Source organism: Lactuca saligna, chromosome 7 (assembly GCF_052625555.1).
Source record: "Lactuca saligna cultivar CGN05327 chromosome 7, ASM5262555v1, whole genome shotgun sequence".
NCBI lineage: Eukaryota > Viridiplantae > Streptophyta > Magnoliopsida > Asterales > Asteraceae > Lactuca > Lactuca saligna.
Window position 1 is genome coordinate 144827432 of NC_136423.1, and position 72089 is coordinate 144899520.

Genomic DNA, 72089 nt, shown 5'->3' on the forward strand with positions numbered 1-72089 from the left:
TTACAAGTATGTGTCTTCTATCCATTCATTTCGTGTCAAGATTTCTTGATCTTCTAAGTGTCGTATGATTATAAAATATAATTTCTTTTATATTTGTTTTGATTACGTAATTTTTTATGATATAAAGTGATTCTGTCAACAATATCTTTTAGAAGGACAAGCAAATCGTATCTATATATTTACAATGATTATAGTCACAAATTAATGAACTTAGTGGTGTTTTACTGTTTAATCAGAAAGCATTTTTAGTTGTCACCATATCTTTAATACGTTTAGAGTGACGGGGGAGAGGGTCAGATATGGTAGTATAGAAATAGGATTAATTAATTTTCGGAAATTGATAAAAGAAAGGAGAAGTTTGGAATCAACTCAATTTCTAATACATGTAAAAAGTTTAATATTTCATTGGTTGCAGACCTTCACTTAATTACTTATGATAATAATTGTGTTTTGTAGTTTTTTTTTTTGTCTCTTATTAATAAAAACTTTTGCGATATTTTTTATAACTTTTTTTAAACAACAAATATATATAGTTATCCTATATGACTTAAATATATTTTGCCTAGCTATTGAAAGCTCCACATTTCAATGTCAAATGATATGTCTAATGCGGCACCATTAAGGAAAATAGTTTAGGGTAAGGAATCGTTTTCCAACGTGTCAATCAAATGGGAGAGCCTGTGTTTGCTGATACGCAGTTACCGGCTCTTGCAGATGTTTTTTGAGCATTTCATATTTCTTTCAATTTATTGTGCCTTGAAAGTATATTGAAACTGATTGGGCGGTTCGGCTGCTCAAGAGCTTATGTTGATGGTTATTGTATGGTATAAATAACTCATGGGGTGAATTCACAATATTAGTTTATTAGTGATTTGAATAATGATATAAGTTGCCTGAAGTTCAAGGGACTTGTTAGTTTATGGAATAAACTTGTTTACTTGAAGTCGTTTGAATTGAGCAATGTTGATTTGGTATTAATGGGATTATCATTCCAATATCTTCCCTCTCCTCAAAGATCATTTAATAGTGCTCCTACTAAAGATGATGAGTATAATAGTGAGGAAGGCACTAATGAAGACGCTGATGAAGAGAATAATGACGGAGATAATGAAGAAGGTGTTGATAATAAAGAAGAGACTAATGATGAAGACAATGATGATGAAAAAGAAGAACAAGCCACTGATAAGGGAAAATACTTTTCTTAGATAATGAACTCTCCTCCAAGAATGAACAACCACATTTGATTCTCATTCACTTCTTCTATAGATGATAATGTACAACTTGGATCAACCCCACCTCTAGTGGAAAATGTTGAGCCAATGGTCTAAGATGAGTTAACATCTCCTTCTCCTCAAGCTGAGACTATTCCTCCTATGCTAACATGTATTAAGACTACTGTTTTTCATCAAGATGTTTAGGAAGAATCCAACTCCAATTTTCAAACTATTGTGCTTTCTCAACTCTCTCTAGTTATGTAATTAACTCAATCACTGGGAAACATGTTGACTAAAGATGTGGCTGATATGAAGCATTTTATGGCCTTGGTTGATGATGATGATGATGATGATGATGATGATATGGTTATTGATGACATCCCATCAAGCTCACTAGGTGATAATCCTCCTCTAGATCCACCTCCATCATCCAATTTTCCTCCACCATCTCATCTTCCTCCTCGCACTCCTTCACCACCTCCTGGTTCTCCTCCCCAATATGATGCTACTAAAAAGGGGGAGACTAATCAAGAGAGACTTCATCAACAAATCCAAATATTAGTGAATGATTCCTTCAAACATAACATCAGGAGTTATCGATACAAGTTTAACAATTTTTACCAATGACCAAAAATCTTCTTCTTTCTTTCCAAAAACAGCATGAAATCGAATCTTCATGCTTTTAAACTCCTCCATATCATGAAAATTATCGTCAAATTTAAACTAAGAAAATGTGAACATAAAATGATAGAACAGAAAATCCAATTGATTTAAATCTGAGTCTTAAATGGGATATCTTTTCTTTGATCTTTTTTCAAATGCATAGACTTCACCATAAGCCACAATATCAATTGTTTCATAACACCACACCTTATTTGGATCTCCCTTGTCAAGACCAGGTGGGCCATTTACTCTTATTCTCATAATACCATTAAGGTGCTTCATTCTTTCAGTTTCAAGCTCTTGTAATTTCTTCTTCTCTTCTTCACTAGGCTCTACTTGAACACCTTTTCCTTTTCCTTTTGATACGGAGGTTCCACTAGGTTTGACAATCGATTAGCTAGAACCTCCTACATTTATGTTTAACCCCTTCTTTGATTGAAGCTAAGAAATATCAACTTAGACATTTGGAGTTGCACTTGGTGTCGAAGTTGTAAGAATAGGTTCATTTGGATTTGTAATTGGGATTTATATGGAAATCAATCTTGTAACTACTTTCCATTTGTCTTCGTCTCCATTTGATGAACCACTGTTATCTCCCCCTTATGACACGAGCATCGATTGGTGTGTAGCATTAGCAGGTAATCGAAGAACAATATGCAAGATTAGAGCAAGTTGATTTTTAAAACATGATTCCATTAAAGAAACCATAGAAAGGATTTGGTCTATAGAAATCGAAGTCATTGATAGAATATCAAACTTTGATAAATAATCATGAAAATTATAAAAGAGTTCTCAGTACTTGTAAATACATTCCCATTAGATTCTTTCTTTAACTTCCATTTTACAGCATAGTCTTTATTGAAAGCGTGAATGTCTTCAATTAATGTTCTTCTAGCACCAAGACGAACATCAAAATTCTGTTGAATTGCCAAACAAAATTTATAAAGCATCGTAACTTCTAAATCTTTAATCTTCAACTTAATAGACTCTTTCGAAGAGTTTATCATCTTCTCAAAAATTGCAAGTCTCTCCCAAGCAATATTTTGAAATTCTTTCAGATTAAATGTGTAAAAGGTCATGTTGTTAGTTAAAGAAGTCTCGAACTATGATACTAGATTAGAAATAACATTATTTGTCTTCATTTCTTGTCCTTTTAACAAAAATCTCAACATCTTCTTAACTCACAGAATGCATTGTAAAAGTAAAGATTCATTCAATAACTAAAGAATCATATTTAGCTTTGAGTTTAGGATCTGGTACTACTTGCCAAGCATGATTACATGATCTTCTAAATCTTCTTCTTCTGGATCAACTGGATGGATTTATAAGTTATCATTAAAACATGTGGTGGAAAAATTAACCCTTAAGTTGACATGCAACCTATTTGGATTTAAGTTTTCTCTATTAAAAGCAATAAACTATTGAATACAAAGAACCATAAGAGTACTGTAACACCTGTGTTTCTAGCTAAGCATTAGTATGATAATGTAATAGTTAGGTTCAACAATTGTAACCTATTTTAAAGTAATAAAAAGGATTTATTTTAGTATTATGTGAATTATGTGAATTTATGTGCATTAAACTTGCTATAACGATGTAACAAATTAAGAATAAAATAAGCGTCACCTTACGAACAATAAATTATTAAGAAGCGAAGTACTGCTCGAGTTGAGAATCGTCAATTTAAAAAGTGAGTGCGTAGTTACTTTCATCTTACACATAGATATGAAGTATTTAATATAAATTACATGCTATGTGTGCATATTATTTGTCTTCCTGATATCTATGTTGGATGAACAATTTATACATGTTTTAAATGATTTAAATTGTATATTATTTTATATCTACGAATATATTGGGTAGAACATGGGTAGATGAAATAATTGACGTGTGATGTAATAAAATGACGAGAGGCCTCGATGTTTAATATGATCAAGTCATCTAGCGGAGTATAGATGATGACCACAGACTATTCTAGACAGTCTAGTGGAACGCTAGTAGGCTCGCAGCCTGTAGATGTTTTTGAACGATGTGCTCACAGGTGTTCTCCATCCCCCTCATGGTTTCCTTACATACATATATTTATAAGGAACCCCCTTAGCAGTAGTGTCTATCCCGATGGAAATCCTTATGCTAGGTCCCTTGAATTAGATGCTTTAGGGACAAAAAGTAAGGATAACGAGAATAGGTAATTAGGTTGATTGATTTGATGAAACTAATAAACTTAATTATTGTGGGTGAAAAACACTATGTGCTCACCAGGCTCCCAAGCCTGACCCACTCATTTTCTTGTATTACATGTAGTGGCACAAGAGCATAGATGTGATGATCGGATGAGAGTTTATAGATTATAGGCTAGTAGATATAAATAAATATTGTAAGGCATATCTTGTTTCTGCTTATGATCTGTATTGACAATGATATCCCGAGCTTTTAATAAAATGAAATATATTTCTTCGGAAATGTTTTTGATAAAATCTTTATCATATTTTTGGGAACAAATTCAGAAACACTTTCTATAAAAAGTTACTCTGATTTCCAAATAAAGTATAAACAAATCGGTCTTTTCTGGCCGTGAAATTGGGGATGTCACAGTTGGTATCAGAGCATTAGTTTAAGCGAACTCGAAATTTGTATGATTTCTAGACTAAAACTTAGAATGTTAAGCGATGATTGTGAGATGAGTGTCTGCTACATTTTGGACACGAGCACTAGGTTATTTCAGGAAAGATGCCTAAATTGCTATTACGTGCTAACTGATTTATGTTATGGCTATAAAGATGCCTTATATGCTATTATTTGATTAGATCTATGGTCTGTTGCCGAACGGATCTGGAAACTTTATGTGTTCAGAATTCTAAATGTATAAATTACGGTATTAGAACTAGCATGTAACTTTTCTGAGTTATAAGGAGGAATAAACGTCTACCGTAAATAAAGATCAAAATTCACCTACTTTGGTGCGTAGAGCGACATGGAAAGGACCTGAAGCGGATTTGTAAATGCTAATAAAAATGTTAATCAATGGCCTGTGATTGAGCGTGCACCAGAAGTAGTAGCTACACCTGAGCTAATCACAATGGCAGAGTACAACCCATGATTCAAGTGATGTTGTATCACCATATGGAAGGGACAAAGTGTCTACTTCAACAAAATTAGGATGAATCTATTGTGCCTGTTGAACAACCTGAACTAAATGAGGGACTGCCCGAAAAAGGAAACTATAGCAGAACCACAGGGCAAGCTGAACCGCCAGTGGTTGGAAGGAATAACCAAGATGTAGGAATTAACAGGGGTGGGCGTATGTAGAAGAACTTCTTGGGTTCCAAATCACCAATTCTTTCGGGAAGCCCAAAGCCAGTGGATATTATGGACTAGATCTATGAGATGGAGACGTTATTTGAAAGTTGCAACTACAATAACAAGCAGAAAATCGTCTTTGCAGTCAGACAACTAAAGACTAGAGTTTTCAGTTGGTGGAAGTTATTGGTAGATACAATTCCACGGGGAGAAGCCCTGGAAGCCCCAAAGGATGTAGCAGATGTCGCTTCATTTACCTTTCTTGTAAACGGATTGCTTGCCAATATATTGTTTGATTCGGGAGCAAATTACTCCTTTATATCGCACAAATTTGGTGGAAGACTAGCATTGACTGTAGATAAACTTGATAATGCTCCAATTGTAGAAGTTTCCAGTGGTAATTTCATATCTGTTAGCGATTACATCAAAAACATCATCATCAACTTGAATGGGAATAAATTCCACAAGGAGTTTGCCTATTGAGTTGAACAATTTCGACATCGTACTGGGAATGAATTGGCTTAGTGCAAACTATGCCAGATAATCACACACCACTGGTATTCTTTGTATCACCTTTTTTTCTTTCTTTGCATATATCTCAAATTCCATGCATGAATATGAGACAATGATGTTGGCTAGAGTTACTCAAGGTTTACGACTGTGAGATACTTTACCACCCTGGTAAAGCAAATGTTGTAGCTGATGCTCTAGTTCGAAAAGTAAACTTGAAAAGAAAAATTCCAAGAGTGTTGAGAATTGAATTTGTCTCAACAATTGTGGAAAGCATAAAGAAATCTCAAGAAGAAAATTTGGAGAAATTACCAAAAGGAAGAACGGTTAGGAAAAACGTTGGTATTGGATACAAATAGTCAAGGGTTAAAGGTATTCCAAGATAGAATTTGAGTACCTAAGACAGGAGGAATAAGAGATTTTTTGTTGAAAGAAGCTCACAAGACCATGTACTCTATTCATCCTGGCAGCACTAGGATGTATAGGGATTTGAAACCTTACTATTGGTGGCCGACGATAAAGTTTGATGTTGCAAAGTATGTGGAAAAGTGCGTAATATGTGTAAGAGTTAAGGCACAACATCAGAAACTATATGGGAGTTTAGAACCATTACCTGTACCGATGGGTAAATGGGAAGACATCACCATGGATTTTTTTCGTAAACTACCTAGGATGAAGAACGGTCACGACATGATTTGGGTAGTTGTGGATCGATTCACTAGGAGTGCACACTTCATAGCAGCCAATGAGAGATGGTGTAAGGATAAGCTTGCAAATGCTTATGTGGAGAAGGTAGTAAGACTTCACGGTGTACCCTTAACAATTGTATCAGATCATGATAGCCATTTCACGTCAAGATTTTGGAGGAGTTTACATGAGGAAATGGGTACGAAGTTGTGTTTAAATACAACCTACTATCCGTAGACTGATGGTCAGAGAAAAAGAACAATTCAAACACTGGAAGGTATGCTAAGAACATTTACCCTAGAATTCCAAGGTAATTGGGATGAGCATTTATCCCTGATAGAGTATTCCTACAATAATAGTTACCATTCAAGCATGAAGAAGGCACCTTACCAAGCCTTGTATGGACAAGAGTACCGTACGCCGTCTTATTGGCTTGAGGCTGGAGAAAAGCAGTTTATGGGCCCCGAGATAGTCCATTATACTATTGAAAAGATAAAAGTGAGTAGAGAAAGAATGTTAGGAGCTGAAGATCGCCAAAAGAGTTATTGTAACAAAAAGCGGCGACCTGTGACATTCAAAGTTGGAGATTCGGTTTTACATAAATTCTCACCTTGGAAGGGACTTGTAAGATTTGGAAAGAGAGTAAAGTTGAGTCAAAGGTTTATTGGACCATTCAAGGTTCTTCAAAGTATTGGAAACCAAGCATACAAGCTGAAATTGCCAAAAGAGCTAGATGGTATTCATAAACTTTAAAAATAAAATCAAAATTGGCCGACGGAGTCTAAAAGAAAGTTGTAGAGTACGTCTCCACCTATGCGTGGATATAAAGAATGTTGAATATGGAGCTCGTATGTGAAAGTTACATAATTTAGAAGTTGGAAGAGGTTGTTGCGAGGGTACATGTGTACTCCCTACATACATAAAAGGAACCCCTCGCGGTCCGCATACTTGGCCCAAAAGAGTGCCACGTCGCCCCATCTGAACTCCGACATGTTCCCCATCATACGCCGACCGTATCCCTCATGCGCGTAGCATATAGGTACGCGCAGCATACAGACGTGGAGCTCCAAGCATACTAAGGACCGGGCCCCTTATAAAAAGGATGCGAGAGTTGCGACTTTTTCACATACCATAACCATTTTCTCTCTATATCTCTCTATAACTTCTCTCTAAACCACCCACAACCTCTAGTACTTCCCGAGTTCTAATAGGCGAGTCCGGAGCGCCAGAAGGCTCCGAAAAGAAGAGCTTTTGGGTTTGGAAGTTTTGCCCCCACACAGCCCGATTCCTAGCTAAACCTCCAGGTAAGTGAGTTATGCTTACCCTACTTTAAGTATAGCTTATGTTTAACTTTTTTATCATTATTATTAACTTATAAAAAATATATATCATAAAATATAATATATATATAGTGTTATTTTAATATCTTTTAACTAGTCATGGTATGGAGAATCTGGTTTGAAAGGCCGCATAAGGTTGTTGGATTTTAGAAGTTATATAATGCCAAAATGGTCCTGCCCTCTAGTGTTTCATGGTTGGCCTCTGTAGGTGTTTGTGAATGACATGTTCACCAGTGTACTCCATACCCCTCGTGGTTTCCTTGTAGACATATATTGCTGAGGGACCCCCTTAACAATAGTGTGCATCCCAATGAAAATCGTTAGGCTAGATCCCTTGAATTAGATGCTTTAGGGATAAAAAGTGAGCATAACGAGAATGGGTAATAAGGTTGATTGATTTGAAGAAACTAATAAACTTAGTTATTGTGGGTTGAAAACCCTATGTTCTCACTAGGCTCCCAAGTCTAACCCGCTCAATTTCTTGTATTACACGTAGTGGCGCAAGAGCATTGATGTGATGATCAAATAAGAGTTAATGGATTATAGGCCACTTTATATAAATAAATGTTTTAAGGCCAATGTTATTTTGGTTTATGTTTATGATTTCTATTGACAATGACATCCTGATGTTTTAATATAATGAAATAAAATTCTTCGCAAATGCTTTTGATAAAATCTTTACCATATTTTTGGAATCAAATTCTGCTACACTTTCTTTAAAAAGTTACTCTGATGTTCAAATAAAGCATAAACAAATCAGTCTTTTCTGGCCGTGAAATTGGGGATGTCACACTTACCCTACTATTATCGAAAATAACAATGGATTAGGATGTATATACCTCTTAATTTTATAGCATGTAACGAAAGTTGTTCTATCTTTTAAAGCCTTGAATTTGATGTTTCTAATGGCTTGTACCCAAACCCTAGCAATGGAACAGTTGATAGGAGAGAGGAGAGAGGATGATAATTTCGGCTCTTATTCTTGTAGAAGTAGTGAAAGAAAATATGATGCCAAAGGAACCTATTTATGGCTAATAGGAAAACCCTAAAAACCCTAATTTGAAGTAAAATAATCGTATTTCAAATCTACAATTACCTAGTTTCCTAAATATCCATATTATTCATATGGAATAATTACAAACCCTAAGGAGCCTCCAAATATCGTAAAACCCTAGGAAATTTCTAGAATTCCTCTCTTGTTCAAGTATCGAACAATTACAACTTTAGTCGTTTCACTATTGAATAATCTAAATAATCCCAAAATTAATTACAATTAATTTATGATTAATTACTAATTAAATAATAATATTTCTAACTAATATATTAATCTCATAATATATTAACAAAATATTTATTTATATTTATTTATCATTTAATAAATCAATAAATCAACCTCTCTCACTCTCTAAAAGTTATTCCGTCAATTACTAGTTTTGAGGCCAACTTAAAAAGGACTTTGTTTTTAATTCAAGTATATACCAATTTAGTAATTGGCTTAGACACGTAATTTAATAGTCACCCACTTGGATAAGTATGTAACTACAATTGCAAGTATAACGTTTAAACTAAACAGAAAAGTGTGCTATCCAAAGCAACTGTCAAACTGTAATCTAATCAGGCATCAACCCTAAGATAAGTGATCAAATATTCATTTGTTCTTAAAGATATCGTATGAATGTGAGACATGGATTACAATAAATCTCTTGTCAAAAATTCTGTTTTATGATTCCCACATTTGTGATGGCCTCATAGGACTACTAAGTGAATACATCAATTTAGTCATGGTTGGGCCCAACACAATAAATCAGTGAGGGGCCTAAAGATATCGCTTTTCCTGTTAGTGAAAAAGGAATGAATAAACTTTGACTTGTATGCTTATATCTTTTACTCACCAAATCATGCATGACACCATATTTTATAACATCGCGTTACTAATGCATTTTCACCATACCAACGTACAACCGATTTGTAAATTACAGTTCATATATCTCTGTTTCAAAAATAATAATAATAATGATAAAATACAAGATATTATCATCTCATAATTACTTGTGATATAATTGATAAAGTCATTATATGAGTTTAGTTTTATCCAATACTCAAAATCCCTATTTTCTAAGTACTCATGAACATTATAGGTAATCTTATTGCAATGTCTAACTCCTATAGACAATATGTAATTCAATTCATAACAGTCTTGATTCACTACTTATTTAAAATATTAAGAACGACCGCAAAATTTAGAATAATAAAATCATTCAAGAAGTAAAACATGCAAAGTGAAACACAAGAATAAACAGTTGAAAAAGCAAGTAACCATACTCATAAATAATCTTTATTATTGGATCACCAAAATAAATAGCGTTTATTTTGTTACAAGTTTGAAACTATCAACTAACTACTAAAACTAGTGTCATATCTCAAACCTATGCTTCTAGTATTGTAACGCCTACAAGATAGGGCTAGTTGATAAAAGTATAAATAGGATAATTATTAGTCGCAATGATAATTAGATATTATCAAAAAAGGCTTATTTATGTTAAAGTAAAATGATCATTGGATTCTATATTATAAGTTGAATTAATGATTTGGAATGATAATGATTGAAAAGAGACTGGTCTTCATTTACCTAGCATTATAACAATTTGTATACAAGATCGGAACTATTCTTTCTATGCTAGACAAAAGTATGCCAAAAAAGACAATAACATTAAACTATTTATAGACGCAAAATATATCGATTCTGAAAACAGACATGCCTAGTTTGGAATCGGAACAAGACTTAGTTCCGAAAACAACCATTTTGACACAACACAAATAATGACTTAATAATCTCCCTGTTTTTTACAAATCAGAATGAAGTAGTCTTTATTGTTTCTGGTCTTCAAAAATCTTCAAAATTATCTTCAAAAGGGATGCCCTAACAGATAGATACCATGAATCATATCGAAAACACACTTGACATCAGTAGTAGAGTTGGACTTGTTTGCTTCAGACCTAGCCATGATTGAGTTTAGATAACTTGTAGGATATAAGTTCTTGTCCCTTAGAAAGAACATAGAGTTCTTAATCTCTTGACCTTCCTTATTCTTGTAAACAATGCTCCAGTATTCTTTGTCAACAAATCCTCCCTTTAGATTTTCAATATTTTGGGGTTGATCAAAAGGCTTCAATATAGGTTTCCTTTTCAGAACTAAAGCAGTTTCTACATCCATCTTTGCTATTTCCAGGATATAACATTTGATCATCCTCTTCAAATGTTCATAAGATTGGTTTGTACTTCTTCATATCCTATACAACAATGTGGAATAACAAAATCCAATGATAGGTCTTCATAAATGTTAGATCAGCTAATGTTAACTCATGAAGATTATGATTATGACCTCAAAATCCAATGAATTGAATGGTTAGAAAGTCTTCTATCTAAATACGTAGACCAACCTTTAGACCCATGATTCTTTTACGACTCCATGAATCGTACTTAGGTTTTGCATATTTCAAGTAGAATGATAATAGCTTTCAGTTTATTGTGTTGTTGGTAATCAAAGATTTCTCTGTCTGCAGAAAGTATCGGAAGAAAAAAGCTCTTGGAGTGATAGGTAAATCGAAATGACACCCCATTTTGTTGTTGATATCAAAAGAGGTTTTTAGTTCCAACCGAAAGATATTTTGATCATTCATAGCTTCTTCTTGCATCCGATCGAGAGTTTAGGCCGAAAATAAAGCTTTCTTGCTCTCAAGAATCATTTATGAATTTGTGGCTTTGGCCTCTTCAGCATCCAGTTTTTCCCTTAGGGAATTGAGCTCATCAAGTTCCTTGTCCCTTTTCTCTCTTCCGATTCTTTCATTCTCACTCAACATCGAATCTTTGTCAGTAACGTTTTTGGAAACGATGTTGACTTTTCCCTTTCCCGATCATAAAGATACATGATCCCCCCCTCCCGATTAGTCTTGACATGCTTGATATTCTTGAATTTTAAGCAAGAGTTTTCTTTTATTACTTGATTGTATCAACTTCTTTAGTTTTCTTCATGAAGCCCGTCTGATACGGATTGTTTAAATTTACCTTCGGTTCTCCCCATTGCTGTGAAGAAGCCCCACTTCTCGTAACATTCTGGATATCATTAAGCTTCTCAAACATAGGCTTAAGCCTCTTACTGAGGAACTGACCAACATAGACAGTGAAGGGAGCTTCTCTTGACTCGACGGTACGCAACAATCATTGGTTGATTTCAACGTTGTGCCCTTTAACCAAAAGCTTTTCCTAAAAAAAAAAGTTTCTTTGTATGTTCCATTTATAAATCAATAACATACAAAAGGTTATAGATTACTTGCAACTTTATGGTGATTGATTCATGATTGTTATTCTAATTTGTTGTACACTGGTTGAACTAAAACCAATTGGTGTTAGAAAGGGCGCAACTAAAACCAATTGGTATTAGAAAGGGCACAACCCAACCCATATAACACATTCTGTTGGGTTTTGAGCAATCTAACACTTCCTAAGTGTGCATGCAACCCTAATAAACCTTGGATCTATGTTTGTCTAAATACATGCAAAATAATAATTTTCGAAGGTTCATAACCTATCTAACATGGCATGGGGTACTTTTGAACATAAAAAAATTAGATGAGATTACATGCCTTTTGATGAGTTTGATTCCTTGGAGTTTGAGAGCCAAGCACCAATAGTGTGAATGCCTCAAATGGAAATTACAAATCACCACAAACACTTGGAAAACTTTGAGAGTGTATACACACTTATAAATTCGGCCACACACAAACACACACACTAGTGGCTATTTCATGCAACATAAGCATGCTTATATAGTGTGCATGGTTAGGGTGAAACCCTAATAACCCATGACCTTTCCTTTTCCAAGGATCCATGGGTTAAAAGCTCCATGGATCATCCATGGACTTCCATATAAGCCTAGCCCATTAACTAATGAGTGTTAGCCTACACCATATAAAACAATAACCCACAATTTAATTAGTCTTCCTTTTAATCTCTAAATTAATTCATAATTAATTTAAGACTAAGACTAATTAAATAACTTCATATTAATATATTATAACTTACAATATATTAATAAACATATGTGTATAACTCTCATAACATTATCCATAAATAGTTCGGGTGAAGTGCAACCCAAATGGACCATGCCGGGTCAGGTCAAGTGTATACCAAATAAGTTATGGACATAGACACCTTATCCAACACATTCATCCCTCCAGGACTAGGCATTCGATTGCGGCATAATGACCATCATGCGATGACTTGATCGATGCCATTTTTGACCCCCAACAATCCCCCATCAAAAACTGCTACTTGAGAGAATCAAACCCTCGCCACTAGCTCTGATACCACTTGTTAGAATAAAATGATCGTCATATTCTATATTATAAGATGTATTAATGATTTGGAATGATAATGATTGAAAAGATATTGGTCTTCATTCAATTAACATTAGAACAATTCGTATACAAGATTGGAACTATTCTTTCTATGCTAGGCAGAAGTCTGCCAAAACAGACAATAATTTTACACTATTTATAGATGCAAAAGATAACGATTATGAACACAAACATGCCCATTTCGGAATCGGAGCAATACTTAATTCCAAAACAACCATTTTGACAAAACACAAATAACGACTTAACATTTAGGGTAAATAATCTAAACAGAAGTCGTAGTAGTAGTTAAACTGCGAGAGTGCATATAGAAAACGCCCAAATCTGACTTTGTAGGTATTTTAGAAGTTTCAGCGTAGCAGTATATGACTCAAAAAGCGAAGTAGCAATCAAAATGAGAGTTTAGGATCTCGTCCATATAGTTCCATCGACATGAAGGCAGCCGAGAACATATATCATATGAGAAAGTTATGAATTTTTAATTGACTTTAATAGTCTAAGCCTGTTAAAACTATAGCTTTGAAAATAAATTCAAAATTAGCGACAGAGTCTAAATGAAAGTTGCAGATCTTTTCGAGGGCTTTCTGGTGATATAAAGAAGGTCGAGAATGGAGATCCTATGAAGAAGATACGATTTTTTAATATATTTCGAGAAGCGACACGCGCAAGTTGATTGCACGGAACACACCTTCTCGAAGGTGGGGCGTGGACCACCACATATGTGACACATGGCAAAAAAATGGAAAGTGCAATGTCTCAGGTGTGTGTATCGTGCACGCCAATCGCAGTGCGCATATAGCCTATAAATAGAGGTGCTCCGCCTCATTCTCTTTTACACCACCAACACTTCTCTATCTAGATTCCCTTTGTTTTTTTTCCCATTTTCCCTTAGTTTTAGGCTTCGGCGAAGACCTGCGATCCCAAAGTAGTAGTAGCTATCAAGTAGAAGCCCTGCAGTGTTAGATAGCCACTGAACAGAAGCTCCTGGATCAGAGTTCTACCCACATAATTCCTAGCTTTTTGCTATGTCCTCTATAACTTAAGCTACACTCTAGTCTTTTTAGTGTTATTTATATTTATGGTCATAAGTCGTTATCATGAACCTATAATTAAAGATTTATCAGTAATTCCATTTTGTAATTTATATTTATGGCCATAAGTCATTATTGTGCCGAAATGATCCTGCCACCCAACTATCCTGCCTGGCCGATCCTTACATAGGATTACTGAGGATCTAGCTTATTCTTAGTCTACAGGATCATTAGAATAAAACTTTGTATTAATTATACTTAGGTTACATCAAGAAATATCTAAGGTGTTAGGCGAAGCTCTGCCCTGATCACCAGTCACCTACTTAATTCAAGTAAGTGCATAGACCCTTTCATGAACATGATTTTAATACAAGTATTAATTAAAGTTTTAAATATATGTAGAAAGTTTATGTGTGAGCTATATGCTTATTTCCATGTTTATGTGTTTAAAATGTATTCAAGGATATATGACATGCAAATTAGATATGTTGCTATATATGGTAAAAAGTTATATGTCTATTTCCGCATGATAACAACAATAGAAATATCATTAGGGAACATAGACTAAAGTATATTACTATTTATAATAATCTACGATATATATGTGTATATATATACACACACACACACACACATATATATATATATATATATATATATATATATATATATATATACTATGATAGGTTGGTATTATATATACAAGGTTAGTATTAGTGGTTTGGTAGCTATGCCCGTTAATAATATAAGACTAATTCAATTATGTTTGATAACGGGTAGTCTCATTCAGGACATGTATGTGTAAGTTAGGAATGGAGAGTAGGATTTTGCTCCTTGACACTTTTAGGTGTTGATGTATGGTAGCTACGTACGATATTATAATATAGTATTCCCCTTAGGATGGCCAAATATGGTGGGTCCTGATCAGACAGTTATAATGGTATGTCTACATATTCTTGGATAACCAGAGATGGTAGGCCCTTATCAGAGAACTATAATGCTATGCCTGCATATTATTAGATAACCAAATATGGTAGGTCCAGATCAGAAAACTGTAATGGTAAGTCTGCATACTTCTAAACGATTCATCTAGCAGGATAATCCCTCCTGATAATCGTAGACTAGGATCTATGAGGATCGATTGGGTGCAGGTAGGATTAGGTATAAGGGTATGTAGAAATCAAAATTAGATACACATATATATTGTTGGTAATAATTGGTTTTACAATAGTATTGAAACATATAAATTATAATATTATGGGATTGAAAACCCTATGTACTCACCAGGTTTCCCAATCTGACCCACCAGTTAATTTGTATCATAGGTATCGATGTGAATATACATTACACTGAGAGATTAAATGAGATGTAGATTATTAGCGTAAATTAATGTAAGGTCTGTTTATGCTTATTTTGATGTATCGATGATGACATCTTGAGTTTTTAATAAATCAATGAAACACATTCCTTCGGGAATATTTTATAAGATAAATTCCGCATTTGAAAATTAAAACTCTGATTTTTTAAATAAGCATAAACTGGTCTTTTCTGGCCGTGAAAATGGGGATATCACAGTTTGTATCATATCATTAGTTTAAGAGAAGTAAGAGTAAGGATTTATTTCTATACTTAAACTTATAATGCTAAGTGATGATGGTCAGATGAGTGTCTAGTATATTTTCCATAGTACCCCTAAATAGACGCGATCAATAGCTTACTTTACAATAGATTCCTAATTTTCTTCTATGTGTTAACTGGTTTATACATGCTAATGCTATAATCTACCTTAGGATTCTAATAAATACTTTAAGATATTCGGATCTATGGTCTATTGCCGAATGACTCTATAAATTTTATGTATTCCGATTTCTAAACATTTAAATTATGCTATTAGAACTAGCACACAAAATTTTGGGGGTAATAAGGAGGATACACGTCTAAACTTTTTATATCTACATTCTCCTCTTGGTACACTGAACGCCTACTTTAGAGTAAAGAATGTCATGATAAGAACTCGTAGCAAACTGAGCTAAGGAGAAGTCTTACGATATTGAATGATACCTATCGAAAGATATGAATGATAGATCTTTTGGTGTAACTCCTAAAAATGTCCAATAGCCTAGCTTTTCTACCAACCAAGTAGAAGAAGAATTGTGGTTGAAGATGCTCATGGAAGAAACCCTAGTAAGGTCTATTAGGACATGTGCTTATTTGGACGCATCTATATCTGTTAAATTGCTTTTGTGATCGTAGGATATAGTAACTCGGGAAAACTGCAAGACAACTTTTAGGACAAGTATAAGTAAGTGTGAAAGGTAGTATGGGCATGTACTACTGGAGGCACATAACTTGTACTTGGATCCGGAGGAGTCGCTCGGTTACTAATGCACTAGTAATGAGATTCCTTCTTATTCATCTCCACCATTACCTTTGTTTTTGTAATGATTTCTATTCCGAACCTAATGGTTAAAGCAAATTGAGTTCAACTAATTTGTGAAGTAAGTTCGATGTAGCGTTCGAATTTAGTTAGAAGATTGAAGGAAAAGATATAAAGAATTACGATTAGCACTTAGGATGGAAAGGTGACGTGTGAAGTCATTATATAATCCCTGTTTTGTTGATGATTCTAGGAGGTAATCATCCTAAAGGAGATATAATTCTAATGCCCACAAGATCGGGATAGTCGATAAAAGAATAAATAGGATTATTATTAGTAGCAGCAATAATTAGAAATTATCAAAGAATGATTATTTAGGGTAAATAATCTAAACTAAAGTCGTAGTAGTTGTTAAACTGAGAGCCTACACATAGAGAACACCCAAATCTGACTTCGTAAGTGGAAGTTAGGATTTTTAAAAGTTTCAGCTTAGCAGTATACGACACAGAAACCAAAGTAGAAATCGGTTGATTGTTAGGAAAATCAATCTAAATGAGATTTGAAGATCTCGTCCATATGCTTTCGTCTATATGAAGACAGTCGAGAACAGATATCATATGAGAAAGTTATGAATTCTTAACGGACTTTAATAGTATAAGATTGTTAAAAATACATCTTTTAAAAAAATTCAAAATTAGCCGATGGTGTCTAAATGAAAGTTGTAGATCTCGTCGATAGCTTTCCGGGGATATAAAGAACGTCGAATAGGAATATCGTATGAAGAAGGTATGATTTTTAAAAATTTTCCGAGAACTACCACGCATACGTAGGTTGCACGGTGTGCACCATCTAGAAGGTGGGTGTGGACCACCATATTTGCGACACATGGCAGAAAACGGTAGGAGCAACATCTCAGGTAGCATATAACCTATAAATAAAGGTGCTCGACCTCATTCATTTTCACATCACCCACACTTTCATGGTAGGAGCAACATCTCGAGAGCAAGCTTTTGAGACTTTGTGCTTTTACTCTCTTGTGTTCTTGTACTTGTTAAGAAGCTATAAGTGAGCCAAACAAAATTTATTTACATATGTGTTCATAATGCATTCTGTTCTTGATTTCGTTCTTAATACTCGATTCAAACGCACTACATTTGGTATTAGAGCATGATACAATTAATCATATATGGTCTTGTCGTCTTTTTCAAAAGTTCTGAATTGTTCTTTCCGGTCCAAAAGTTTTCCGCACTTTTGTTTAAGAAAACTAGTTTTATTTGAGTGATTTGTTACGATTCTGCAATCGTTTGATTGATCAAGTGTTTTTTGAACAATTTCTGAATTGTTCATCCGTTAGATCTCTTTTTCTGAATCTTTTCATTATTTCAGTCCATACAACAATGATGAATTTCGACATAGACACAATGTCTAGTTTTTCTCATCTGCTTGGATCTTCCACTAAGATTCCAATCCTTATTTAAGAGTACTACGAGAAATGGGAAGATCGCATGGAGGATTACCTTAATAGGATAGTCGAGGATATATGGCGTTGTGTTATTAGTGGGAATTACCATCCAGGAAGGCTAGAACAAAATGGAACAGCATGTTCTTCTGCCGATGTTGCCTTGCAAGCTGATAAAGAAAAACCTAATGACAAACAGTGTCTTCGTGAACTTCATGAACTCCGAGGTTGCAAGATGCTAAAAAGATTTGTGCTACTTTGAAGGAAAAGTATCAAGGCAGCGAGAAGACGAAGAAGAGCTCGGTAAAGGAGTGTTTGCTGGAACTTGGGGAATTCAAGCAAAATGAAAGTGAAACCATCGAACTCTACTATGATCTCTTGAATAAGTTTATATTCAAGTGTAACCGATATGTAGTTACACGCTCAACTCTCGAATACAATCTCACGTTTCTGATAGGGTTACGTAAAGAGTGGAGGAATATCAGGTTGAGAGTGAAATCAATGAGATAGCCGAATAAGGGAAGATGAATCTAGGAGGTCCATTGGCGTTGATGTCGAAAGTGTCAGTGAAGGATTCCGAGATCAAGCTTTTTGAGCAAGTTGGTTATGAAGATGAAGGATTTTTGTTGAATTCGGAGGATCAGGCTATCGCTTATTATTCTAACAATAAAGTCAAAAGGTTCTTTAAGAAGCCTTTCAATCCGAAATACAAAAGCAACAATGAATTCAAGGAAACACCTCATCTGGGAAAGGAACTAGAGTGGAGTCGAAGGAAGAGAAGAAGGAGAGGAAGACCGTTGTTGAGAATGCTAAAAAGAAGTTGAAGGGAGACTCCAGGTTCGACTACAATTATTGTGATGGTGTGAACCATCTGGAAACGATTGCATGCTAAAAAAGAGAGAGGAGAACAAGAAGAGAGTTAAAGATGAGGCATATTATGTCGAGAGGTTGGAAGAGGTGAGAGCTAAGACAAAAGTGTTGTCTCTGGTTGCCAGCAGAGGTGTTGAAGGGGACAGAACCAACTAGATTTAGTCTTCTGGTTCTAACGATGAATAAATGAGAAATCCAAAAGATGGCGCAATGAATGCAAGATTCGAAGAGGGCAGTTCAGAAGAAGAAAATAGTATCAGGAAGTGCTTCGTTTGAACAGGAGCGGACAAATCTCCTATGACATTGATGGTGCGTACTCTTCTTGAATCTTTTAACATTCCTTCCAGCTCTTATCTTATTGTTTTATCTGACTTTGATGATAGTCTTTCTTATATTAATGATATGCTAATCTCTATTAGTAGCAAAGCTAAGAGATAAAAAACTTTGTTGCTAGACACTCAAAAACACTTGGAGTCTAAGAGAAGTCGAATAGATAGTCTAGAGTTACAACTGAATACTATTACTATAGATAAGGAGTCAGTTAGGGCAGACAATGTTATGTTAATGAAACAACAAAATGTCTACCTTAACAATGCAAAAAGAATGTACGGAAAATTAACTTAACTTAATCATTTATATGAAATATTCAAAGACAAACATAGGAAGTTTTTGTCTTTCTTGGTTTACGAAAGAGAGAAAATATATACAACTTCCTATGATTTTGAGAAGAAGATATTATAATTCGATAAAGTCCCTAATGATTCTTATGCTTATTGGATTGTCAGAATTGATGAATGTTTGAATGCTAATGAATTAGTGCATATCGTGAATCAGAATCTTACTAAAACTGAACAAATCAAAATTTTCAACATGATTGAGACTTCGACTTTAGACTCTCAATTTTTTTTGCCGATATGGAAGATGATTCTAACAATATTAGTGAAACTGAGGAAGATGAAACTATTGACTGTTCTAAATTATCTGTCATTAATGTCACTTCAATGGCCAAGGGCGAAGAAATTTTCTATGATTCAATGGAGAAGGTTAACACTGACAAACCCTCTACATCTATAGTTTATGATTATAACCATGTGGTTGTCTAAGACTTTGATACATATATTGATGATGATGACATTCCGATTGAAACAAATATTCCTCGAGTTGTTGTCGAATAGGTTTATGAGGAAACATAACAGTTCTAATAGGTGATGAAAGGAAAGGGTCCTTATTATCTTGAATCCAACTCAGTCATCTATGTAAATTTCAAATGTGTTGATGAAATTGTGTTCTCAAATCAAGTATTTGTTACCACTAGAAATGGTGACAAAGTGAATCTTGATATCAACAAAATTGTTGAGGAAAACAACAACGAAGTAGCAAAAGAAGGGTTATTTTCTAATCAAAGTACAGTTGAAAATACCCTAAACAAGAACTCAACAATTTTTCAAAGGAAAACGTTGAAACGAGTTTGGGAAGTTAAATCGGAAAAACCGAAAGTTGATAATTAAACAAATGAACCAGTTTCGAAAACTCTTAAAACAAAAGCACAAATTTTCAATGAGAATGTTCAAAATTTTGCAAAAGAAGAAGGTGTTTCGATATCAAAAGCGTGAAACAAAGTCTATTGGAAATTTTTCAAAACTTTTCAAAATCAAATAGTTTTTAAGCAAAAACCATCTAAACAAGTTAAGACGTTTTCTCAAAATAATACTTTTGTTAAACATAATTCCACTCAAAAGCAAAATGATTTTCCAAATGGTCAATCTAATGCTCACAAACCAGTTCGAACACCAATTGTTCAAACACAAATAAATGAGAATTTTGTTTAAAACCAACATGCAAGGAACTTTGTTCCAAATCCTAAAACTGAAAGGATTTATCAAAATAAATTTCAAAGAAATGTCGGTCAACGTAATGAGAAAAGAAATTTCACTCAATTTCAAGGTCAAAGAAGTTTTCCACAAGGACAAAAGGTTTTTCATCGAACATCGGTTGGTTATAATAAGCAATATCAAAATACATTTCACAATTCTCCAAATCCATCTTTTTCAAAACACTCTTTTCCAAAACAAAATTTTGAAAAATTGGAAGTAAATGAAAAGAAACAGGAATCGTTTAGGCCAACAAAACCTCATTTTCCAAATCCAAAATCAAAGCAGAAAGTCAAAGCTTATTTTATCAAAGGGAAAATGATGTGAAGAATATTACCCATTGGCTCGAAGGCAAAGGGAAGCAATACCAACTAGGAAAGTTCTCTAAAGAGCAAATTAACTATGCCTATGAAGGCTACTTGAACGAGTCACAAAATGGTAGTTCATCATCATTCGAATCGAAACCATCAGTGCAACAGTGGAAAGAAATACCCAAGACAAAGGTTGATTTGAAATGAACGGTTAATGGAAAAGGGAAAGTCACCTAAACCATTGAATGCTTACATTCTAATGCTCAACTCTGGCGAAGTTGACTTGATAGATTGCTTAAAGTCGAAATTTTGAAATTAGGTACTAGGTTCTTCATTTCACCATGCATTTCAAACTAATATCCAAGGACCTAAAAAGCCTTGGGGACCTAAATTCTTTTAGTTGATCGTAGGTACTGTGATACAAGAAATACAATAAACAATGGTATATCGGTAGTGGATGCTCTCGTCACATGATAGGTCGAAAGGAGAATCTACAGGACTTTCGAAGTTTGGATAATGTTGGAGTTGTGAAGTTTGGAAACAACAAAAAATGCAAGGAAAAAAGTTATGGCAAAGTAACGAATGGCAATTTTAAAGTAAACATAGTGGCATATGTTGAAGGCTTGCTACGTAACTTGATAAGTGTTTCACAACTTATTGTGGGAACTGACAATCAACTAGTCTTTCATAAGGAAGGTATTGTCATTTCAAACAAGGAAACAAAGGAAGTATTGTTTAAGTCTAAAAGGAAAGGTTTCATGTTCACACTCGACATGAAGCCCATTGTCGGTGTTCCCTTTATCTGCTTACTTTCGAAAGCCACATCAGATATCAGTTTGTTGTGGCATCGAAGACTCTCCCATATGAAATTCAAGAATCTTAACAAACTGTTTATACATGATCTTGTTCGTGGCTTACCTGTATTAAATTTTGATAATGATTCGTTATGTGCAACTTGTGAAAAAGGAAAGCAACATCGTCAAGGTTATCCTATTGTAATTGACTCAAAGATCACCAAAACTCTGGAACTTCTTCACAATGACCTTTGTGGACCTTTAACTATTAATACTCTCATCAAGAAGTACATATTAGTAATTTTTGATGGCTTTTCAAGGGTTTAAATGGATGTTTTTTCTTCTTCATAAGTCTGAAACTGCTCTAGTAATGATCGATTTCATCAAGAACATAGAACTAACTCTGAGAAAGAAAGTTAGAATAATCAAAAGCAATAATGGCTCCAAATTCAAAAAATCAAACTCTTGATTCATTCTTGGTTAAAATAAGGATTTCACATAACTTTTTATCGCTATACACATCGCAAATAAATGGTGTTGTCGAACAGAGAAATAGATCTCTATACGAAGCAGCAAGGACAATGTAGACATATGCCAATTTGCCTCAATATCTCTTGTTAGAAGCAGTCTCAATAACATGTTTTACTCAAAACAGATGATTCATTCATCGTCTTTTTAACATCACCCCTTATGAAATCATAAACAATCGAAAACCTAATGTGAAAATTTTCCATATTTTTGGTTGTAGGTGCTTTATCATGAATCTTAAAGATAATCTTTAGAAATTTTATTCAAAAGATGATGAAGGAATATTCCTTGGATACTCGCACAACTCAGTAGTATATAGGGTATTCAATAAGCAAACAAGAAAGATTAAGGAAACATTCAATATTGTTTTTTATGAATACCATGTTAAATATGTGGAATAGACTTTCGCACAACAACCAATTCTTTCATAAACGAATGATGAGTCAGCAATTGTTAACTCTTTTGATATTGATTATGAATTAATTTTTGGTGCTTTAGAAAGAGAAATTGGTGCTGAAGTTCATGCTGATGATAATCGGATTCCTAAAGTGTCGAAGCATTCTGATGATTCGATGGTGACTAGGGAAGAAGATTATTCTCTATCAACCTCAACCTCAAAAGTGAATGATGAACCTCTACCTGTTTTGCACGTTGATCAAGTGGAGGGGGATCACTTGATTTCAATGTCAGAAGATCATATTGATAATTCAACTGTTGAGGGGGAGCATGATCAAAACGCACATCAATTTGAGGGGGGGGGGGGGTAAGGAAAGAACAATGTTGATATCGAGGGGGAGCATCAGAATCCAAATCCATTAGTTGAGGCAGAGCTACATGGATACCAACCTCATGTTTCTCCTGATCAAACTGATAGTATTCATGATGTTTCTAATAATGAATCGAATGCAGGTGAAGGTTCTTAAACGTATGAAATATTTGAAGATACACCTTTTGATTTTGATCTTGCATATCCACCAATAGACATATGGACACGAAACCATCCAAAAGAACAATTTATTGGTGATTCTCAAGATGGAGTTATTATGCGTGCACAACTTTGAGTTAAGAACGAGATACTGAATGTTTACCAGGAATTTAGTATGTTTAATGCATTTATTTACAAAATTGAACCAAAAATAGTTAAGGTTGCATTGGAAGATCCTGATTGGATTTTTGCAATGCAATCTGAACTTGCTGAATTTGAACGAAATAAGGTTTGGAGACTGCTTCCACAAACTGATGATGTTTTGGTCATTCGATTAAAATGAATTTTTTAAATTAAAACTGATAAAGAAGCTAATGTTGTTCAAAACAAAGCTAAGATTGGTTGTTAAAGGATATTCACAGCAAGAACATATTGACTATGACGAAACCTTTGCCCTGTCGCAAGACTCGAGGCTATTCGAATATTTCTTGTGTATGCAGCACACAAAGACTTCGATGGGTACTAATGTCAAGTGTGCGTTTCTCAATGGAGTCTTAGAAGAAACTGTTTATGTTGAACAACCATTAGGTATTGTAAATGAAAATTTTCTTAATCATTGTTATATACTTAATAAAGCTATTTATCGCTTAAAACAAGCACCTCAAGCCTAGTATGCAACTCTTACCAATTTCTTAAAACTCTCTAAAATTAGATAAGGATCGTTTGATCCTACACTATTTCGAAAGAAAGTATGGTGTAATTTGATGCTAGTTCAAATTTATGTAGGTGATGTTATTTTTTGCTCGATTGACCCTTCGTTGTCTATGGAACTTGAGAATATGATGAAAAGCCAATTCGAAATGAGTATGATGGGTAGAAAAAACAATTTTCTGGGAATAAATATTCATCAAAGTTGGGAAGGTATTTTCATAAATCAGATAAATACTCTCATAACTTGATTGAGAAATTTGGCATGAGGAATAGTTCAAAGTTTATAGTACCAAAATAAATAGGCATGTGCTTAGGTCATTCGTTCGATAAGCCTACATGGATCTCCCATTATATAAACATATGATAGGTTCTGTATTATACTTAACTGCTAGTAGACCTGATATCATGTTCATTGTTTTCAATTGTGTCAGGTATTAATCGAATCCAAGAGAAGCCACTCTAACAGAGGTGAGCAAAAACTTTTGATATCTCAAAGGAATTGTGTCGTTGGGGTTGTGGGACCTTCGAAAACTGAATTTTTCATACAAGAATTTTCTGATGTTGACCTTGGTTGGTGTCAACATGTCAGTAAAAGCACAAATGGTGGATGTTAACTTTTGGACGGGAAGCTTGTAAGATGGAAATCAAAGAAACAAACATGTATTTCGATTTCGATAGCAGAAGCAAATTATGTTGCTGATGCAACTTGCACTTCTCAAGTCATATGGATTCAAATCCAACTTCGTGATTACGAAATCAATATGAAGAAGATACATTATTATTGTGATTCACAAAGTGTCATCCGCATCTACCATAATCCAGTTCAACATTCAAATACAAAGCACATAGCACATCGATACCATTTTATCAAGGATCATGTCGAATATGGTAATATCAAGGTTCATTTTGTTAAAACAATAGATCAACTTGTAGACATATTCACCAAACCTGTGGATGAGAAATAATTTCGAAGGATCTTAAATGGTTAATGAATGATTGATACAAGATTCGTTCTTGGTTTGTCATCACCGTGAATCAACAGATGTCGAAGTATTGTTGAAGTGTTCATAGGTTATTGTTCACCATTCAGCATTTGACCACCTTCGATTTCGAAATTCCTCTGAATCGTTAAGATCAACCTTCACTGTCTTAGAAGAAATGTTGTTCGGAGTACACTATCATCTGGAAGTTGATACATCTTACATCGAATGTCTTTGGTAACATTTCTTTGTTTTCTTTTTGTCTTTAATTTTCAAAAACAAAAACTATAAATAATAATAATAATAATAATAATAATAATAATAATAATAATAATAATAATAATAATAATAATATTATTATTATTATTATTATTATTATTATTATTATTATTATTATTATTATTATTATTGAAATCTTATTTTTGTCCTTTATTTTAAAAATGAAAATTTTCAAAAAGATTTTAATTTTTGTCTTTAATTTTCAAAAGAAAAAATTACAAAAAGGTTTTCATATTTTTGTCTTTATTTTAAAAAACAAATATTCCAAAAAAAAATTTAATTTTTGTCTTTAAATTTCAAAACAAAAAATTCTAAAAAGATTTTCTTATTTTTGTCTTTAAATTTCAAATAAAATTCCAAAAATATTTTCTTCATTTTGTTTTGTATGTTTAAACATTTTCTGTATCTCCAAGTTTCAACATACTTAGGTGGCAAATGCTCATTTGATTACATTCAAAGGGGGATAAGTATGACTTCGAACTATAGCACTAATTAGGTGTCCCTAGAAGCATGTTGTTATATGTTGAGCATAAGCCTTAGCGCCTCACAGACTCAGTGTGTTTTGAAGCCTTAATGGATCTCTCATAACAAGTGTTCCTTCCCAATTAGGCTATATTCATATCAGTCGCAGATCTACCTTTCTCTTCTCATTTTGAGTTAAGAGATTATTGCAAGGTCCATATCATTCGCATAGGTATAAAATGTGCTTTCTACACCAATCTTTTCATCAAAGAAATTCTTCACGATCACACACATCACTACATATCCTCAACATCTATGGTAGAAACCAACCATAATGTAGATATTGCACAAGTCTGGGTTTATGATCATGATTCATTTTTCCGTGAAGATGGTGAAACCCAAAAATCCAAACTTTTATGGAATTGACGGTGAACTTTATGTTTAAGATTTTAAAGAAACATTTGTTTTTGTACCACATTTCGATGTTCAAAATCATATTTCTTTCGTTATGTATGGTCGTGACAAAATGTTGTTTCATCAAGACCTTTTTTCCCAACAAGATCCAACTCTTATTTGTTTTTGTTGGCATATGATTTTAGTCTGGATGTCTTTTCTAACTCTAGTTACTTTGAAACTTTACTCGGCCTCACTTGTTCCTGACTACACTGGTCATACAAGTAATTTTGTTCATTTAACGCAAACTTATGTTAAGTTGTGGTTTTAAAAAAAATTGTGCCTACCTTGAAAGCCTGTGCAAAAAGAAGCCTTTCGTTACTTATTAACTAGTATTCGATTATACTTCACTGGATATCATACAAGTAGTTCGTCATCTCTCTTAATTTCAAATGAAGTGATCTTTTCCCGGGATCCAACTACTTTTACATCAAATATTTTTGATGTCACTATATGCACATTTTTGTACTTCAATTCCAGCTATTTCTTTGGCACGCATTTGCACTAAAATCCTAGAGGTTTTGGGTAATACCAACTCAAACCTAGATTTCGCAAAGTCTGGCATATGATTTCGTTTTTCATCCCAAAAGCGAATGAGTCGTACCTCATAGTGAAGGTCAAAGGGCTCTCTTGATGATGAAGCTTTATGGTGACATAATGAAGGTCAAGTGAAGGTTCTTATCTCATTGGGATCAATGAAACGTTCGGTGGATATAACGATTCAGTTCTTTCATAGATTTTTAGGGAAAAGTGATGGTCACTTTTTCTGATGTGGCACCTTTTCCGAAAACCGACCCCACACACAACGCAACACGTGACATATTTTCATTGGTGAATGGTTCAAATTCAAATTCAACATTGATTATAAAAGGATTTTGGTGGACTAAATTGAAGACTTTATTCACTCTTGGAAAAAATTTCCCCAAATATTCTTTCAAGATAATCTTTTGTTCACAAAATTGTCACAAACCCTAACCATGGTGACACCAACTAGTTATGTTGATCCATTAAACACCACCACAGAAGAAGAAGCAACATCTCATCCATTAATGAAGATTCAAAGTTCGATTTTTTTTGTTCAACTAGATTTCAAGAACTATCCTGAACAATTACAGATGTTGATTTTTACTCGGCCTCAGTTGTTCCTGACTACACTGGTCATACAAGTAATTTTGTTCATTTAACGCACACTTATGTTAAGTCGTGTGTAACATCCAAAAATTTAAGCCAAATTTTTAACTTTTTCATCCATTAAAAACCAAATAGTATTATACAAATTGTTTTCAAAGTATTATTCATCAGAGTTTTCCAGAAAGAGAATCATAAGGATGAGGAGCGGTACGGTCACACCTTTTCCTTGCCACGATCTCCTAATGTACCTGAAACAATAAACTGAAACTGTAAGTTCGAGAGCTTAGTGAGTTACCCCCAAAATACCAATACTACACCGATAATAGGATATCAATAACAGATAACAAAAACATGTATACTTGACCTTCAGCTTGACTGGACCACCTTGCAAGGCCTATAATATATCTAGATCTATCCCGAGCCTTCGGTATGACTGGCCCGTCATGCAGAGGCCCACATTCTATCCGGACCGCTCGTCGCGAGTGTTGGCCTTCAGCACAAAGCAGGACCACCTCAACCCAACAATCAAACAAATAATCATATGCACATAAATAACATATATTGGCATATATATATATATATATATATATATATATATATATATATATATATATATATATATATATATATATATATCAGATATAACTGTCTCACATATCATTTATCATAGCAATCACTTATAACCAGAATATCGAACTAACCAGGTCACTAACATACCGATCCTAACGGATCATAAAGCATAACAACATCCGATCTATCCGGATACCGATCTAACAAATCATAACCACATACAACATACTATAATCAGAATAACAACCTAAAGGGCCGGCCTTGGTGCCTTAGACCCTAGTGATATAGTGAGGATAACTCACCTCGCTAGCAGCTCGGAATAATACTGTCCACACCTCCAGATATATCTTCAACCACCTTGCCTGTACCCATAAGTGGTCCAGTCAATAATTACTCAAATTACCAAAGAGCCCTTGGAAGGCACAAGATACTCCCTAAACAAAGTCAAAGTCGCTGGTCGATGGTCAACAATCCATGTTGTCCTATTTGCTGAGTGAAAATTTCCCTTCATCGAGTCCCTACTGATTCAAGAGTTACTCGACTCAACTAGCCGAGTCAATACATGACTTGGTGCTTGGAAACCCAAACTGACTCGCTGAGTCATCTTCCAGACTCGCCGAGTCCACGCGGGACCAATTCGGATGAAAACCCTACTCGAATCACCGATTCATCTCCCAGAGTCGTCGAGTCTATACAAATACTCCCATTATCAAATGATTCTGAACTATTCCTCCGATCCAAATAGTGGATCTAGGTCCCTAGAGTGCATTAGCAACGTAAAGTTGCTACATTTACATATTTTCGTGCCTCAAAATATGAATCCAAGCTTGGAATGAAGCTTTACTCATAAGGAAGGGTTCTTTCATGACAATACTGAGAACTTTATGAACTTTGGACCCAAGGGAGGTTCAGATCTGAAGTTTCAACTTCAGATATAGCTCCCACACAATAATCCCTTCATAAATAAGCTAAAGAAACCCTAAACTTTACACAAGAGATATTCTAGGAGTAAAGAGATCAAGGTAATCAACTGGTTACCTCCAAAATGTGCCCAAACTGAAGTAGACTCTAGATCTACACGAATTTCCTTGATTCTGGTGTTGTGATCTACAAATTTCCTTCACTAAACTACTTTCCAAAGCTCCAAAACACTCACAAGGCTCAAACACATGTAAATTAGGGTTCTGGATCTCAAGGGGTGATAAAAGACAGTGGGAGGCGATAATGGTCCAATATATAGGGTGCAAAACCCCTAAAATTTAGGGTTTCCCCCGCCAGCTCCTACTCGTCGAGTCCCTTTCCTGACTCGCCGAGTTAAGTCATTAAATGATGTGTCCTATCCCGCTGCTACTCGACGAGTCATAGAATCAACTTGTCGAGTAGGCCTTAAAACATGAAGCCTAAATTGAATAGTAATGATACATGACAGTTGGGACGGTACATTATGGTTTTAAACAAAATTGTGCCTACCTTCAAAGCCTGTGCAAAAAGAAGCCTTTCGATACTTATTAAGTAGTATTCGATTATACTTCACGGGATACCGAACAAGTAGTATGTCATCTCTCTTGATTTCAAATGAAGTGGTCTTTTCCCAGGATCCAACTACTTTTACATCAAATATTTTTGATATCACTATATGCACATTTTTGTACTTCGATTCCAGCTATTTCTTTTGCATACATTTGCACTAAAATCCTAGAGGTTTTGGATAATACCAACTCAAACCTAGATTTCGCAAAGTCTGGCATATGATTTCGTTTTTCATCCCAAAAGAGAATGACTCGTACCTCATAGTGAAGGTCAAAGTGCTCTCTTGATGATGAAGCTTTATGGTGACATAATAAAGATCAAGTGAAGCTTCTTATCTCATTGGGATCAATGAAACGTTCGGTAGATATGACAATTCAGTTCTTTCATAGATTTTTAGGGAAAAGTGATGGTCACTTTTTTTGATGTGGCGACTTTTCTGAAAACCGACTCCACACACAACGCAACATGTGACATATTTTCATTGGTGAATGGTTCAAATTCAAATTCTACATTGATTATAAAAGGATTTTGGTAGACTAAATTGAAGACTTTATGAACTCTTGGAAAATTTTCCCCAAATATTCTTTCAAGATAATCGTTTGTTCACAAAATTCTCACAAACCCTAACCATGGTGACACCAACTAGTTATGTTGATCCATTAAACACCATAGAAAAAGCAACATCTCATCCATTGATGAAGATTCAAAGTTTATTTTTTTGTTCAACTGGATTTCAAGAACTATCCTAAACAATAACAAATGTTGATTTTTACTCTCAATCACTATGTTCATTTAACTATTATGTTTTCTTCTTTCTCGGTACCCATGACCTTGTTATCACTGGTGAGATCAACGGCAGTGTTTAACAAGATGGCAAAAGTGGTGACATTCCAACTGACGAATGAAAAACTGTAGAAGCTTACCAAGAGGCAATTTCCTCAAATCATAAAGCTTTCAAATAGAGGTCCGTTTTATGAATTTACGACAAACATATTGTTTACATGTTCAATGCGATAGGTCATCAACCACCACTCATCGATATCAGTCATTTTTGCAAGACTACTTTGCCCTATGTTTGGAACTTATTACTTGGGATTTTTCTATGATATTTGACTGGTCATAGTTAGGAATTGATAAAGCAAAATTGGAAGTGTATGCCATGATTGCAGGTCTTTACTATGATCCGAATGTCGATTATGTTACTCAGTTCTGGGAAGAATTCGGTACAGGAATTTCTCATACCAATGTCACAAATGGTGTATCGTGTGTGAGGTATTGGAGCTTGATTGAAGGGAAGTGTATGAGAAAGAGGGAACTTTGGTACCATCCGAAGGTGCAAGGGCAGAGTTTTCAACGTATCAGACTCCTAGAATTGTTGCTGATGATCCAATTTTATTTCCAACTGTGGCTCAAATTCCTGATGCCATGTTACGAAGAGTAGTTCCTGCTAATCCACTTCTTGTTCAATGTTCAACAACTATTAACCCAGATGTTCAAGTTGGGGTTTTGTCGATTGAAGGGACGGAAGGCAAATGGAAGGTTGTTAAAGTCTCTAAGAAACCAAAAAAATCTTGAACAACCTAAATTTGTTCAAGAAAATCTTGAAAAAAAAATGTGTAAGGAGGTTGTTCCATCGAAGACATGTATTCTGAAATGAACAAAGAAGCCTGGTCATCGACCTCATCATTCTCCTGAACAACCAATAATTGATGACACATCTGATGATCCTTTTTCTTCACCAAAAGAAGGATCGATATCGAAGGGAATAAGGAAATTTGCAAACCCCAATTTAACAGAAGGGGTGTACGTATTCATGATGTACCTGTTCCAGTATCACTAGCTTTGAAGAAACGCAAAGGTCATGAAGTAAACTAACAGATCAAGAAGAAGAAACAACTGGTTGATCCACTTGATGAATTTGTCGTTGAAACTTATTTTGAAAGTGGAAGCGAAGGATCACCGATTCCTCATGATATTGGATTGGGCTTTGTGCCACCTCAAAGGGACTCTCCAAGCTAAGTAGAATTTCGAGGAGACTGGAAGTCTTGGTGGCCATGTACATGTATCTCATACACATACAAACACCAATTTGAGTTAATCTCCATCTACTATCATCCCTGCGAAGGTAGATGTCATACCACCAAAGGTTTCGAGGATTTAGTCCATTACAAAGGAGGTTCGAACCTCAAGTATCCCTGTGAACATATCCGATATGGACACAAATGTCACTATGGGTGAAGAGAAGGCACAAAATGAATCCCTTGGTACATCTTCTGTTCAAACCTCTACTGTTAATACTTCACTTATTCTATCTTCTACCATTGAAACCACCCTCATTGATACTTCTACTTCTTTACCACCATTCTGTTCTCCAATCCCATCTTCATTATCTGTTTCTATCATTTCACAAACTTTTTCCAACATCATGCATCAACCAGTTACATCATTTTTCTCTTCCCAATCCACTAAAGGTGAAAAGACAGATCCAAAAGATGAACCTGATGATGATGATATTATGGCATCTTTTGTAGAAATTCAGCTCGATCCTAAGGAAGATAATATATCCGAAAACGTGCTCATTTCAGGGAAATAGTTTAAAATTCTCAATCACAAACTGAATTCTTAGTTAAAATTCAAGCTGATACAAGGGTTTGAAACTCAATTTCTAGGTAGAAGTGGATATTATGCTCAAGTCTCAAGAGAATCACCTTAACAGTGCTATGGAGCAGATTGAGAAACAACATGTTGAGCAATTAAAGCATCATGTTCAAAATTTTCAATATGAGGTGGCAAAGCTTCATTACGTTGAAAAAGAACATCATAAATATTTTGTTGAGCTAGTCAAGAATGTGAAGGAGTTTGTAAATCTCAAAGTGTAAGAGCTTAAGTTAGAGACGACAAAGGAAGCAAAAAAATATAGAAAAAATTACACTATTCTTCATGGCAAGGTTGATGTCGTTGTTGATGCCATAAAGAAGCTTGTTGAGTATAACACTTTTTTTTTCTACCAAGCTCGAAGCCAAAACAGAAACAGATTCTAAGGTGTTTGAAAAGATAGAGGAGTTTCTGGGAAGCTTAAAAGAATATTAATTTGTCGAAGCTTGATCTTTCTCAACAGTTTGTTGTCTCTTAGGAGTCTATCTCGACGTTCATTTCTTCCATCAAATCCAGCATAAAGGCAGAGCTTGAACCCATTCTGAAGTTGGTTCTTTTATTGCCAACGAATTCCCCACTTGTGAAACATGTGGTGCAATGCGGAGAAAAGGTAGTTGGCTCTTTGAAAGATACTAATCAAGGTAAAGTTGCAGGGAAGGTGATGTCAACTAAAATTCCAACATCACTTCCTGTTTCTCTAAAAAAAACTTCTACTACAACAACTTTGAGACTAATTACGAAAGGCATAGTCATTGGAGAAAGTGATGGGGTTCAAGTTCAAGTCTGAAATCGCCTCCTACAAAAGATGATAAAGGTGAAAAAGGGAAGGGTATTGGGTAATGTTGATGTCGAAGTTATGTACTTCAAATGTATGTATTACATAAGGAAGTTTTAGAGGTCAAGGCTTAAACGTTTAGTACTTAGGTATTTTTTGTACACGTCTGTATCACCCTATACATAGGGTATGTATAGGAGTCGAGAGTAAGCTTTTTATATTTTTTTTCTTTTACTCTCTTGTTTTCTTGTACTTGCTAAGCCGCTATAATTGAGCCAGGTAGATTTTATTTACATATGTGTTCCTAATGCATTATAATTACTAATTAAAGTATTAAATATATGTTAGAAAGTTTACGTGCAAGCTATATGTTTATTTTCTGGTTTATGTGACAAAAATGTATTTAAGGATATATGAGATGCGAACCCTATATGGTTCTATATATGATAAAAAGGTATATGTTTATTTCCGCATGATAACTGTTTGGGAAATTAGGCAATACTTATCAAGACTCAGAACAAATCAGTGGCCACTTGCCACGTTCTGATGATCCTTGCTAGGAAGCAATGCATATAATAAGCAAAACTGTAAGAACACTAAGACACAACATTTTCATGGTTCGGTCATGGTGACCTACCTCCACGGGCAGGAGGGGAGTATTCTTTATTTCAGAGGTTACAAGTACAATTCACCAGAGATTTTTCCTACTTAGTAAGGATACAAGATACAAGACACTTCAAATGACTCTACACGCATCCCTATTTATATTTGAGGGATCAGACCTAAAATCCAAATAGGCCAAGCCCATTTTCCCATAGGCCCATGAATGGTGACAACCAATAATATTCCACCATGCAGCATCTTCTAGAACATTCTGCCATGTCATACAACCCATGAGCATCAACAACACACATGATGGACAACCTTGTGCCATAGTGGAGCATCATGATGTACAAGTGACGCATCATGAACACTAATGGCCCAACATCTATCGTGGTGGCACAACATGGTGTAATGCTTGAGCAATACCAACTTATGCGCACCCTTGAATTATATTGAGTATCATAGAGGAATTCATAGCATACTTGGATCATCAAGGACCAAGATGGTCCAACTTGCACCATTATGGTGCAATAAGTGTATCGATGGCGCAACTTGCTTCAAGTGTGGCACAAGAAAATCAAGATTAGATCAACAACAGCACCTTGGTGCAAAAAAAAAACATATATTTCACAACAAGGCCATGCATGGATCAAGAGCATACTTCATGGCTCAACATGAGTACCCCATGGCACATGAGGGATCCTCATGGCATAAGAGGAACCCCTCATCGCGCAAGAATTAGCATAATGGTGCAAGAAGGAATGCTCTTAGTGCAACAACATCCTTATTGGCCAATCTCTTCAACATATGGTGCAACAAGGTTCCTTTATTGATCCATATTAGTCCTAAGTGCTCCAAATCTATTCCAAGTACTCCAAACCCCCTTCTATACGATTCGTTCCTTTGGAAGTTGATCCATTCCTTTCTCAGATGATCCATTTCTTTCTCAGATGATCCATTCCTTTGTCACATGCTCCATGAACCCCAAGTGCTTCATTGAGTTCCAAGTGGTCCAAATGCACCATGAGCATGATCCAAATGCTTGAGTCACATTCAATAATCCCCACCTTGACTTGAGCATCCTATGAACTCCATATCAAATAAGAACCTCCTCTCCGTTCTTATCATTAAGCCCCAAAGGGGCTTACCTCTTGCGCATATCCACCAAGTCCATGCAAGGCTTGAACTTCTCTCTGGGTAACATCCTTATCACCATGTCTTCCAAAATCTTCTTGGCACCAGAATTTTGAATGCATAACATGTCATAGAACATGATAGGTTTCACCACCTGAAAAAGAAGACTCTAAATAAGACCAACCGCCAATGATCTTCTTATCTCCAGATCACTTCCATGGTTAAAGTCTATCAATCCAACCAAGTACATATGTCATCCATTTGCACCACACGCCATAAAAAGCTGCAAGCATTCCCTTCAAGTGTCAAAAGATACACCTGACCACTTTCGAGTGAGATTTTCCTTGATTGCCTAGAACAACCAATGAAGAACCAACAAATTTGGACTGATCATAATCTAACGACCGCAAGACTTTCTCAAAGTAATTAGAAATGTATAACCATGTTGCTCTTTTAGAACTCCGTATCTCCATCCTTGCTATCTTCTTTTCAGCTCCCAAATTTTTTATCACAAACTCTGTCACACCCCTAGTCGGTAGCGGAAACACCGGGTTGTGTAACTTCATCTTTATATCACAGTTATTTAACATACATTGAATAGTACAAAAGAAGTATATAAACTAAATACCTTTATTGATGATAGAAAGTTACATGATTCCTGTTTCCTATTATTTATTACATACTATCCAAACTATCTCACATGTCTTAACATATATATGTCTCATATGAACGGAAAGGATAATAATAAAACTTCCACTGTTCGAGTAACATTCTAGCTTATCAAGTTCCTGAAAAAACATGTGTTTTGAAAATATATCAACATAAATTTGATGAGTCCAAAGGTTTTGACTTAATGAATAAGTGATATACCTATAAATTCCTATATACTATGAGTATAAGTGTTTGTAATTCTATACTAAGGTAGATTGCTACATATAAATCTAATTTCAATTCCGGGAGAGTATATATGCTAGGTATAATTGTTTACTTAATGAATAAGTAGAATACCTATAAATTCCTTGTACTTAGAGTATCCGTATTTGGGAAACTTATACTTAACATTAATACTTGTATATCGACAAAGTATAATGTTTCTAAAATAAAATTGTGCTACCATGAGTCCATAAGCGCTTCTATATGACATACAAGACATATGATTGGTACTACAAAGGATCCCACCGTTGGTGCCACAAAGTATTCCACCATTGGTGCCATAAATTTTCCATTGGTTCCACGAAGGATTCCACCAATCTAAATACTTTGTGCATCGACATCGGGTCCACAATAAAATAACTAAAAAGCAGTTCGTCACCCGGTGGGTTTCATAAATCGTGGGTTGTAACTAGCAACCACGAGTTGGGGTGTCAACTTGTATAGATCTATACACAACTTGCTTACTCACACATGATTAACTGTTATAGGTCAGACGATTTTCCTAAGATTTCCAGTCTTAGTTGATGAATAAAATAGCTCATGTAGACTTTGTCGAGTTCCTTTAGTTCTAACAGTAAATGCATATCCGTGTCTAAAACCATAAGTTACTAGAATATGCTTTAAACATTACTCCTAATTTTCATAATACTTAGGCAGTATAATAGCTATAACTTGAATTAAAAACTCGGTTTTATCTTAGATAAAACCAATAATAAAAACACACTTAACAAGTCGAATATAACTTCAAATTATCAAATATATAGATAAATATCAAGTTATAACCAACATAAAACTTATGATAATAACATACCAGCTGTTGTATAGTTTCCAAAATATTAGATGTATCATAAATATATATGATTTAAAACTACTATATCCCGATTAAAAGAATTTTATATTTATCCGAACATATGATCGTATAAAAATAATATTAACTTATATATCGTATTTAACATGCATTTTCCCTCGAAAACATTAAAAAGTGGACCGTGAAACTCATTTGATAGAATCTAACTAAAAACGGTCAGTGGTTCGTGATCGTCAGGCTCGGGACAAGGAACACCTTTAGCAAACGAGAGAGAGAAAATAAATTTTAGTGTAAGGATGGTTAGGGCAGGGCTGCATCACCTCCTCGACTTGAAATTAGGGTTCTAGCTTCGGAAGGTGTCCGCATAACACTTTAATGTTGTTAACCTTTATGTTCACGGCGTGAAGTCTAAACACATCATTCCGTAGGCTTACCTTCTGCATTCTAGCCTTAAGAGGTGTCCTGAAGTACCTTCATGTCATGAGCATTAATGTTCACATCATGAAGCATGACAGATTAGGGTTTCTGCCACACGTCATGCTATCAGACTGCTACATCTTCGGAAGATCTTATATTTTGCATACAAACTCTTTTTTTGTCGTTCTTTATATCCTCGCGTAGGTAATTCTAAGTACTACATTATTCTTTTAGATTCCAATAGCTAATTCTCAGTACATTTTAATTTATTCCTATTATAGGGGCTTATAGTGTTAGAGTTTATCATAACTTTTTCATGTAAAGTCGGGTTGAGGTTTGTTAAAATCTTTTGGAATTGTATGGACATGTACTTTTGATTTATACCATAAATTATGTATGAAAGTTCATATTTGTATTAGAATTTTCCATGAACTAAAAAGAAAGTTTAGTATATTATTTTTTTAACATGATCATATGTGACTGTTGTTGACCTATTTTGACTGGTGTTACATTTTCCCCTGTTGAAATAATTTTGTCCTGAAATGTATCTTGTGGATGGGGTATTGTTAAATAGTTGGGGGTATTTTTGTTTCATCTAATCTTCATGTTCCCAAGTAAATTCATACCCTCGTAAAGAGTCCCAACAAACTTTCACTATGGGAATACGACTTTGTTTCAATTATTTGACCTCTAGATCTATGATTCCAACAAGTTCTTCTACAAAGTTGAGTTTGGTATTGACTTGTATCTTATCGAGAGGTACAACAAGAGTTTCATCAGATAGAAAACTTTTGAGATTTGATATGTAAAAAACATCGTGTACATTGCTTAGCTCTTGAGGTAACTTAAGTTGATATGCGACAAAACCAATTCTTGCTAGAATTTCAAAAGTCATATATATCGTGGGTTTAGTTTACCTCATGTCTGAATCGAATCATGCCTTTCCAAGAAGATACCCTCAACATTACTTTATCTTCAACTTGCAATTCCAAAGGCTTACGTCTTACATCAACATAGCTCTTTTGACGATTATGTGCAACCTTTAATCGATCCTTAATTTATATGATCTTTTCAGTTGTCTCGTGGATTATTTCTGGCCCGATATGTAAGGTACCACCTGTATGTTCTCTGGCCAATTGTATGTCTCCAACTTCTGCCCAACATATTGGGGAACAACATTTCCGTCCATAAAGAGCCTCAAACGGTGCAGCCTTAATGTTGGTGTGATAACTATTATTGTAAGAAAACTCAATTAATGGTAAATAAGTATCCCATGCATTTTCAAAGTCTATTATGCAGGCTCGGAGTATATCTTCTAAAGTTTGTATGCTCCTTTCAGTTTGACCATTAGTTTGCGGGTGATAAGTTGTGCTCACATCTAGACGTGTTCCTAAGGATTTTTGTAGTGATTTCCAAAATCGTGAAGTGAAACTACTATCTCTATCGGAGATAAAAGAAATTGGAACTCCATGCAATTTGACGATTTCCTTGAGATAAGTTGTAGTCAGCTTCTCCATCTTGTTGCTTTCCATGATTCATAAGAAATGGGTGAACTTAGTTAATCTATCGACTACTACCCAAATAGTGTCGAAACCACTATAGGAGTTTTTGGTAATTTTGTTATGAAGTCCATTGACATTTGCTTCCATTTCCACTAAAGTATTTGTGGTTGTTGAAGTAAACCCGAGGGATTTTGATGTTCTGCCTTTACTTTAGAACAAGTTAGGAATTTGGTCACATAAGTTGCAATCTCAGCCTTCATGTTTGGCCACCAATACTATTCTTTTAAATCTACGTACATTTTGTCAGAGCCTGGATATACGGAATATTTGGACTTATGAGTTTCTTCCAAGACTCGTGTTCCGTCATCCTTTTGTATAAATTGCTTTTCCACTCCCCGCAAAGCTTCATTTTCTATGTTTTCTTCTTTTAGAGCTTCGAGTTGAGCTTCTCGAATCTGTGTGGTAAAGTTAGAATTGATAGTCATGGTTAATGCTTGTACCTGACGGGGTTTAATATATTCTTTTTGGCTTAAGGCATCTGCTACCACCTTTGCCTTTCCGAAATGATAAGGAAACTCACATTCGTAATCATTCAACAATTTAACCCATCTTCATTGTCTCATGTAAAGATCTTTTTGGTCAAAGATGTGTTGGAGGCTCTTGTAGTCAATAAAGACAGTACACTTCGTACCATATAAGTAATGTCTCCATATTTTCAGTGCAAAAACTACAGCTCCCAATTCATGGTCATGGGTAGTGTAATTATTCTCATGCACCTTAAGTTGTCGTGATGCATCAGCAATAACTTTTCCCATTTGCATTAACACATATCCCAATCCTTGATTTGATGTGTCATAGTATACGATGATATCTCCTACCCTATCTGGGAGGGATGGGATTGGTGCACTACACAACATTTGTTTTAGTTTCTTGAAAGCAGCTTCTTGTTTGTCTTCCCAGTTGAACTTCATATCTTTCTGTGTTAGTGTTGTAAGCGGTTGGCTACCTTCAATAAATTCTCTATGAAGCTACGGTAGTAGTCAGCAAGTCCTAAAAATTGACGCACTTTTGTTGGCGTCTTTGGTGCTTACCAATTCTTGATTGCTTCACTTTGAAGGGGTCGACATGAATTCCTTTTTTACTAACTATGTGCCATAAAAATTGTACTTCTCTAATCCAAAATTCACATTTGGAGAATTTGGCGTAAAACTTTTCTTTTCTTAGTAGTTCCAAGATTATTTGCAAGTGTTGATCGTGTTCTTACTTGGTTCATGAATATATCAATATATCATGGATAAATACCATCCCTAATTTATCCAAGTACAGTTTTCAAACACGATTCATAGTATCCATAAATACTGTTGGGGCATTAGTCAATCCAAAAGGCATAACTAAGAATTCATAATGACCATACAAAGTCCTAAATGCTGTTTTTGGAATATTGTCTTCTTGTACTTTGAGTTGATGGTATCCTGATCTGAGATCTATCTTTGAGTAGTAGCTAGATCCTTGAAGTTGATGGAATAGATCATCAATTCTTGGAAGCGGCTAATGATTCTTGATAGTTAATTTTTCATCTCCCTGTAATCAATGCACATTCTAAAGGATTCGTCCTTCTGCTTAACAAACAAAATTGGTGATCCCCAAGGTGAGAGGCTGGTCTGATAAATCCTTTTTCTATAAGTTCTTATAGTTGGCTAGATAGTTCTTGCATTTCAGATGGAGCCAACCAATAAGGAGATTTTGCTACTCGTGCTGCTCCTGGAATTAAGTCGATTCGGAATTCGACTTGTCAAATGAGTGGTATTCTAGGTAGATCTTCAGGAAATACATCTAGGTAGTTACATACTTGAGGTATGTCGTTGATTTATTTTGCTTTGCTTTTCTTATCTACAATGTGAGCTAAGAATGCACTATATTTCTTATGTAGATATTTTTGGGTCTTGGTGCAAGAAATGACATTGAGGTTTTTCCTAGACTTATCACCATAGATAATCAATACTTTTTCGTTAGGTAAGGGTAATCGTATGGCTTTTTCATATCATAAGATTTTGGCATGGTGTAAAGATAACCAATCTATGTCAGTTATGACATCAAAAGTACCAATACACATTGGCACGAGGTTGACGTGAAAAAGATAGTTATTTAGAGTTAATAAATAGTTTTCTAGAATTTCATGTGTTCTCTCGGTTTGACTGTTAGCGATTTTTACTTCATAGATTTCTTTTGATTTGCTAGACTCATGACTTAATGATTTTTGAAATGTTGGGGTTATAAAACTTCTATCAGCCCCAGAGTCGAAGAGTATGGTAGCATGTAAATTATTTATGAGAAACACAGCAGATACTACCGAAGGGTCCTAGATAGCTTCCCTGCTTCCGATTATGATTGCCCTACAGCGGCCTAAAACTTCCTGACTCCTTAAATTTGGACATTCCCTCTTGAAGTGTCCAACCTCACCATACTCGTAACACGTTCTTCCCCCACCATAGCATGTTCCAGTATTTGCTCCTTGATTAACTGTTGTAGGGGTCGTGCTCCTGTAGTAATTGGCAGTGTGCCCCTTCTTTTTATGCTTCATTCAAAAAAAACAATCACCTGCGTGCTGACGGTTACATTGACCGCACCATGGGAGTTTCCCATTGTAACATCCGGATTTTACCAGGTATTTTGTAAATCTAATTTTGTCATATTGTGAGAGGGACTCGGCGAGTTGGAGCTCAGACTCGCCGAGTAGAGACGCGGAATTGAACATTGGTGCGCGCCTGGACTCGGCGAGTCTAGGATATGGACTCGGTGAGTCTGCGCTGTGTAATGAAACCCTAAATCTCCGGGTTTGAGGCCTATTTAAAGGGCCTTATGGCCGTCATTTGTGCTCACCCAACCCTCAGTGAGTGACCATTGTGTTCTTGAGCTATTTGTGAAGAGGAAGGAGCCATTCTTGATCTTGTGTGTATTATCTAACAAGAATAAGGAGACCCTAGGCAAGAGGAAGCAAAGGAGGTTGCTATTTCGTGGATTTGGAGCTTAGATCATCACTCTAGAGGTATTATCTCGGACCATTTTCTGTTTAGTGAAGCATGATGCAATTTAGGGCTTGTGGTGGTCATTTATGGGATGATTTGATGCCCATTGGTTCCCTCTTTGAGTTGAGGCCATGGATCTGGATCCATAGAGGTCCAGAGAGCCTCACTCATCAAGCTTTATGAGTGACAATAGAGTCTTTGGCCTTGTGTTGTAGTATTTGAGTCATAAACATCATATATAGTCATATAAAGGTTGTATGTGCATCAAGATTGTAACTTTACGTGCTAAATGAGCTTGGAGGGACTAGATCTATGGATTAATGAACTGGATCTGACCTTTAGAGCAAGATTGAGTCAGTTCATGGCATGGACTCGCCGAGTCCGAAGAACAGACTCGGCGAGTAGCATGAATGTTGCCCAACCACTCTGTGAGTGGCCTCGCCGAGTTGGGAAAGGTGGACTCAGTGAGTTAAGGGGGAGTCAGAATGGACAGGTGGACTGAGTCTAGCTGGACTCGCCGAGTTGTTCTTGAGACTCGGCGAGTTGAGTTGTGGTGGCCCCACAACTCATGCCAGGTGGAACTCGTCGAGTTGAGGGAATGCTCGACGTGTCAAGGGAGGATTCCAGGGAAATTGGTGTACATGCCCAGACTCGCCGAGTCGCCTGGGTACTCGCCGAGTCCGTTCAAAGTTGACCGTTGACCGTTGACCAGCGTTGACCTAGATTGACTTGTTATAGTGTGGTCAACCCCAGTGGGGAAAGTGTTAATTAGAGGTGTATTGTGCTATAGGGGGGACGACAGCTCGACAGGTCGAGTGATTAGCGATTTCAGGTTTACGATTTACCGAGACACGCGAGGTGAGTCTTCTCACTATACTTTACCTTGAGTAGGTAACCAGAGTTATGTGATAGAGTATTTGTATGCTATGTATGTTATGTGTTGTACTGCATTACTTCTATGTGTTTGATGCTATGCATGTTTACAGAGTTAGAACCGGAAGGTTCACAGAGTTAGAACCCGAGGGTTCACAGAGTTTGGGTGCACGGACCCACAGAGTTATAGCCTCGAGAGGCTAATATGTGTTATATGTAGTATTTTGGGGAACTCACTAAGCCTTGTGCTTACAGTGTTGATGTTATTGTTTCAGGTACTAGTGACGACCGCGGGAAGGCGCCGGCTTGATCCGTACACACACACATTCGGAGCTTGATATCATGATCTTGGGATTTTGTATTGTCTTGTTTGGATAATTAAAATGGTTGTTTAATGAATATCAATGGAATTATGTTTTATAAAAATTGAAATTTTTGTTTTGAAAATTTCCGGTGTTACACCCATCATACTTCCTTGGTTGTATTTGTATTGTTGTCATGGTTGTATAATTAGTTTCCGCATCTTATCTCTTCTCAGATGATTGTCTGGGGTTCTTCCTAATAAAATTGTACTTGTATGTTCCAGATTTGAGAGGTTCAACTTTAGCCACCATAAACTTCCCTTAGCTTTCTATGTTATTTAGTTGATGAGCAATTAGATATGTACTATAATATGTAGTAGGCTTTCATGCAATCACCATCCTTTTGATCTGTAGTGGTACACCCCAGATATATCGCTCGATTTTCATGTATTCTGGGGTAACAAGTGTGAGACACATCACCGTAAGGTCATTGAATCTAGTGTTATAAGCAACTATCTCTGAACCCTTCATTATTAAGTTCCACAGTTCTTATTCCAGCTTTTGTATTTCCTGTCTTGGGTAATACTCTTCTACTAGCACCATCTTCAACTCCTCACTTTTCATAGAATTTTCAGTATTAATTCCCATCGGATTTACATGGCTATTCCACCATGTTAATTGTTCATTAGAAAAACCACATGCTGCAAATCGTAATTTACAATCATCTAGACAGAAACTTATTTGAAAGACAGATTATGTCTTTTCAATCCACCTGGTTATGTTAACAACCCCTTCAGTTCCATGGAAGCTCTTTGATTTTCAATTCATGAAGTCTCCATAGGTACACATTCTGGCGGTTCCTACATTGACTTAATTTCTAATTCCACCTGTTGTGACATTAGCTAGAGCTCCAACAATTCTCAGAGCTATAAGTTCTTCAAGTTCTGTTGAACTTATTGATGAATTTATTTCTTGTGGTGGTGGTTGTGGTTGTTGCTGTTGTTTTGTTTGTTGATTAACTAAGCTATCAATTGTATGGAATAGCGGTGCTATAGCGGCGCTATAGCGTTTTGCGGAGGTCAGGAACCGCTATTTTCAACTTAGCGTTTTCATTTCGCGGTACCGCTATTAGCGGCGCTATTCACCGCTATTTACCGCTATTTTAATAACCGCTATAGCGGTGCTATGGGCGCTATTCCATTTTCGTTCACATTTAGGGTCATTTTGTTACTTTGTCAATGAAAAACTAGTTTTAATGATCTCACTACACTTTCATTTTAAAATTCCCAAACAACTAACATAATTAAAAGCATTCAAAGGAACTACGTCTACCGACAAATCTGTTTCTTATCTTTTTCTGTACTCACGACGACTTGAGCTGCTATGGTCGGACTCCGTTAATGCTTTTTGTAAATCGAACCACACCTATGAGGCTACGACTTGGGACTTAACTCTTTATATCAACCATGACCTACTAATACGATATTGAATACGGGCAATACAATTAATCTCTATTAGACACTTTAACACTACGTGGTTTCCTTATTACCATAATAGAATATTATGCTATATTTTTATATAACTTTTTAGGTTTATGATATTAAGTCTATATAAACTTATAGTATTGATATTCAAATATATATAACTTCTATATAAATATAATATAAAATTATAAATTATACGTAATATTAAAAAAAACATTATATCACCGCTATACCACCGCGATAACCGCGATCTCAAATAGCGGCATGTGACCGCTATTGAAATTTTGACCGTGATAACTGCATAGTTGATTAAGGTTTAACTAAGCACGTCTTCTTCTAGGCATTTTATTTAATTCCTATTATAAGTAGTAAGAACATTATGAACTTTCTGAAGCATTTAAATTAGTCATTTAAAATACGAGTTCAAATGACTTTAATTATTATTCAAAGTATAAGACATAGTGGGCGACACAATTTGTCACAGAATTATTGTAATATATGCTTCATTTTTGTTACCAGTGATTACATCAGTTTATTATAGGTTCATATGAGAAAAGTTTCTAAAAACATTACATAATTTGCAAGGTTTACTACACCCTTGAAAGAAACTTTTCCCCATTACCTTAACTATACTGATTTTCATCTCCTATTTTACATAATCACCAGTCCTACTCCATCTACCAGTATCCCAGGTGATGACCCAGTGCGTCAGTGAGATGAGTCATTTTCTCCTCAACTACATGATTCTTGTGCTCCAACTCTCCAGTCCGTTCCTCGTTTCTTGAGGTTCGATTGTAGAGCTCCAGTTCTACAACCCTTGAGTCGTGAGTAATCATGTCGTTATCAGAGAAATTAATGCTATAATAGACATCCATCACCGCCTCTTGATCTTGGGTTCTTTGTCCTTCTAGCCTCCGTACCTGTCCTGAGAGATAACTAGTATTCCCTTCGATAGTTCCATTATGTTTTTGATTCTCACACTTTTCTCAAACAATTGAGAAAAGGTGTCAATCTCAGGAAAAGGTGAGCGATGTGGTCGGATGATTGAACAATCTCATACTTGTTAACAACTCTTTTTTCTACTACCTACTGGCCACCCTTTTGTGCTATCCTCGCAGGTTTATCTTGGACTCTATGGGTATCCAAAGATGTCCCCTTTTATTCTTCTTAATCCTTATACATTTTGGTATGGACTTATGAGCCATATGTTTCATCTTGGCTCTTCCTGGAAATTGACAATAAAGAGTATTCATTGGTTATATAGAAGATGCAACTGATTATGTCTCTTCCAAGGGTTCGCTTTCTTCCATAGGTTCGCTCTCTTCCCTTTCCTTAGATGGTTCGTCATATGGTAAAGGCGATCCATCGTATGAGGGTATTAGGTTGAAAATAGTTGGAATTCTGGTGTAGTAAGGATCACCTACCAAAAGTGGGGATTGAATCTCTTATTCTTCATCTGTATCTTCTAGGATTATCCATTCTTGAGAATGAGCCATGTAAATTTCCTATATCAAATATGATAATCATATATTTTGGATCACCAAGTGTTTAGTCTATAAAATATTTCTTCCAATTTAAATAGTCCATATGATCTGAGTATAATACAATGTAGTTCTCACGTACACCTAGTTGTGATAGGATCTACGTACATATAAACATTAGTTGGAATAATTGATCTAAATCATTGAGATCAAAAGCATTCCGGGTGTTTTGGTGTATTCTCATGGTGGGTTTGAGTCTTTATATGCGAATCTATATTTCTTAATTGTTGTATTCATCCTTTATTAATTATTGTACGTTACTTCATGTCTAGCTGATAAGGTACTGGCCGGTCAGGACAGTCGTAGGGTAAGATCATTGTAACATATAGTCGTTCAGAAATCCAACAACCCAAAGTGACGTGTCTATCCTGTCACTACTCCCATAAGTAGTCATTCAGTAGAATAACTAATAATACTTTTTATTGTATGTTAAAGTGTAACATCCGGAATCCCAGGTATATTATTCTAATATTTTATTTTTGGAATTTTTGAAGAAACTCGGCGAGTTGATGCTTAGACTCACCGAGTAGGGTCGTGGATTATCATCCGGGTTCGTATTTGGACTCGGCGAGTCCATGAGTAGAATCGGAGAGTCCACGCTGTTTAATGAAACCCTAATCCTCCGGGGTTGGAGCCTATTTAAGGTCACTCTTAGCCTTCCATTGCGGCTACCAGTCCCTTGAGAGCACCCTAAGTGAGTTGGATTGTTTGGGAGGAAGGAGAAACCATAATTGATCTTTCTATATTTGGTTTAGCAAGAAGAAGGTGACCAAGAGCAAGAGGAGACTGAAGAAGGTGTGATTCTAGTGGTTTCAGAGTCCAGAGACTTCAACTTGAGGTATTCATTCAGATCTTCTTCAGTTTTGGTATTGATTCTTCGAGTTAGGGTTTTCTAACCTCTTTTGAGAATGATTATGTGGAGCAATTAGTCCCTTATCGAGTTTATGCTTTGGATCTGGACTCAAAGAGGTCCGAAGACCTTAACCCTTGGAGCTTTATGAGTTATCTTGGGAGTTATGAGCATAAAAGGCCATTTTTAGGGCTAAATCACCAAATGATTCCATCTAGATAATATATGAGTGTCAAGGTCTGGACTTTACGTGATTATTATGCTTGGGAAGGACAGATCTATGGATTAGAGGAACAAATCTAACCTAAGGAGTTCAATGGAGTTTGTGCATGGCATGTACTCGCCGAGTTGTTCTTGAGACTCGGCGAGTTGAGTCGGGGTAGCCCCTTGATTCTTACCTAGGGACTCATCGAGTAAAGGGAGGGACTCGACGTGTTAAATGGGACTAAAGAGTTAATTGGACGCAGGTGGACTCGCCGAGTTGCCCAAGTGCACTCGCAGAGTCGGGTCAAAGTTTGACCGTTGACTTTGGTTGACTTTTGGGGTTTGGTCAACAATGAGGGCCTTTGAGCCAAAGGAAGGGTAAAATGGCCTTTTACCCTTCTGAGGGTGCTTAGAGAGAGTAGAGTCTAGATCTGAGAGTTATATTTATGAGAGTATTACTTTATGTGTTTAGGCGGAGGCTAGATCGTATTTCTACCGAGTTAGTGATTTACCGGGACATCTGAGGTGAGTCTTCTCATTATACTTTACCAGGAGTGGTAATTAGAGTTATGAGCCAGAGTTATCATATGCTATTATGTGATGTGTTGTACTACATTGTTTCTATGTGATTTATATCAGAGTTAGAGCCGAAAGGTTCACAGAGTTAGGATAAGAGGGTCCACAGAGTTAGGGCCCACGGGCCCACAGAGTTATAGCCTCTAGTGGTTAGTATGTGTTATGTATGGTATTTTGGGGAACTCACTAAGCTTTACGCTTACAGTGTTATGTGTTATACGTTTCAGGTACCAGTGATGATCACGGGAAGGCGCCAACGTGAATCGTACACACGCATGGATTTTTATGTATTTGATATTGGGAAACATTTTTATGAACCAAAGTATTGATACAATGGGATTTTGTTCTTTAAATGTGTTTGATAAAATGTGTTTAAAAATGTGAAAATTTGTTTTAAATTTTACGGTGTTACATAAGGGATATACCTAAACTGGATAAACTAAGCCCTAGACTATAGTCGTGGATTCCAAAGAAAGTACTAGTTCTCTTTAGTCAATAGCTCTTATACCAAACTGTCACACCCTGGTCAGTACCGGAAACACCGGGTTATGTAACTTCATCTTTATATCACATTTATTTAACATACATTGAACAGTACAAAAGAATTATATAAATTACATACCTTTATTGATGATAGAAAGTTACATTATTCCTATTTCCTAGTATTTATTACACAATATCCGAACTATCTCACACGTCTTCACATATATATGTCTCATATGACCAGAAAGGATAATAGTAAAACTTCCCTTGTTTGAGTAACATTCCAGCTTATCAAGTTCCTGAAAACACATGTGTTTTGAAAATACATCAACATAAAGTTGGTGAGTCCACATGTTTTGGCTCTGAGTAAAAATAGTACTTTTTCCAAGTTTAAAAAGAATAAAACATAGTTTGAAAATATCATTCTGACTCATACTTATCTTTAATAGATTGTATATATCCTAAGTATATTGGTTGACTTATTAAATAAGTGATATACCTATAAATTCCTATATACTATGAGTATAAGTGTTTGTAATTCTATACTAAGGTAGATTGCTACATATAAATCGTATTTCAATTCTATGAGAGTATATATGCTAGGTATAATTGTTTACTTAATGAATAAGTAGAATACCTATAAATTCCTTGTACTTAGATTATTCGTGTTTGGGAAACTTATACTTAACATTATTACTTGTATATCGACAAAGTATAATGTTTCTAAAATAAAATTGTGCTATCATGAGTCCATAACTGCTTCTATATGACATACAAGACCTCGGATTGGTACTACAAAGGATCCCACCATTGGTGCGACAAAGGATTCCACCATTGGTGCCATAAAAGATTCTGCCATTGGTGCCACGAAGGATTCCACCAATATAAATACTTTGTGCATCGACGTCGGGTCCACAATAAAACAAATAAAAGGACAATTCGTCATCCGGTTGGTTTCATAAACAGTGGGTTGTAGCTAGGAACCACGAGTCGGGGTGTCAAGCCATATAGATCTATACACAACTTCCTCGTTCACATAGGATTAGCGGTTACAGGTTAGAGGATTTCCCCTAAGATTTCCAGTCTTATTCGATGAATCAAATAGCTCATGTAGACTTTGTTGGGTTCCTATAGTTCTAACAGTAAAAGCATATTCGTGTCTAAAACCCTAAGTTACTAAACTATGCTTTAAACATTACTCCTAATTTTCATAATACTTAGGCAATATAATAGCTATAACTTGAAGTAAAAACCAAGTTTTACCATACATAAAACCAATAATAGCAACACACTTAACAAGTCAATGATGAATTCAAATTATCAAATATATAGATCAATACCGAGTTATAACCAATGTAAAACTTATGATAATAACATACCAGTAGTTGTATAGTTTCCAAGATATAAGATATATCATAAATATATATGATTTAAAACTACTATATCCTGACTAATAGAATTTTATGCTGATCCGAACATACGATTATATAAATATAATATTGACTTATATATAATATTTAGCATGCATTTTCCCCTGAAAATATTAAAAAGTGGAGTCGTGAAACTCACCCTAGTAGTGTGATTTGATAGAATCTAACTAGAAACGGTGAACAGTTCATGATCGTCGGGCTCAAGACAAGGAACGCCTTCTACAAACGAGAGAGAGAGAGAGAGAGAGAGAGAGAGAGAAATTAGTGTAAGGAGGGTAAGGTTCGAACTTGCTATTTATAGGCTATCCAAGATAAGTTCACATCGAGAACATATACCACAATACTTCTGGGCAGTAGCCACTGCAACTGCCTGTTTCACCCAAAACAGATCCCTGATCAACAACGGGATTGAATTCACTCATTATGAAGCAATGAAAAAGAGCAAGCCTAATGTCAAATTCTTTCACATCTTTGGTTTTCGTTGTTACATAAAAAAAAAAAAAAAAAAAGAGGATTAACTAGAAAAAATCACACCCAAGGCTAATGAAGGTATCTTTCTTGGATCTTGCCTTCATGATGCATCCCATATAGCTCTAAGAAAGCGAACTAGGGTGATAGAAGAAAGAAGTGTTTTCACATTTGATGAAAACTATGTGAGGCTTTTGGATCCAAAACACTTTGGTACTCAAATGGTAGTACCTTTTGATAAAAAGAACCAACCATCACATGTTAATGCTTCTACTCTAGTCCATGATATTGAAGTAGATTTTGAATTCCTCTTTCCAACTCAACCTTCAACCCTAGAATCCGAAAAAATCACAAAAAAAACTTCTCTTGATGTCTCTCAACCTCATCAATCATCAAAAGACTCCAATTCCACCAAATCTCAGGTTGTGGGGGGAACCATCTTTGAATGATTCTATTCCTAAAAGTCCTTTAGAATCTTCTGAACCAGTCACTACATCTTTTAAGGGGGAAGCACCTATAAATGGTTCCATTATTAAAGGTACTTTATAAAACTCCCAACCATCCATTCCATGATTTCAGGCGGAACCCCACTCAACTTTTTCCATTCCTTATGGTTCCTTCACATCCACTCCATATGTTGAATTCAAGTGTAACGCCCGTGTTTCTGGGATAAAAACATTAATAAAGTTTTAACAGTCTAGGTCAACCTTTGTAACTTATTTTGAAGTAATAAAGAGGAATTATGTGAATATTATGTGAATTATATGCTTATTTGCTTAATTATTATGATTTAATTAATTAATTAATAATGAAAATAAGCCTTTAAAATAATATTAGAAAAAGCCTATATCTTTTAAGAAAGTTGTAGTGGCCGAAACAAGGATTTCGAAGATATAAAGAACGCTGAAATCCGAGTTATAACGAAGAAGTTATGACCTGTCGAAGTTTTGCGACGAAATCGGCACGGCACCGGGAAGCGTAAAAAGTGAATATTGCGATAAAGTGCTTTTTAGCCTTAACAATCTAAACGAAAGTCATAGTATTCGTTAAACCGAGAATTTTGATAAAAAGAACGTCCAAATCTGACTTCGTATGAGGAAGTTATGATTTTTCTAAGTTTTAGCTTAGCAATAGATAGCTAAATACTCGAATTTAAGATCGAGCGAAATTTAGCCGACACAATCTAAACGAGAATCGAAGGTCTCGTCAATAGTAGTACAACAGTAAAAAGACTGACGAAAACGGATGTTGGATGAAGAAGTTATGAATTTTTAATGGATTTTCCTATCCCGGTCTGTTAAAAATATTAATATTAAAATTAAAGTCAAAATTAGCCGACTAAGTCTAAACGAAAGTTGTAGATCATGATTTTAGCTATGCGTGCATATAAAGAACGTCAAAAATGGAGCTCGTATGCGAAAGTTATGGATTTTATAAGTTCAGGGCTCAAAATTCGAAAATTTTCGCATGAACAGTAACCGGACACGTCACCCCTCTCGCGAAACCGCCTCAAGGCCGAAGCTGCTGCGTCACCGAGTCGTGGACGAATCCAAGACCGACGCGTTCCTTCTTCATGTCAGCTTCTGATAGGCCGAAGCTGAGGTCCAATAGAAGAGCGACGTGCCTCGCATCGGTGTTCGCTTCTCGACCCTTCATAGCTCGCTCCGTGTCTAGCCTCGTTGCTGCCACGCGCCTCATTCCCTCGCTGCCACCTCTCCTTTCCGTGTCCGAACCTCGTAGGTACTACGTGGAGCATCCTTAGCCACAAGACCTCGACCTCGCACCCTATATAAAGGGGAGGCTGCGAGCCTTTCCGACTACTTTTGGAAATTTGACATTTCTCACCCCTAAACTTTTATTTTGACTTCCCCCGAAGCCCCGATATCATTTTTAAAGCCCGGAATACTTCCTGAAGTGCCCGAAAACCCGGAAAATTTTATATTTTCGGTTTTGAAGCTCCAACCCTCGCAAAGCCCGGTTTCTCAATAAAACTCCCGGATTTATCAGAAACGATCATTTTAAGGAACGAATTGTTGTCCGATTATCATCAAATCAAGTGAGTGTATAGTCACTTTCATCTTACACATCGATATGAATTATTTTCTATAAAATACGTGTTATGTGTAATTATATTGATTGTTTATTTGAGATGATTTTTGAATACAATGTTTTATACAAGTTATAAATTGTATATGTATTTTATCTACAAATATGTTGGATAAAACATGGGTAGACGAAATAGTTGATGTGTGTTAAAATGATGAGAGGCCTCAATGTTTTTGGTGTTCCAGTCATCTAGCGGAGTATGGATGACGACCACGGACTCTTCTAGATAGTCCAGTGGAATGCTGGCAGGCTCGCAACCTGTAGGTGTTGTGAACGATGTGTTCACCGATGTACTCCATCCCCCTCATGGTTGCCTTTAGTACATTTATTGTTGAGGAACCCCCTTAGCAGTAGTGTCCATCCCGATGATAAAATCCTTAGACTAGGTTCCTTGTATAGGTGTTTAGGGACGTAAAGTGAGGATAACGGGAATGGGTAATCAGCGTCATTGTTGGTTGATGAAATTAATAAATTTATTGTTGATCGATGAAATTAATAAATTTATTATTATTTGTGGGTTGAAAACCCTATATGCTCACCAGGCTTCCAAGCCTGACCCACTCAGCTTTCTGTTTTACAGGTAGTAGACTCAGAGCATAATTATGATGATGATGAGGGACTTTTGGATTATAGGCCATTAGTTGTAAATAACTGTTGTAAGGCTTATAATATACTGTTTATACTTATGTAATGTATCGAACATGACATCCCAAGTCTTTTAATGAAATACATTTCTAAGGAAATGCTTTTGATAAATCTTTGTTATATTATTATTTTGGGACAAATTCCGCGATTCTTTTATTAAAAGGTTACTCTGATTTTGAAATAAAGTATAAACAAAACCGGTCTTTTCTGGCCGTAAAATTGGGAATGTCACATCAAGCATCCAACAGTTGAGGGGGGACCACCTGTTTCAAGTAGTTCTGGACTTTTTCAAGAAAATATTCTTGAAGGAACATTCACTTCTAACTACCCATATCGTCCAAGAGATTAATATAAGATAGTTTGCACTCCTCAAATTCTTAAGGAAACTTGTCTCACAAAATGGAAAAAGGATCATCCTGCCGATCAAATCATAGGTGATCTAGATTTTGGAGTAGTGACTCGTTTAGCAACTAAGAATGAATGATTTTATGCAAGCTTTATGTCCATGATAGAGCCCAAAGGAGCCAAAAAGACTCTACAAGATGCAGATTAGGTAAAAGCAATGCAAGAAGAGTTAGCTGAATTTAAACACAACAACGTGTGGGACTTAGTGCTAACACCAAAAGGAGTATTAGTTGTTGGTTCAAGATGATTTTAAAGGAACAAGAGTGGTAAAGATGGAGTCATCATCAGGAACAAAGACAGACTAGTTGTCAAAGGCTACTTACATCAAGAAGGTGTAGACTACGATGAAACCTTTGCACCTGTTGCAAGAATAGAAGCGATTACGATTTTCTTGGCATTTGATGCACACAAGAACTTTAAAGTTTACAAAATGGATGTGCATTGTGCATTATTGAATGGCAAAATCAATAGGGATGTATATGTTCAAAAACCTCTTGGATTCAAAGATCGAAAGTTCCCAAACCATTGCTATAAGCTTTCAAAAGGTTGTATACAAATTTAAGAAAGCTCCAAGAGAATGGTATGGAACTTTGTCCAAGTTGTTAGAAGAATCCAAATTTTAAATAGGTTCTATCGATCCCACTCTCTTTAGGAAAATCCACAACAACCATCTGATCGTTGTGCAAATCTATTTCGACGACATCATATTCGGTTAAACCAACAAGGACCTTAGTGATGGGTTTGCTAAGTTGATGAAAATCAAATTTAGAATGAGTATGATGGGTGAGATGAACTATTTCCTTGGTTTAGAAGTTCGTCAATCTCCTAAAGGAATTTTCATTTGTCAAGAGAAGTATATAAAAAACCTGTTTAAGAGATACTCCATGGAGAACGCACCTACTGCAAAGACACCAATGTCTACATCCTGCAAGCTTGATTCAGCCTTGATGGTAAATCTGTAAATCAGAAGCACTACAAAGGAATGATTAGCTCACGATTGTACCTTACAAATAGTCAGCCAGACATCATGTTTTCAATATGTTTGTGTGCATGCTTTCAAGCCAATCCAAAGGAATCACACCTCATGGTAGTCAAAAGAATATTCAAATATCTAAAAGGAACTGTTTATATGGGTCTATTCTATCCTGCTAAAGTCAATATCTGTCTCCAAGCCTTTACTAACTCAGATGCAAGCTCGACAGAAAGAGCACTTTTGGTAGTTGTCAATTCTTAGGAGGCAGATTGATTAGCTGGACTTCAACGAAACAAACATGTGTTTCAACTTCTACTGCTGGATCTGAATATGTTGCTCCCACTAGTTGTTGTTCTCAAGTGCTCTAGATGCAAAAACAACCGAGAGATTATGGATTCAAAATGCAACAGATCCCCATCTATTGTGACTCTAAGAGTGCAATTGCAATCTCCCACAATCCAGTTAACCACTCAATGACCAAGCACATTGTATCAGGTATCACTTCCTAGAAGATAATATTTAGAAAGGTCATACTGAGCTTAATTTTGTTCCTATGGATGAAGAAACTACACATGTGTTCACAAAAGCTCTGGATGAATCCAAGTTCTTACACTTTCTTAGACAACTTGGCATGCTTAATCCAAATTCTCTAGGCATTTGAAGGTTTTTTTTACAAAAAGTTTTTTTTAACTCCAAAAATATTTTACTTTAGCTTTATTTTAAACAAAAGAAAACTCCAAAAAGATTTTACTTTCACAAGAGAAAAGTACAAAAAATATTTTATTTTATGTATTTTGTCTTTACTTTAAACAAAAGAAAATACCAAAAATATTTTATCTTTCGTTTTTTTCCTAGGAAAATGCAAGTTGTTATCACAACTATGCAAATGAAGAAGGTTAGTTGCTCCACACTTTAATGAATTTTCAAAATACTAAATTTTGTTGTTCTTCAGTTTGCTTTAGTACATAACTAATATTGGTAGTTTAGTGACCATTAAAAAACTTCATTGTTATACTCTACTTAGAGTTATAACATACATCAACTGCTAATGTTATATGGGATAATATGAAGCAAACTCTAAGGCTTAGTTAAGCCAATGTGTTATAATATACTTGTGGCTTCCCAATCCTAGTGAACTCATGAGACAAAAACACAAAATTTTGTAGTTTGAGGGACATAAAAAGTTTTGCTCTGTGAATATCTATACCTTATAAAAAGCCTCTCCGTTAAAATAAACCGAGTCCAGTTTCAAGTTTATCTGCTTAATTTCTACACTTTAAGTCTAGTTATATATTAAATAAGTTATAGTTCAGGAGTGGAGTCAATATGTGACCTTTGAGAACTTGGCCAGTAAACCACTCGGGATATTGAAAATATGTCCACCTATAGTTTATTAACGCGGATCGGACCGGGAAGAAGTCCGGTACATGCGTTTTTATAGAAAATCATGGGCTCCATTAGCAGCCTTTGATATTCCGAGCACTCAAATGAATTTCTTAGAAAGATGCGAACTAAAGTATTAATAGAAACAAACTTAGAAATTTTTTGCTTTTTTATTCTATCAAAAGTTAGAGTTATGAGAAAAGATAAATCAGAAAATAAATAAAAAAAACACATTCAATAAAGTGTAGTTATACTCTTCGGTTAATTCTTATATATAGTATTTTCTCTTTAAAGTCGTGTCACTTGGAATTTGGCGACACTTTTTAAAACGAAAGGGGTAAATAAAAGGGTATAGGTGGTAGGAATGTCAAAAATGAATGTTGTTCAAAATAAGTGGGGAACATTTATGAGGATTGTCAGTATTTAGGCTTTAAGAAGTAATCAGACCTTAGACACAAATATATGCATTACGGTGAGACATAATTGGTGAGTTCAAAATGGGTTGTTCTATGTGATGTTAATGAGTTCAAAATTAATCAACAAAGGAAATTCTTTACAATGCGAAGTGAAGGATCATACGCAGAATTTAGTTGATTGATAAATCTGTAAATGATAGCAAGATAATATACAATGCTTCTAAATTTGTCATCCTTTTAAGTTTTAATTTTTATTTATAATTATTTCTTCCACATGCACACACTTCACCGCATTTTACTATTTCCTTCTCAAATTCTCTATCCACATGAACACACATTACCATAAAAGTTAGATTATTTAGTGTTTGAATTTTTCATACTTTCTGTTTAACTTATGCCTTAGAATCTAGGTAAAGTAACTAAGTTAGATAGAGAACATCACTTACTTGATCATGGGACGCCGTTAGCCAAGTGGAACATCTTATGACAAGTGGATCATCCTCTTCAAGAAAAACATATGTGTTGGTCATGGTTTATGGAGCATTCTCGTATATAGTGAAGAAGGAAAAGATCAAAAACTTTTAAGGACATTTGTGAACCATCTCAGACCAACTGGAAGCATATTGGATCAACTTCATACACTTAGACCAACATGGAACAACTTCAGTTACATGGACCAAATTTGGAGTAACTGCATTCAACTAGGAGCATATCTTAGATTCTCTTGTAGCAACTTCATTAGCTTGGACCAACTAGAAGTACTTTGGAGCAACTTCACAAACTTGAAGGATCTTGGACCATCTTCATCCAACTTGGAGCAAATGCATGCACCTGGACCATCTTGGACCATCTCCACTTCCTTGGACCAACTGGATATATGATTGAAGCATCTTCTTTCTTCTTGGATCATCTTGGACCATCTTCACCAACTTTTGGACTCTTCAAGTTTAGGTTCGCTGAATTTTTCCAATTTCTTCACAAAGATACAAGTCATAAGCCAAGATTTTTTCGCAAATTTTTATCTAAAATCTATTGATTTGTCCGAATTTGCAGTCATAATTGTCTGATTTCGTAGTCAACCTAAAGATTTCCTAGTCAAAACTAACTATTAAAAAAAATCTACATACAAATCCCATATGAAATGAGAGCATTTCATAAATGAATTATAATCCATTTATGAAATTGGACTATGTGTACTTCAAATAATGATTTCATAGATGGAATGAAAACATTTCATAGATGGAATGAAAACATTTTATAGATGAATCCATCTATGAAATGAGGCTACCTTGTTGATATTTATGGTTCAAACCATGATTTCATGGTTGGTTATTGTTGATTTTAAAGATGGAAAATCCATATGTAAATGTACAAGTCTTGGATGCAAAAATGTACATAAAATGTTTGTATGTTTGCAGATGGAATATTCGTTTCATAGCTAATCTTAATCCATTTGTGAAGTTGATGGCTATTGTATATAATTTTGAATTTTTATTACTTTTTATAATGTAATTAACAAATTTGGCTATATTATTAATTTTCTTTTATTTTTCACTAAATTAAACTTCAAATATAAAATGTCGGTAAATCGTTTTATGAGTTCAAAATTTTAAGTTACATAAATGGTCCTTGGCAATTTAATAGTTTATGCTCTTTAAAAACGAATATTCTTTTCGGTTGGAAATAAAATTTACAAAGATGGTCCCTGTAAGTTTATTCATTTTAATAAACTGATAGTTCTTTTTAATATTATTAATCTGATTTTAGAAAGATAAGTTTTTGTATTTTAATGATTCAAATATTTTGACTTTTGAGTATTAGAATAAACGGGTGAAATTTTATTATGAACAACGTAATTAATATAATTGATTAATTGTTATTTGAGCGAACGAGAAACATAAGTAGTTGAATCAAAATGAGCATGTATGTATGATATTTTTCTAGGATCATTGAAAATTGTTGGTCGAATAGTGTGACAAGATTCAATTAAGATCTGACGCCAAAAATGTGAGTTTTCATATGTTGAGGTTACTTGTACATAGATTTTTATCATGCGATTTATATGTGTTTTTATTTATTTATTAATAGTACGATTTATGATAAATATGGTTGTGTGTGAATGTTATTTTGACTCGTTTAATTATTGTGTGATTTATTGGGATGACATAATTAGTGACAATGGATGGAGTGTTTAATTGTCGTGAGCATGATGGATTTGTGTAATCGGTCGTAATAGAATTGAGAATTATACTCATTTCCTAAATTGTGTCATCGGGTGATATGTTTTATTGCACGATTTATTGGAAATATATGATAATACAATTTATTTTTAAGTGATAAATATGTATATGTAACACGAACTCACTATACCCTAGACTTATCTATTTAAAAACTTTAAATTTATACAACCTAGGAAACAATGTAGCAAGTGGTAGTGGAAATGTTAGGGAGAAGGATTAATCAAGAACACCACAGAGGAGTTCCTTAAAGACGTAATAAATGAAGCTATTCGATTGAAGACCTTATATAATTTTTTATTGTTTTCGATATAGTTTAGTCTATAATTAAGTGTTGGAATTGATCTTGAGAGATGTTGGAACGATTATTCGTTGTTTAATCGATATATGAAAATTGGAGTATTACAATACACAACTATTATTCTTTGTGGGGTAAATTACACCGTTGGTCCCTCGTGCACATACCAGAAAGCATGTTTAGTCCCTATTTCCAAAATTTAACTCGTGCAGTCCCTCGTTGTTATTTATCTTGCACGATTAGTCCCTATGCACGTTAACTGTTAAATTCTTCCGTTTAAGCTACCCACGTGCCTTGCACTCAGGGGCATTTTCGTCTTTTCAGGGTTTGTATACATGAACCAGTATGGCGCGACTTCGATAACCGATCATTTCTCATTTCATCCTCCGTCGACCCTTAGCATTGCACGAGAAAACCCTAGTTTTCTACGATGGTGAACTGGAGGATTAGGCAAGAATGGGAGGAATACGATCTCCAAAGCTCATACGGTAAAATTTTCTACATTTTCAGTTGATCATCCATTATACGTTCCTAAAACGTAATTTTTTTTGGGTTCGCAGCTGACAATCCATGTATGTTCTCGATACGATTGAACTATGGTGGAGTTTTTACGAAGTTTCCAGGCCGCAAATACATAAAGGGGAAAATGAAATATATTGATGGCATTGATAGTGACTTGTTCTCGGTGCATGATATGGACGAGATAATGGTATTGCTTGATTGTGTGGAACCAGGTAAAAGTATTTATTATCATTTCAAACGACCAACCTGGGATTTAGATTTTGGGTTGTATGCTTTGGGTTGTGACGAAGATATAAACCACTTTAGGTCATACGTGTATGAACACAAGGTGATAGAAGTGTATACAGAGTTTTGGGAAACCAAGCTGCATACGTATCAAATGTCCCCAAACCCTGCAAAGATAAAGATACACGAAATTCCTGAGTCCCTTTGTCGTAAAAGCTTGTTATTGACATGGTCAAATTCAAGGGATTGTCCTAGTGAAGAAGCCCCTGTTTTTGAGAATGTAGAAACTATGGACGAACCCCCTAGTACATTACTTGAAACAACCTTGGAACAACCCCTTGTTACATTGAGTGAAACAGTTGAGTCAACCCCTGCCTATATACCAAGAATTGAAAGCCCTTTGACTGAACCAATGATAGGAAGCACATGTCCTAATGTTGATGGTTGGGATGAAACATTTGAAGGGTGTGAACCTTTTGGTGGGACTCCTATGGAACAAGATGAACCAAATAGTGAAAAAGCAGGTGAAGACAGTCAAGCTAGTAAAGACAGGCATGATAGTGATGACACTGAAGATAGTGAATACAGTCAAGATAGTGATTACATAGTTGATGAAGATAATTTGTTAGATGATCCAGAGGTTGATATGAAGAACTTTCACCTCAACATTGACAAAGAGGTGGAATGGGTTGGAAGTTTTCCTGATGATCGAGATGAAGCAGTAGAAGGTGATGAAGAATTAGATGTTATAAACACTGAAGAATTTGTATCTGCATCTTCATCAGATGAGGGTGAAGCTAGTAAAAAAAGGAAGAAGATAAGAGATTTACGAAGAGCACATAAGAATGAAGCAGCTGCTGTCAAAGATCCATTTTACATCCACCAGACTTTTAGCACAGCCAAGGAAGTTAAACAACAAATTTATCTTCATTCCATACAGAGTAGAAGGGAGTTAGACTTCGTCAAGAATGACAAAAATAGGATTAGAGTGGTTTGCAAAGGGACAATACCAAACCTTGGGATATTAGAAACAGGTGGGACCAGCAAAAGTAATGACAAAGTGGGACCAAGTCAAAAGAAAAAGAAAGTGAAAGATGGTTCTATTCATAAATGCCCATGGGTCCTACTAGTGAGTAAATGGAAAAAAGACATTAACTGGACTGTTAAGACCTATGAAAAGCAACATACGTGCCTTCAAACAAGGAAAATTAGGGCATGTAACTACAAGTTTCTCTCTGAACAGATTGTTGACACAGTGGAGGCAAACCCAGAAATACCACTTAGAGCATTACGTGAGATGCTTGAGAAGAAATACCAACTTGGATTGTCAGACATGAAAGTTCATATGGCGAAAACGAAAGCCCTGGAATCAATTAGGGGAGATTTTGCTGCTCAGTACTCATGTCTAAGAGACTACTTACAGGAGGTGCAGAGTAGAAATCCAAACACCACAGTCAAACTTCAAGTGCAAAGTGAACCATGTTATGCATCTGAGACCAGGGTATTTGAATGAGTATACATTTGTCTTGGTCCACTGAAAAGTGGATTTGCAGCAGGGAAAAGAGATTTACTAGGGCTTGATGGTGCATTCATGAAGGGTCCATACCATGGTATGATCTTGACAGCAGTGGTATGTGCATAATCATATTTTAGTATTTGATAAATGTTTGACCATAGTTAATTGTTTGCTTATTACTGTGTTTGACATGATAATTCAGGGTTTAGATGGGAACAATTGCACATACCCTTTGGCATATTCAGTTGTTGAAGCAGAGAACTTTAATTCATGGACCTGGTTTTTAACTAGCTTAGGAGATGATCTTGGTTTGTATGCAAACTCCAACTTCACTTTCATATCAGATAGACAGAAGGTAAATAAAGTTCTCCATTCATTTTCACATGCATGTTTTACAATTCAATAAGCAACTTCACTCTTTTGATGATTTAGGGGTTATTGCCTGCACTTGAGAAACTTTTCCCAGCAGCAGAGCATAGATATTGCCTAAGGCATCTTCATGAGAACATGAAACATAAATGGAGGGGCAAGGAATTCAAGGATTGTCTTTGGAAATGTGCAACATGTACCACCATACCACAATTCAACAGTGTCATGGAAGAACTAAAGAAACTTAACAGTGAAGCATATGACTGGCTTAATTCTATTCCACCTAATCACTGGTCCAGATCCCACTTCTCAGGTATATAATATTATGTTTATAAGTGTATAATTTTTAAATATAATCTAATACAGTTGTGTTTTATTAGGGAGGGCACATTGTGATGCTTTGTTGAATAATATGTGTGAGAGTTTGAATAGCAAGATAGTGAAGGGTCGTGATAAGCCAATTATCAGCTGCTTGGAGTTTATTAGGGAGTATATCATGAGGAAAATTGTCATGGTTCAAAAAGAAATTGATAAAGCTAATGGCCCATTAACTCCTACAGCCACTAAGACCCTTGAAAAAATTAAAGAAAGGGCAGTACAGTGTAGGGCAGTGTTCTGTGGCAATGGGAAGTACCAGGTTACAAGTGAAGGTACTAATCAGTATGTGGTTAATATGGACCAACAAACTTGTTCATGTAATAGGTAACAGGCATACCCTGCAAACATAGTATAGCAGCTATATGGGATATGAGGCTCAATAATGAAAATGTTGGAATACCTGAGACATGGGTACACCCAACTTATTGTCTCAAGACTTGGAAAGAAATGTATGTCTTCAAAGTTGAACCTATTAATGGGAGGTTATTGTGGGAAAAAAGCACATGTCCTACCAAGTTGATACCACCAAAGTATCGTGTCCCTATTGGCAGACCAAAAAAAAAGAGAAGAAGATCTGCAACAGAAGATGATGGAGTGTCCACAAAATGGAAATCTGTAACATGCACAAAATATGGAAATGTGGGCCATAATGGAAGGACCTGCAAGGGACAATCACAGACTGGGAATGGAACAGGAGAAGGTGCAACAGGGAATACAACAGGAGAAGGTGCAGCAGGTAGCAGTGGTGGTGTACAAAATGGAGTTAGGAACAAAGGAAAAAGCCCCATGCTTTGAGAATTTGTAGTTTGGTATCATGATCATGAAGGATAACTATGTTTTTGTTAGGCATTTATTGCCATATTACTTTGTTGTTATGTTTTGTATTTTGATACTTTGTTGCTGTCTAGGATAACGATTTGTATGCCATAACACTATGTTGTTATTTTGGATGTCCCTTTATGTTAATGGTCAATGGTTATCTTGGATATTTTAGTTTTTGTCCTTTTTAATTGTTATATTGGATGCTACATGTATTGAATGGTATATTGCATATGTTGAAAATACCACATTTTCATTAAATTTGAACACCAACTGATAACACCACATTATGATTACACAATATATTGTAACTAAAATTGAAATTTTTTTGTTAATACAAATAACATTACAAAATACACATACCAAAATATTAACAACTTCATTACTAAACCTACACTTTATATATAAGGACTAAAACAAAAAAAAACCCAGCTAATAACTAGGTAAAGCTTCAATTTGCGATTTTGTTCTTCAAGTTTCATCCTAAACGCCATACAATCACAGTCCTGATCATAATCATTCACCCATCCTATGAACTTGCATAATGGTCCCTGAACCAATTAAAGTAGATGAAGAATTAGGGCAAAATTAGAGAAGACGAAGAACGAAATTGAAATCATTAACCTTACCTTTACTGTACAAGCATAATAGAGTTTCTCAGGGTTTCTTTTGCTATAAGATGTGCGAATCACTGCAGTGGCTCCACAATTGCATTTAATATCGATCATTGTTATGTATTTGGAAGAAATCGATCGAACGAGGGGAAGAGACGAACGAGAGGATAGCAGAGGAAAAGAGGGTTGCAGTGTTCTTTATAAGATTTAAGGTGTAACGGCATTAAATATGGACACAAACCCTAAAAAGACGAAAATGCCCCTGCGTGCAAGGCACGTGGGTAGCTTAAACGGAAGGATTTAACAGTTAACGTGCATAGGGACTAACCATGCAAGATAAATAACAACGAGGGACTGTACGAGTTAAATTTTGGAAATATGGACTACACATGCTTTCTGGCATGTGCACGAGGGACCAACGGTGTAATTTACCCTTCTTTGTGAGTTGTCACTTATTTACTCATTTTATGTACATATATGTTTGTTATATAACCATATTTTATGATTTTAAATAACACTATGTTTTAACATATATATAATTGTGTTATTTCCCAATATATTAAATTGTATATTTTATCGTACAACATTATAACTTTATCATTAATGTCAACTTAAAGAAGAATACTTCAAAACATTTTACATATTAATTTAAATAACGGTAAAATGGTTATGAACAAAACATTCAAAACATCTTTCGCGATTTTTTATCGGAGATATTTTTTTATTTGTGGAAAATACTCTTTTACTTTGATCATGATCCACCACTGAAACATCAACTATTATATACAAATAACTGTTAACATATGTTATTTATTATTAATAATTAGTTTTTCATTATTGTGTATATTTATTGTTATTTTAATTTATGGATTATAATCTAGTTTTATATATTTTATATATATATAAGTTTGCTTTCCTCTATATGTTTATATGTTTAAGTAATGTTTAAACAATGTTTTTTACGCCGCTATGTTTACTGTTTCTGAATCTTATCTTATAGTTTTAATAAAATAACAAGCCATATATTAATATCTCAGTCAACTCAAATCAAACAAAATACAATGAACCAAAAATGTTCAGTTATTTAAGTGATAATAAATATTTAACAAAAATACCTTTTTCGAAATGCATGTATTAAAAAATTACTTCTTTAGTTGTCGTGTTATGGGTAACTGCATTTTAAAAAAGAGAAATTAAATTGATTATAGCGGATATATCATATATCAAAGGTGTTGTGGCTTCATGTGATTGAGCCATGTGGTGTTGAGTAGACGTCGTCGTTTGATTATGCAAACGGTCACTTTCTTAGACCTAACAAGCATTATTATAATCTAATAAAATCTTGCTACGATTGATCATTTTGTACGCGTTAGCATCCATGTTGCTTAAAAAAATTAAAAGGTTTATTAAATGTGTTCTTTTACTATAAAAGAATATTATAATATACATATAAAATAAAAATAATAAGATGGATGCTTAAATAGAATTAAGTCAAACTAATTTTGTGCAATTTAAAATTAAATGTCTGCTAATGACCACACAACTTTTTTGATACCACATAATAAAAAGTTGCATACTCAATATATTTAATTTATGTTCCAAATTTAATTAATTGATTCGATATTAGAAGTTTCAAATGAAGCACAAGCTATATATATATATATATATATATATATATATATATATATATATATATATATATATATATATATATATATATATATATATATATATATATATATTTCGCACAATATTTTAACATTTATAAATTCGGACGGCTATATAAAATTGGTTTTTAAATATTTTTTTATATTTTAATATTAATATTATTATTGTTACAAATTTCGAACAAAATTTTAAAAATCGGATATTATAAATTCGAACGGTTATATAAAATCGGAAGCATTGTATAGTGCTCTACTAAATTTTTTCAATCCGTATAACGCACCACATAATTTTAATACCGTACCAATTAATATCCATAATTAATAGAGACAAAATTTACTTTTATTCAGATTTTACATAGTCGTTCAAATTTATAATGTTTGATAACCGAATTGTTTCACGATGTTCTAAACCCAACTCACGTACCACTTTAATCGGCGAACAACCGAACCCTTGGGACCTTCTTAAACCCCAGGATATGACGAGTTTATAAAATGTTATTCGAAATTTTTAATAATAATAAAATATAAAAAAATATTTAAAAACTGATTTTATATAAGCCATTCGAATTTATGATGTCGCCTGATTGTTAAAATGTTGTGCGAAATTTAAATATATATATATATATATATATATATATATATATATATATATATATATAAATATATATATATATATATATATATATATATATATATATATAATAACAATAATAATATTAGTAATAGTAATAATAAATTAAAAAGGAATTAAAAACAACAAAAAAACAAAATGGAAAAAAAAAAAAAAATCAAATCAACGAGTGGAATTAGAAAATGAGGGGTACTTATAGATACCCCATTTTACTAACTATTGTGTGTCAAAATGCATACATCTGGACCAACCGATGAAATTGATCAATAGATATGATTTGAGAATTGAGAGTGTATGATATTACAATGGAATAACATGTACCATATAATCACACAAATTTTAGCAAAATGACATTTTGGACAATTAACTACATTTATAAAAGAAATTTTTTGAATTTTTAGGGATAATTAATTCTCCTAATTTTAAAATTTTGATTTTTTTTTTAATTAATTCAATTTTAATTCTAACGTAATTTGTAAACACAACCGATTTATTCCGTCATAATATTTTTTTTGTTAGAATGATGGTCTTGTATAATTTTATTTTATTAGAATACTACTAAAGAATAACAAAATTCTTGAATCTGAGGTTGAAAAATAACAACATTCTAATATATTCTTATATATCCGAACTTAAATAAAAATTTATACATATTCTTACACACTTAAAGCCTTATACATTTTAATATAATTATACATATTTTAAAAGAATATCAACAAAATGAATAAAATTCTTAAATTGTGAGTATGATCCAACTTTATTCATTCTTTAAAATTATTCTTATTAGATCTTCAACGCATTCTTCCAGTCATTCTTATCACAAATACAACAAAAACCAATAATAGTTAAAAACATGTTACTTGCAGTTAACTATCAATTTATATATTCTGGTAAAATATATAGAATACATTCTAGCAGAATATAGAGACTTTTATTCTGATAGAATACATAAAAGAATGTTTTTTTTTCATGGAGGCCTGAACAATGATTAATAAGTCTGCATAAAGAAAACTTTAATTGTAATGGATGGTTAGAATGTAGTAGACACTAACGAATTGTAATTTATTCTAATAGAATATAATCCTCAAATAAAATCACTATTAACAAATTTATATATTCAAGAGATTCAAAAAAAAAAGTTCTCATTTTCTTTCTTCATCGTAGTAATAGTGGGTGCCTTGAAACCCTATGTCTTAAATTTCTTCCATTGCATCATTACCAAGAAAATGAACATCATTACCAAGAAGTTCAACAAGAGTTGGGTGGTGGTTTACCAAGGCAAGTAATGGCTAATATCAATCCAGGAAGTCCCGCATCACTTCCCACGTCTACAAGATTGAGGTTTTCACATGAAGATTAACAATGCAAAATATATGAGCCCTGAATTCGGGGTATAATGGAAAGCGAATCCTCAATGTGTCTATGCATAACATCACTTGCCTCTTTAACTTTAGTAAGATTCATCTTCCACAAACCAGTAATCCATAAAGAGAAAATTATCACTTTGGATAAAAGCTTAATCTGAATACTTAAGTTAAATCAAGAATTATAAAGATGGTGACAAGTTTAACCTGGTTCCAATCGAGAAGAGCATCGATATAGAGTTGGACTTGTTGTTTCTATAGAGGATTTAGGGTGTCGAGGTGGGAGGCATTGACGATTGAGGATTTTGTTGATGCAAATCTTCTGCTTGTGACCATTGGTTTGAGATTTGAAGCGCGCTCAATGTGTTTGATGAAAGTCCCCAAAGATAGGGAGGCGGGGAAATTGAAGACTCTCTTCCGCAACAGCACCACCTAGGCGGCGTAATAGATCCGTTATATGAAGTTCGAACAATGAAATCCTTTAAATTGAAGACTCTGTAAACGATGAATATATATTCATCATTCATGTGTTTTTTTTGTTTCTGATTTCCATCTTGAAATATGAACTGCAGTTAAGCAATAGTGGAATGGAAGATAGCGGAATCCGGTTAGTGATGATGGTGGTCTGACAATGTGCGTGAAGTTAAAAAATCAAATAGTGGCCGGTGGAGATGAAGGAGGCGGCATGAAGATGATGGTTTCGGTTATAACTATGATAGTGTCACCCGAGTTATATTCTCCATTACCATAATTATTGAAAAATAATTGTATATTAATTATTTTATATATATGTCAATAAGTATTTTAATTATCTACCATAAATAAATATAGTAAAGATTACAGTTATACCCTTAAATAGTTTATTTAATTATTTATTATTTCCTCAATTCTCATTGGTGCATACATGCAAATAATAATTGCTAGAAATATTTGAACTTAGCTCTCTCTCTCTCTCTCTCTACATATATATATATATATATATATATATATATATATATATATATATATATATATATAGCACATGTATTTTCCCCAAAGCATAAAAGTATTAAAAATGGGTCGTAAACACTAACCTTCATAGCTAAGAGTCGTTACTTGCTCTTAAAACGAATCGTCGGGTCTATTTATATTACCTAATAAACCAAGGATAGTTTTGGTATAAATTATTAAGTATCGGGTGGTTGTAAAGTCCAATTTTTATAACAAAAAATTTTCATCTGTATTAAGGTAAAACTTCCAATTTAATAATCCATTATTTAATAAAACCCATTTATTCCAAGTCACATTTATTAAAAGCAGAGTATTATAGAAAACATGGAATTTTCAACATTGATGATGAGTGTGTACAGTCCCTCCTTCGTCCTCCCAAAACCACCGATGATAATTGAAACCATAAACAACTAGGTAAGCATATAACTTAGTGTGTTTTCCCCTAAATACCCCATATGATAAACATACAAGCATGCAGATCTACCGCTATTCGGCCTTCGGTCTAACCAGACCGAAATACTAGGGTTTGTTAGCCTACTGCCTCAACCCAACCACTCCTCTTGAGCCTACCAGGTTTTTTTTGTTTGCTGCACCAACCCCATCGCTTCTCTCGAGCCTCCGAGCCTTCAGCTTATGGCCGGCCCGCACAGGGTATGTTGGCCTACATTACAAAGCTGGACCGCTTCAACCCACCACCACCATATATCGACATGTAAACATACAGTGATTAAGCAGGCACAGAAAAAAGGAAAACAACAATCAAACAGCTCACTCCCGCATACTAATCCTCTCACAAAATAGAGTGCCACTACCAGCTAACCTCCATGAAATGCGTAACCATAAGTAACCAGAGGTGAGATAGCCACCTGAAGAGATGATCTTACTCTATAGCCACAACCAAACAAGGAACATGCAATAGAACTTAGACCAAGAGTTCTTAGGTTATCCTACATAACCCCAAACAGCCCCTAGGGCACTCCACCAGATGATCACCAATAAGTACAGATAACATACCGATCCAATAGTACACCATAGCACAACAACATCCTACATACCATGATACCGATCTAACTGATCACTACAACATAACAACATGCTCGATACCAAAATATAGATCTAACAGATCACTACAGCATAACAACATACTCGATACCAGAATACTGATCTTACAAATCCTACAGCATAACAGCGTACCCGACACCAGATTACAGATCTAACATATCACTACAGCATAACAACATACTTGATACTAGAATACACATCTAACAAATCCTATAACATAACAACATATACATATCTAATATATCACTACAGCACCGTGTCATACTAAGTAGCAGTAATCTAAGAAACGCCTGACTGTATATAACTAGAGGTGAGATAGCCACCCGGGCAGATGATCCTCCCCTAGAACCACAACCAAACAAGGAACGTGTAAGAGAGCCTAGATCAAGAGTCCTCAATCTATCTTACGTGACTATACAAAGTCCCTATAACATCCCTCACTAACAGATAACAAAAAACAAGTGGACCGATATTGGTGCCTTCGACCCATGGTACAATAAGGCAGAACTCACCTAAAATGAAGAATCCGAGAATACTACGATCTGATCCCTGTAACACAGCTTCCTCCCGTGGATCTAATAACATTAAAACCATAAAAAATCTTAATCACCAATCCAACCCTCAAGTTCGACCTAAAGTCAAACTTGGTCAAAATTCAACAGGGTCAACGAAAGTCAAAGTCCAAGGTCAAACTGTTCAAAATCCATAAGTCAACTTAGTCAACCCGTGAGCGTACGTGGGGCGTACTCTGGAGGTATGTTGTTCATACTCCTCCGTTGACCAAAATTGAGCTATAGATTGCATATGTGGGGTGTACTTCTAGGTACGTTGGGCGTAACTTCCAGACTTCGTTTCTTCCCATAAAATGCTTAATATAAACACTTAATACACCCAAATGCATATCCAAGGTCAAAATATCATTATGAGTTGCAAAGTTTCCAACTTTATGACGTTGCATGCCCAATAAGTGTTTAATCCATAAAAACCCAACATTTTAATGCCTTAAGAGTCTCCATAACATGTATGGGACAAAACCAACCATTGGGACTCCATTTTTATAACTTAAGACCTCTACTAAGGTCTGAAATACAGCTTAATGAATCAAGATCATGCCACGCTCTAGATCTATCATTTTGGGACCAGAAAGCATCATTAAAACACCCATTTCTAGATCTATATGATAGAGGGGTAAAGTTGCAAGCTTTATACCTTCAAGAGGTTGCAAATGAGGTAGAAATCTCAGATCCAAAGTGCTTTACTCCTCGAGGATGAGCTCCACTTCCTTCCTTATCTTCAAGGTACAAAACACACACTCTCTTAAGGTTGGAATGGCTTCAAAAGGTGCATTAATGTTGCAAAACGTTCTAAGAGGATCGGTGTTGAAGAAATGAGGGGTAAGGAGGCTATAATGAGGTTTAAATATGAGCTAAACCCCAAAATATTAGGGTTTCCATAATAGGCAAGTACGCACAGCATACTAGGGTGTTCCCTATTGCACTCAGCATACATATGTATGCATGATGTACTCCCCTAAGGCCAATTTTTACAAAAATGGCATTAGGACCTTTTTTTGCACTCTTTTTTGAACTTAGGGGCTAAAATGCAACATAATTAAATTATATGGTTAAAATTGGAAGTATCTCATCATCGAGATGTTATAATTCTTCCCCACTTGATTTACACTTTGTCCTCGAGGTCTGCTGCAGTGAATACTCAGGATGCAACTCCCTCAACTAGCCATTGGTGTCCCAAATAGAAAATCGTTGTTTACGACGATCTCCCTGACCATCTACTTCTTGCGATGAGACAACTTGTGTAATTCCTATACAAACACCCGATATCCACTGAGGATCAGGATCCCTGATCAATTACTCGTGGCGAGCCCTTCATCTGAGAACAAGGCAGCTCCCCAAATTCAAACCCAAGATAGGAAAATCACTGAAACAAGTGCATATCATATCAGCATAATCCACAAATTTCGAATTAATGAATCAAACTTATTGTGAGAACCGTATACTGTGGACTCTCAAAACCACCAACAATGAGTCCAATTCCATCGATATGTTTCCCCGAGGGTGGAAACCCATCGGATCTAGACTCCAGGATCCGATTCCTAGGACTGATACCTCCATCAACCCTTAACCATCCACTTCATCCCCCTCAGCTGGTTCATGAGTCTCCCGACTTTCAACCATGCACCAAATCCAATTGAACCCCTAGCAAAAGAAATAACCAACCTTGGTCATCCCCGAACCGCCAATCAACGATCATGTAGTTGATTTAAACTTAAAGATTTTCCAAGAATTAAAACAAATGACAATGACCTTGATGTGAAACAGAATAAATTTCAGCAACTATGTGGTAGCCTTGAACTTGGAGTAATCTGATTAGGAATTGAACCTTTCCACAGGGTCTGCCTACTGTTAGGTCCTACTCTCCTCCACTTGAAATATGCTAGAACCTGACAACTTGATCCCAACCATTAGTTCCAAATACACAGAGAATCTAAAGCCACACAACATTCATAATCCCAAATACCTACACATTTTGATCACAAAGATAGTTAATTCATTCACATAAGCAATTTAATTAACCAAGAACAACTAAAATACTTCCATTAACTGATCATCCAAGATTACAGCTGAACTTTGAGACATAACAGAAATTACAAATGAATACAAATACTACCCTAAATGCTAAAAGAAAAGTTGCCAATCTTAGCTCCCGGTCTCTGGTACTCCGGCCGTCCCATGATGACCGTCGGGCAGCTATCAAGCTAAGGGTGTAGGGTTAGGCACCTTACCGAACGCAAGAAAAGGACAGTTAGCTCTGAAATGTCCCTCATGGCTGCAATGGAAACAGACTCTCGCACCCTCCCTGCAATCTATGCCAAAATGGCCCTCCTTGCCACACCTGCAACACACAAGAGATTTGCACCTCCTACCAAACAATCCCGAACTCCGACTGGCAGGATTGAACTGCTTCACCGCCAGTTATAACTGCAATGGGGCCTGCTGATAGTTTCGTTTTTATTACTTCTTTTCATAGTTTATTTTTAGTCCAACCCATCTCATTTTAGTCAATTTTCATGCATATTTTCTCTTTTTTTGTCATTTTTCTCCTTTACCAGGTGCTTTGTAGTCTTTTGAGCTTAATTGCAGGATTTTCCGAAGACTATTTGTTATTGGAGGCTTAGAAGGATGCGGGACTCATGGAGGCATGTGATTTGCTTGCAGACTTGAAGTGGTGCGATTGGGCTAGGTGCTTGCGTAAAAGAAGAAATCAATTTGGATCTAATTCATGGGCAAAGATGATGATGAGGCGGTGCAGAATCGAGCTGCAAGAAAATTTGAGGAGTATTGTGTCAACCATTAGAAGGCTTTGGAATGGAATATAGGTCTTAAAGAGTTATGATTATGGGCTGGAGTTAAAGAAATGAAGATTGGGCTTAAATGCATGTTAAATGGCCCAAGTTTCACATTCAGCGTAATCCACGCGGTTCGCGTGGGTCCATACGCAGTCCGCGTGAATTGTGTTGAGTTGTTTCCAGGTTTTGACTTGTTGACTCTATTTGTGGAATTTTGGTGGGTAGCTTTTGGTCTCTTTTTGAATCCGGAAATTGGCTCTCTTTAGCTGGAGATTGGAGGCTCATTTAGGGGGCACTTGAAGAACATACTCCACTTTTTTCTCTCCAAGAAGCTTTGGGAAGATTTGAAGAATATTTGGAAGATTAGTGTAATTTCCTTTTATCTTGCATCTAATACAATGTTTGGTATCTCTAATCCCTCTTGTTTTTGTTTAATCTTAGCCATGCTTGGCTAGATTTTCATTTGGTTGACTTGGATGTAATTGCTTGAATGTTTTGGTTATTTTGAAGAACTCTATGAACTTGTGTTGAACATCTATGATTATATTTTCTATGAAAACTTCTTTCATGTTTATATATCTCTAGTCATGAATATTGATATATGAATGTTATCTTTGTTGGTTAAAT

General features: G+C 35.1%; 1 long non-coding RNA gene across 1 annotated transcript; it reads right to left on the reverse strand.

The window, feature by feature from the left end:
* Positions 1-27459: 27459 nt before the first annotated feature.
* LOC145007604 (uncharacterized) lies at positions 27460-56113 on the reverse strand. The gene is made up of 3 exons (XR_013663006.1): positions 55850-56113; positions 27676-27823; positions 27460-27559 (listed from the first exon to the last, which is right to left on the reverse strand). It is a non-coding gene; the product is annotated as an uncharacterized LOC145007604 (long non-coding RNA).
* Between the last annotated feature and the right edge of the window lie 15976 nt (positions 56114-72089).